Consider the following 67,775-nt stretch of genomic DNA (forward strand, 5'->3'; position numbering starts at 1 on the left):
TTTGCCCTTGCTGCACACTGAGTTTCTGAGTTTGTAAATGCCATCCTGCAGCAAATGATCTGTCTTCTCTTGCCAGCCAGTCTCTTGGGCAGCTCCTGTTTCTGCTCCTCGTCAGTTTTTCCCCCTCTGTAGTTCTTTCTGTCAACTCCAGAGTCCTTTAATCCAACTCCTAATTTAATTCTATTGCTTGGAGGTCTGCATCTGGCGAGGATCTGTGTGTTAGGCTGCAGTTACACAACAGATTGTTCAGTCATGTAACTTTTTGTTTCCTTCTGGGTGAAAAATTACGCCAAAGCTGCTACTACTATAGCATACACTACTGCTGGAAAGTGGCAGAGCCAGCTGTGCTGCAGAAAACAGTTACACTACAAGGTCATCTGGATTGCTGGAACTGATGGGGTTGGGAAGTGATGCCTTCTTGCATTTTGATCTGCACCTGACCAAAACAGAGCTGGGGCATCTCTCTGTTTGGCTGTGATCAGTGGGATCAGCATCTCTCTCTGCTGGGTGTGTTACTTGCAGGGCAGTGCACGTGTTTGTGCACACAGGTGGGGATTCATCCACATACAGTAGTCTGTAGTGGGAATTATCTGGCTGTGAGGATGGGCTTACCCTGTTTAGGGTGTCTTTTGTGGGGCAGTAACACCCCAGGGAGCATTTTACTTTGGCCCGAGCGAGACATTTGGAAAAATACTTGGTTTTCTTGGAGCACTATATTTAAATTCCAAACTTTTTATCAGCTTTTGACCTTTGTATTTGTATGTTCAGAAAATTCTTCTGATACCTTTTCAATTTACCAACACTGTATTAAAACCTTTCAGAATGTATGGCTGGTCCTCTCCTTATGTGTCACTTTAAGTTTCAGAGCCTGAGGGTAGTTGTGCCAAATCTACCCCCTTTGCTCTCAAGATAGAAAAAAAAAAAAGAAACCATTGACAATTCATGGGTGGCAGCTAAGGAAGAAACCCTTTAAATATTTTTTTCAGAGACTATTAAATTAGATCTGTGTAAACATAAAATTTATATTTATTAATGTGTGTGTATGTGTGAGCGTGTGTGTGTCAATATAGATATATAAATGGTCCATGACTATTTCTTTCTCTTAAATGGTACTTTCAGAGACTTTTATACAGTATGTTGGTAAATTCCTGCACCAGGCACTGACTCCTGAAGAACGATGTACCTGTTTTTGTAATGAATGTGAGCAGCCAGTGGAAGCAGCTTTACTTCAGTGATTGCTTTCATTCCTCTTGCAGAGCAGAAGAGACAACTTGGTACTTGCATCTTCCTTGTGTAGGAGCCCTGCTTCTGGCTTTGTTGTGCTTGCAGCCACCCCAGTCCATGCTGCTTTTCTGGCAAGAAAATCCCCCAAAATGGCACTAATGAAAGCTGGAATCCTTTCTTGTCTTCAGTTACCTGTAGTTGTGGTGTTGGGGAGTTTTTTACAGATTCTGCTCTATAAGTAATGGGACCTTATTTCTAACAAAGGAGGTTTAGGATGGGTCCACGAGGATGCTGTAAGGCTGAGGAATTCCTCCCTGCCAGGTGGCTGAGCTAACACTGGGGCACTATGAAACAGTTTCTTTTCCTCTGTGGTGAGATTATTTTCCTTTCATCGTGATTCTGTCTCTTTGTGGGGCGAGGTGTGTGTATATCCCCTTAAAAACAAACACAGAAGGGTTTTTCTAATGTTCCCATTCACAGGGAGTACATTTTACCAAACTGGCCAAACTTCATTCCACAAGGATCACTAAATTCACAGAAGTGTGTATGTTGACCCACTGGGATCTTTTGGGGATTATTCTTAAAACCAGGTGACAGTTTGCTTTCTAATTGCTGTTGCAGAAATTCCTTTCTCTGTGAGGACCTGAGTTAAGGCTTCACCTTGTTGATCACTGGCTGGTGATAGGGCTTCAGTACTTAAGAGCTGGTGGTAGGAAGAGTAACAGGAATGGGAGCAGTGAAAGGAAGCAGCTTTCCTTCTCAGCAGAAAACAGCCCTTGTGAGAACCAGATTCCCCCTGATATTTGGTTATTCCTCGTGTCTGCTCTGAGTTAAGCGATGCCCCTTCGCTGTCATCTCCCCCTCTCTGTCCTGCTTCTCCCCCACCTCAGTTTCACTTCCAGCAGTCTGAGACAAAGCCTTCCTTAAAGCTAAGGGCAACAGTGAGGAGAAATGTCTGTTAGCTGAAGAAAAATGCGATTTAAATGGAGCAGAAAAGGCGAGATTTCCTTCTGTTTCACTGTCTTGCTGCTAAAAGTCTGGTGCAGAACATCCTGATGTTCTGCTGATTTATATGCTGCTCTTGGGAGGTGGGCAGGCTGCTAAATAGGCAGGTTGGCTCTGTAGCAATTGAATTACTGTAAACCTAAACTTGCTTAATCTCTCCTGGTTTTTTTCTCCCTCAAATGGGCTTGAAGTAGAGGGAACCAGACTATTGGTTTTAAGATCTTTTTGCTTTAATAGAAGACAGAATGTTAACAAAAAACAAAACAAAACAAAGGCTCATTCAAATGTACTGGTACAGAAAATGGCTTTAAAATACAAAAATCTTACCAGACCCATATCTTGTCTTGGGTTCTGGACATGCCTTGTCCAGCCTGCCAGCCGACCTCCACATAGCCAAAAAGAGCATTTTAAGAGTCTGTAGCTATCCAAAGGACTGTTATCCAAAGGACTGTTAAAAGCTGTTTAGGGATAAATCAAAAGCTGTATGTGAGCAATGGGTGGTAAAGCTGGAAATTCAGATCCAGCTCTGAATAATTGCTCTGAAAAAACAAATCCAGAAAAATCTGACTCTCCCCCTGTTCTGCAGATGCACATTCCCACCGAGTCCCCAAGGGAAGGCTGAGAGGAGAACCTGAAATACCTCAATGGCTTGACAGAAGGGTTTGCTACAGAGACCTGGGCCAGCCTTACCCCTTTTCCCTCGGTTTGGCACTTATTTTAAAGATGATGATGGAAGGGGCAACTAAAGCCATGCTTGCATTTCAGTTCCTGGTGTTACCTGTGCAAGACACCTCCAGCCAGATGTTCTGGGGTTTGTGGGGTTGTTTTTTTTTTTTTTTAATACAGCTGATATCAAAAGTATTTTTTGTGACTTGTTTTCGTTATCAGTGCTTTTTACAAAGCAGGTGTGTATCCCAAGGGGGAAGCTCCATGTGGGGCAGTGGATGTGAAGTTCATCTTCTTTCTCTGGCCATGTTGCAGCACTGCTCCTGTGAGATGCTCAACTGCACAGGCAGACCGTGGCTCCCACGAGGGTGGGATCCTGCATCCAAGGAGCAGGACCTGCATTTCCACATCAAATGGGATACAGTGGTTTTGTTTGCTTGTTTGTTTGTGTTTTGTTTTTTTTTTTTTTAATATGGAGCCATACATTTTTTTAAGTAATTTGAGATCTGAATGTGATTTCTAATGTATCGAGAACGTTAATATTTTAAAGCTATAACAAAGTTTAAATTTTTACTTTTTTTTTTTTCATTTATTTTAACTGTTCTGTTACCTTAATTTGATGTATGTGGTTGGGGAATGTTGCTTCTCCTCTTAGCATTTGTTTCTATAACCAGAAATAAAATTATATATGAAAGAGAAAATGCCCTGAAATTGCTTTGCTGCTTTGGGGTGACAGACTTGAACCTTTCCAGTGTGGTATCATAGTGGGGAGTGAGTTTCCTGCAGCAGTTTGGGTTGTTCTCACGGTGTAAGGGGACAGTGTGTTTGATATTTTTTCCTTTTATGTAGGAAGTAAGTATTTATCTGCACACCTTGCACTGTTCCAGAGTTCACAGACTTTTGATCCCTTGGCAGTTATTTGGGCAGCTGTTGGCTCGCAGCTGAGTGAACATAATGTACGTGTGTTTGAGATCTGTAATGCTTCCCCTGGGGGTTATAAACTATTCCTCCAGCTCCAGCTTTTGTCATGAAGTGAAACATTGTTATTCTGAAAGATAAGCTATTTCAGTGTATTCCCCTCTAACTCATAATAATGGTTTCGTGTAAGCATATGAGGTCAGAAAACATCTGCCTTATAGTTGGGCTTTTCCTCCCTTGTCCTCCTAATGCAGCTACAGTTTAAATTCTGGGTTTGTTTTGACTAAACATTCTGAGCTCCAGAATTAAATAGGAATGTCTTTTAAGACCTCGGTTGACATAAAGTAACTGTAATTCATAGAATCACAGTATGATTTGGGTTGGAAGGGACCTTAAAAATTATCCATTTCCACCCCCTGCCATGGGCAGGAACACCTTCCACTAGACCTGGTTGCTCAGAGCTCAGTACAGCCTGGCCTTGGACACTTCCAGGGATGGGGCAGCCACAGCTTCTCTGGGCATCCTGTGCCAGGGCCTCCCCGCCCTCACAGGGAAAAATTTCTTCCCAATATCCCATCTAACCCTGCCCTCTGTCAGTTTGAAGCCGTTCCCCCATTGTCATGTCCCTTGTAAAAAATTTCTCTCCATCTTTTTTTGTAGTCTCCCTTCAGGCACTGGAAGGATTTTTTTTTTTTTTTTTTTTTTTGATTGACTAGCTAAATAAAAAATAATAACATAGTACACAGTGAGCTAAGATGTTCAGCAGAGCCGTTTTTGGGGAGCATCTTTTAAAATTGTCCTGTCTTTGGTTCCCCATGTGCATTGGGTATTTTCTGACCCAGTCAGGAGAAAGGGTGCATAGGAAAAACTGAATGCTCTTCCTTGCTCCCCTCTCCTCCAGCTCTGGCTGTTCCAGCTGGGGTGACGGATGCTGCTGGTCTTCCCAGGGCAAAGGGGAGCTGCTGCTCTGCTGGCTAATTGCCCAGGAATGCTGTTAATGAACGCTAATGCCTGGAGGGCGCAGGGCAGGGAAGTACCCAAGGGCAAAGTGCCAGCCTTTCCTCCCTGACACCTTTTCCTCCTCGCAGGGGATGCTCAGCATGGTGGTGAGAGCTTCTGCCTCGTTAGTCCTCAGGAGAGATGAGACTGATGGGGAAATACTAATGGATTTTTAACCTTTTGGAAGTGCTGGAGACCTGCCTGCTGAGCAGCTATTTTTAACATCTGCCAGTTTTGGAAAACACCGTTTTGTGAACAGGTTGCAAGAAAGGCTGATATGTTTACCACCACTTCCTTAGAAAACCCAGCTCTGGCATCTCTGCCATGTGATGATGTTTTCCACAGGTCTCAGCCCCCAGAGCTGCTCCCTTCATGCCACGCGCCATGGCCTCGGAACCGAACTTCCCCGCTGACTCCTGAGGTGGACAGTAACAGCAGCAGCACCTGGAAATAGTCCGTGATCTCCGGGGGAGATAATTTTGGCATTACCCCTCCTCTGTGCGGTCTGGACGCGGCCCAGCCCCGCCGGGGCGGAACCTTCGTGCAGCAGCCGCCGCTTTCCCCCGGAGGCGGCCCCGGCGGACCGGCCGGCCATGGGGGGCCGCTTTGTGGGCGCACCGGGGCGCGGGGCCGGGTGCGGGGTGCGGGATGTTCTCGGCGGCGGCCGAGAGTTTCCTCAGGCAGGCGAGGTGCGCTGGGGATCCCCGGGGGGCCGGGGGACCGCCGGAGAGACCCCTCGGGGCCCGCCGGGGTCCTGGCGGGCGCGGCGCTGAGGGAGCAGCCGGGCCCGGGGGGGGGAGTGGGGGAATTGCGGGTCCAGGGTCCTGAGAGCCGCCGTCCTCCCTCTCCCCCGGCAGGGAGATCCATGAGGAGGAGCTGCGGAGGTTCGTCGGCCGCGTGTCCGCCCTCCTGCAGGGCCCCGAGCCGGGCCCCGAGGCCGCGGAGGGGCTGCGGAGGCTGCACCTCACCGTGGCCGCCACCAAGTACCCCCGCAGGTGAGTGAGCGAGCGGCTGCTTTCTTAACCCCAACAAATAAAAGGAAGGGGGTGGGTTAGCGCTTTCAAAAAAAAAAAAAAGCGCCCTGTTTTTTTGAAACCCTGAGTTCGATATCAACAATAAGCCCCTCTTTGCCTTCCCCCCCCCCCACCACCCCTTGCTGAGCACAAGCTGCCTGCCTCCTTTTGCAGGGGGAGTAACAAGTGTTGGTGTCACTGAGCTCTCTGTCAAGAGGAACAGCATTCAGAAGTGGAGGTGATAAGATGACATCAGTCACTGTCAAGGGGGGATCATCCCCAAGCCAAAAACACGCAGGAAATAATCATCTGAATCTTTTCTTGCCTGGCAGTGATGCTTTGCTGTGGCTCTTGCAGGCTGGATGGCAGGTTTGTGGAGCTCTTGCAGACAGTGCTGTGCTCGCCCAAAAGCCCTGAGCAGGTTCAGGTGTTATGTGCTGCCATCCTGAGAGAGATGTCACCTTGCAATGATCTGATCCTCTGCTGTGATGAGATTCAGGATACAAAGCTCTTGAGCCTGGTGTCCTCCGTCCTTCTGGCTCAGGTAAATGACCTGTCAAGTCACAAATCTTCCCTTGTCAATATGGATTTGCTTTTTGATTGTTCCCTGTCACCAAGCTCCTCCCTGAGCTCAAGGAGAGTAAAAATCAATTGAGAGTATATAGGAAAAACCAGAAGCAGTACCATATTCATTTAAGGAACCCCATTATTCTGCTTTGCATAGGGGAAAATAGCAGCTTTTTTTGTGTTTAGCATTTGATAAGAAAAACTGCTTAAAACTGTAATGTTTAGAAACTGATGCCCTGGAAACACAAAGGAACCCTTTAGTGCTGGCTGCTGAAGTAGATTTCAGATCAGGCCTGCTTGAACCAGGGGAGCAAAAGATTTTAGAGTGAATTTACTACTCCTTTTTATGACACTGGCTTTCATGTCCAAATATAAAAAAATACACACAGAATCTATAAAACATGTAGGGCTGTAAATGTGAATGACACTGCAAAGATCCAGATTCTCCAAGGAGAAGAAAACATGAGGATTTTCCTGTTCTCAGTGCTGCCTGAGGAATAAGCTGGAAACTTCTTGTTTTTCCCCTACTCCTTTTACTGTTATTGTACCTGTTAAAATATTTTTCTGAAACTTCTCATTTTCATGAGTTTTACTGTATGTTTAGAAATGTCTCCTAGCTAGTGCTGTGAGTCCTTTTTGGTTTGACTTTTGTGCTGATGCCTGATGGAAGAGATTGCACGGTGTTGGGCTCTAGCACTGGTAGATTGTCTGCCCAGCTTTACCTCTGCTTTATTTTTAAGGGAAATAAGAAGGGTGAAGTGGCTGCTGTGGGGCAGCGAGTTGTGAAAGTCCTTGAAGGAAGATTGCCCGAGGGTCAGAGTGCTCTGGTCCTCCTCCCTGTCCTGGCAAATGTCATCAGTCTCTCACCAGAATCTCTAACTGAAGGTAAATATTTAGGAAGGGCTGAGATTGCCACCTGGCTGTGATCTGTGTAGTGATCAGAAGGCTTTGGTTAGAAACTGCTGTCGAAAGTGATGTCTGGGCCACAAGGAAAGTGAACTCGCTCCCTGACTCTGAGGCAGGATGAGGAGTACAGGGCATCCAGCCCTGGCATGCCAGTTCCTTTACAGACTGCTGGATCAGAGACACAGGGATCGAGGCTGGAGAAAAATAGAGTTAACAGGGGTGCAGAGGCTGCTTCTCTGCCCAGTCTGGCAATGACCCTGTGACTTTCCTTGCACAGAGCAGACAGATGCTGTCAGTAGAAGGCTGGCTGGCTGGCTGAGGTATGCCAGTACTCAACAAGGAGTCGCTCAGCCCTTGGGAGGTTTCTTCTCCAGTCCCAGAACCAAACAGGTGAGTGCTGAGTTGCCGTGGTCACCTCACAGGGGCAGGAAAGCAAAGCAAGGGGATTTATAGCTCCAAGATCTAAAAGTTCTGCTGTAGAGCCAGAACTTTAATCATAGAATCGTAGAATCAACTGGGTTGGAAAAGACCTCTGAGGTCATCAATTCCAACCCTTGATCCAACACTGCTGTGGTTATCAGACCATGGCACTAAGTGCCACATCCAGTCTCATCTTAAACACCTCCAGGGACGGTGAATTCACCCCCTCCCTGAACAGCCCATTCCAAGAGCTGATTCACTGTCTGTAAACAATTTCTTCCTAATATCCAGCCTAAATCCTTGAAGCAGTTTTAAGGGAAGAGTGTTAGTGCCCACGTACCTCAGAGTAAAAGGTGATTGCAAATGAGGCCAGTGTCAGAGAGAATAGTAAAGTTTGGAGGATCCAACACAGTTGCCTTTTCTCTGTCTGATGCCTGCCCTCTTGCAGGACCCTAAACGAGGGCTACTTATCTCCATGGGCTCGGTTGGGTTTTCACTGCATTCCCATCCAGCCTTTCCCTCAGGGTCTGACCTGCATCTTTTCCCTCAGCCTGCTCCTGTCACAGAGGTGGATGGTGCCATTGCCACAGACTTCTTCACAGTGCTCTCAGTGGGCCAGCACTACACACAGGACCAGTGGCTCAACGTGCAGGCCTTCTCCATGCTGAGGAACTGGCTGCTGTGCTATGGGGGCCAGGAGGGGAAGGCCCCTAATCCAGGTATGGACTGAAGGTCTGAAGGCCAGGGTGAGTTGCAGCCCCAAAGAGGGGTGTGTGCTCTGAGATGTCATGTGAGGTGGCTGTACCAGCAACCAGCAACCTCCTCTGCTTCAAAGCGAGAGTAGGTTAGTTTAAATATTAGGAAGAATTCTTCCCTGTGAGAGTGGTGAGGCCCTGGCACAGGTTGCCCAGAGAAGCTGTGGCTGCCCCTTCCTTGGAAGTGTTCAAGGACAGGTTGGATGGGGCTTGGAAGAACCTGGTCTAGTGGAAGGTGTCCCTGGCAAGGGGTTAGAACTAGATGATCTTTAGGGTCCATTCCAATCCAAACCATTCTGTGGTTCTCAGTGGCAGGAATTTGGGCAAGAGTTCAGAGATCTTGGACTAGGAGCAGGGAGACTTCTGGGAGGAGTATCACAAAGCCTGCTGACTGATGCTTAGTGAGCCTTACGTGAGGAGTTACTCTTTTAGTGAGTTCCCTGCTTTCAGACAAAGCCCCATGGCTCCCTAAGAAAGAAGGGCTGGGGTGGTGGGAGACAGCATCTCCTTAGTGTTCTCGTAACATTTCCTTCTCCCCTGTCCTCCTGTTTCTCACACTGCACTGGGGACAGTCAGCTCCTGTGCTGTTGTTGGGCCACTGTGGGGGCTACATCGCCCAGGATGTCAGCAGGAGCTGACACATGTAATCTTTATTCTGTAGATGACAAACCAGGAGGGGACAGGTCTGTTACATCCATCATCTCAACTACATCCAGCTCCAGTCGCCTCCTTCCCCCGAAGGAGCATCTGCGGGAGAAAGCCTTCGAGTACTGCCAGCGGCTGACTGAGCAGAGCACCCGGCGTGAGTCTTGCCATGAACCCTCCCTGGAGCTCTCCTGGCAGTGTTCTTGGAAACACTTCTGGCTCACTGCATGTTTGGGGCTGGGATCTCATTCCCTGGAGTCCACAGTCAGGCTCTAAGGGTAGGACCTGCTGCAGCTGCTGGTGCAAGTCATTGACCAGCCCTGAGCTGGGGTGTTGGGAGGGATTTGGAGGCAATGGCCATGTTCTGCCTCCTCCATTTGATTTGCAGGGGGAGGCTGTGAAACTTGTTTGTCATTAGCCTGGAATCGGGATCAGTATGTGTTCCTGCCTGTCCTGAAATTGGAGTCAGTGCTCAAACTGCCCATCTACTGTTCCTATTTGGGCTCAAAGCATAACTTGGACTCCTTTCTCTGGCAGGACCCCTGAAGAAAGATGATGGAGACCTGCAGAAAGCTGTAAGTACACAGATGTGAGACTGAAACTCCGGGAGTTGTGGCTTCCCCTACTCCAGTGTGACTCTCTGCTCTCCTGCAGTGTCTCATTGAGGCAGTGGCAATCATGGACATCATCTGCAAGCAGGACTCCTCCTACGTGCACCGCGCTCTCTCCTCCCTGAAAATCCTGCACGGCAGGATTTGTGGGGATGCCACTTATGCCAGGGCACTGCTGCCCATTGCCCAGTTCTTCCTGAACCACAGTAAGTCATCAGCTCCCCCTCCCTCATCCGCAGTCTAGTCTTGCATGCTCCAGCACAGCCTTTTGTCCAGACAGTTTGCTGGCTGCCAGAGATGGCTAATTCTACCTTGGCTGTACTCTGGGATGGATGATCCCACTCCAGGAGACCCAGGAGATGAGGGGTCCCATGCTCTTTAGAAAAACATAATCCAGATCTAGATTAGCCCTGGAGCCTGTGTTGGCAGGGCTGCTGGGTGGGCTGTGCTCAGCAGTGTGTTGTTTCCTCACAGGCAAACTGGCAGCTGTGGATTTGGATGCAATCTACAAACACTTGTTCACTGATATCCCGGCCCAGCTCTTCCACAACTCATCACTGGCCTTTGAATTCATCCAGTTCTGCAAAGACAACAACCAGCTCTTCACGGACACCTCTGGCATATTCAGGCAGAGCTTCCCAAATCTCTTCAAGGTACAACTTGCTGGAGCAGCAGAGGGGAGAGCCTGTTTCACATTCCTTTTCATGCCCCAGAACTTCCTGTTTGCACCCCAGAGCCCTCAGTGTGCCTCCATGTCAGTGCCAGGGAAAGCACAGGCAAGAAGGACTGTTATAAAAGGACCTGAGAGTTTTAAGAGGGAAGAGGGTTCTGGGTGTGTTTGGCACTGCCAGGAGGGGAGAGTCTGTGGTAGCAGGACTGCTAGTGGGTTGGGAAGCACAGGGAACGCAGGACACAGCACTTTGTTTCTGGAAAAGTTTTATAAGTTGCTGCTTACCAGCCACTGAAGCAGCTGCCAGAGGCCTGTGCTGAGCTTCCAGCAGCCTCCTGGGTTTTGACCAAACTCTCAGATTTCTGGTTTTGCTTTTCAGAAGTGGTTTTCCCTTCCCCATCCCTTGTCACAGCATGGAATTGTCTGAGTGTGTGGTGGAGTAACAGGGACAGTGCAGCAGTTTGTGGTTGTTCCTTGCAGTTCCTGGCGTGGAACAGCCCACCCCTTATCTCAGAGTTTGTGGACCTTCTCCCATTTCTGCTGGATGCAGGCACAGCCATTGAGATCTTCCATTTGCTGCTTGACCTGCCCTGTCTAACAGCAGCTCTGGACATCCAGCTCAGGTAATGCACCTTCCATTTTTCTCACTTGCTCATCAGGGTCTTGACATTGACCACAGCCCAGTACACTCTTCTCTGAGCCTCAGCCTTCCTGTGGCTGCTGCTTGGATGACTGAGGGTGCAGAGTGCTATTTTTCCCTTTCCCAGGAGTGATACAGAAGCAAGTTCTGGAACTGTTGCCTGATCATGGGGAGGGTCTGAGCTCATAATTTTCTGTCATCCTGATTGTCTTCCAGACAGCCTGGACTAACGAATTTGCTGTCAGTTGTTCAGTGTTCACGATTCCAGCTGTGTCCTGTCCCATTCTCATAATGCAGCACGTTCTCTGTGTGTTTTCTGCCAGGGCAGCTGCTCTTCCTACCTCTGAGAAGGCCACAAGTGACCCAGCTGTGAAACCAGCCACCTGCCTGGAAGCCTTTCGTCATCCCCTCTACAAGAGCACATTCCAGCATCTTCTCCGCAGCAGATCTGCTCCCGAGGACGCCCCGGAGAGGTGAAAGCCTGCCCACCAGGGTGTGGCTCAGCCCTTCAGCTCTGGGAGGCAGCACTGGCATTACTGGGAAAGGCACAGGCACTCTGGGGCTGGGGTGAGGTGGATTTCCCTATGTCCGCTTTGCCAGCACTCAGAGGCCATGTGGGGGATAGGGAAGGGCAGCCAGGAGAGTAGCTGGGAACAAGCTTTCAGCAGTAACTCTTCTCTTGCCCACAGTCTGATCCCACTCCGGCAGCTGCTGGGATCCCTGGCTGGCAACCCAAGGGTGGTGCAGTGTGCAGAGACTGTCCCTGTCTTACTGGAGCTCTTTTTCGGGGTGGTGGCAGAGGTAGGTCCTTCGGGGGAGGTTGCCTCCCACTTGTGCCACGGGGGCCTCTCGTTATGTGAAGAGCAGTCATAGAAGCAAAATTATTAAGATGCTGCAGCTTCAAGAGAGGGCTGCACCGGGGGAGGGTGGGTTTGATGCTGGCATGAACCACCACTGAGCTGGCCACTTCATGCAGAGAAGCAGAAAAGCTCCGTGGTGCAGTGTCAGGTTCACTCTGTGCTCTCAGCCAGCTGTGAAGAAGAGGGGTGAGAGCAGAGTGCCTGACAGCTGCTTTGTGCTCTGCTCCCCTCCTGCTAGATCAGGCAGTTGCTCTGCCAGCTGTCTTACCTGGCTGGGTAGTTTGGGATTTGGCTGCCAGAAGTCGCTTGTTTCAGCCCTTGCTGAAAGCAAGGGCTGGTTTTCAGTTTGCAGATGGGTGTCTGATAAACCAGCTGGTGGTGCTGCTGCTGCAGAGGAGCGACCAGCTCTACGAGATCCCAGCGTTCAAAGATGACGTGTACAGGTGAGATGGGACAGGAGGCCCAGCCAAGCTCCCAGCCCTTCCACTGGCTGCAGCCTGGCAGCCCAGGAGCCTTGTCAGTTGTGGCCCAGTCCCTGATGTGACACATCTTTGGAGGGTGAAAAACAGGAACACCCTGGGGGCCACAGCGCTGTGCCAGTGGCTGGGTGCTGCCAGCCCCTCCCCGGATGGGTGATGACCACCTTGCTCTGCCCCAGGGTGCTGAGCTCACAGCTGGCCATGCTCTGCAAGCTGCGCCCTGCGCTCATCGTGGAACTGTCCACAGAGATTCTGGAATTCTCAGGAGCAGTCAGCAACATCCAGAGCAAGGAGCCCATCTTCACCCACGTGGTGAGTGGGGCCCGTCTGCTGCTGCCACAGGCTGCTCCAACTACGGTGCAATCTGGCGGTCACATTCCCTTTCCTCCTCTCTCCTAGAGCATTAGCTAACCTGATTTTCTGTTCCCTTAAAGTTACTTGATTCCCTCTGCTTATGCTTGCCCTGAGCACATCTGCCTTTGCCCCAGGTCTGGGCTGTCGGGGAGTACCTGTCGGTGTCCTACGACAAGCGCTGCACTGTGGAGCAGATCACGCGGTTCTTTGAGGCCCTGGAGGCCGTGCTGTTTGAGATCACCCAGCTCCGGCCTCTGGCCAGCACCCCCAGCTGTGCCCCCCGTGCCATCAGCGTCCTCATGGCCACCCTGACCAAGCTGGCAGCCCGCAGCCAGGACTTGATCCCCAGGTGAGGATGGGCAAAGGGTTGAAACGTGCAGATCTCATGAGTCCAGGCTTGGGTTTGCTAGTGATAAATAACTGAGTTTGTCAACTGATGGGACCTGGAACTGAAACAGGACGGAGGAGATAAGCTGTAGAGGGGCACAGTTTGGGGAAGTGGGATTCATCTGCTGGCTAATGCTCTGTCACCTGATGTTCAACTGCACTAGTCTGTGGGCATTCACAGGCTTAAGTAGTGACCTGGCTGGGTGTAAAGGTCCTGCCAGCTGATGTCTGCATCCTTCTGTCCTGCAGAGTGTCCATGTTCCTGTCCAAGATGAGGACATTTGTGCAGAGCCCCGCCGTCACCTCTGTTTACTGCGAGGAGGACCTGGAGGAGATCCTTATTCGGGCAACTGAGCTCATGAACCTGCTGAAGATGCCCAGCGTGGCTCAGTTTGTGTTCACGCCCCCCATGGATGTGGCCAGCACACGGCTTCAGAGAGAGGTGAATGACTCCCTCCCTTTGGCCCTGAGGATGGTCACCCAGCTCCTGGAGCCAGCTCCTGGCTGCATGCCAGTGTGAGGGCAGGAGGTTTCTGGAGTAACTCACTGGACACTGCTGACACTCAGGGCTGATCTTAGCTGGAAATGAGGAACAAATGATTGCAAATGAAACAGAAAACAGGAATAAGTAGAGCTGAGGCTGCTCTTCTGCTCTGAGGTTCTTTGTATTTCTGTGTCCCAGCGTCTGTTGCTTTTTTATCTCCTAAGCTTGTCTTATCCCTCCCTGGCCAGTATGCATTGAAAATATCAGTGGGTTTGTGTGAATGTGGCAACAGAGTGAATGAATGCATTAACACCCTGCCAGCACGCTGTGCCCCTTTGGAGTTGTACTTCTTCCCTCCCTTCCTCTGCCTTGTTTCCCTCCCCTCTGCTCTCACCACACCTGGCTCTGCACTTTTATTGCCTCTTCTCGCAGCAGATCAGCCGAGCCTCTGTGAGGTGGTGGAAGGACTGTTAATCTGCTGTGAGCCACCACTCTTCTGTCTTACCATCAGAGTGAACACGCTGAGATCCAAGAGACAGCTGCCAGAGCAGAACTTAGAGAGATTTATTGATCCAGTTTATTGTTGACAAAGAGCATTTCTTAACATACACCAGCCCCGTGTCAGACAGGCGCCATGCTGTGTTCTGTATCTGCACCAGAGGTTTATACACGTTTGAGCTGTACAGTATTAACAGACAGGGAAGTAAATCCATCCCAAGGCTCCTCCCAGGAGGAGCCAGGCCTCATGCACACTAGTAAATAGCAGGGTTTATTTACAGTCTGTTTCAATACCCGACTGCACTGTGAGCAACATACAGCTCTGGGGCTGTTTTCCAGCTCCAGGAGCACTCATTTGGGAGCAGAGGGTTCAGCTGGTACTGCTGGAACTTGCCAGGATGCAGCCCCAGCACTGTAGTGCAAACCAAGCCTCCCCCAAGCCCTGCCTTCCAGGCAGAGGGGAGTAAGGAGTGCATGCAGTTTTTCCAAGGGCCCTAGTCAGCCTATTTCAAGTTCTGTGGGGGATGACGGGCCAACCTACCTACTCGAGTCAAAGTGGAGTGAATCACCAGGAGCCTCGTGGGGCCCTGAGCCTTTGCTCGCCTGCCTGGTACAGCTGAGGCAGCGGCAGGAGGGATGCACTGCTCCCAGTCCCCGCTGGGACAGCACCCCACCCAGGGGGTGTGAGCATGGCCTAGCAGAGAAGCAAGGCACTAATGTCTTGGTGAAAGTGCTTGGTCCATCTCGCCTAGAAAGGACAGGCCAGGCTGTGTTGAAATCCAGTAGTGGAGTGTTTCCCTTGCGTGGATTGTTTTGACATCTCTCTCCTTCTGCGACGTGCGAGACTTAATCACAGGAACCAAAACTACAGCAGTGAGGTGTCATTAAGGCCAACCCTTTTTTAGCATCACAATCCTCGAGCAGCATTGTCGTGAGGTGCCATGTGAGTACCTGATTTGCTGCCAGAGCCTAGGCCATGCAGAGTGTGATGGAGGGCTTTGCTGCAGGCTGATTTTAATAGGGTTCGACTAAACTGGGTCTCAGTATCCGTCTATATGTGGAAATCAGGTCGGGTTTATCCCGTTAATGTTACCAAAAGCAGAGGAGGACTCGGCAGGCAGGAGGCCGGGTGTGCCAGGGGCTGGACAGCCACACGGTGGAGCTGGTTCCTCGCCTCTGACACCGTGATTGGCAGCAGGTAGCAGAGCAGTTCCTGGGACACTCGAGACTGTCCATCCCAAGGGAGCCTCTGCTTCCCGTCCTCCTCCATCAGCACGTCAGCAGAACGCACTGGTGAGATGCTCCAAGCTGGGCAGGAAACAGGATGGCCTTCCAATGGCCTGGCAAAGCTGGAGGGAGAGGACCAGGACACGGTGCCAAGGTGTCATTTGTCTGCCTGGGCTGGTGTCAGCCACACCTCGGGTGTGGCCCATGTGCTGCCAGGGTCTCTCGAGTTCCTGGTGGCACAAACCCTCTGTGAGGAGAAATTCTGCTGTGGATGCCCCACACTGCTGGATCAGTCCTGGGGGCCTTCTGCCAGGATCATGGTGCCAGAGATGGGCAGTAAATCTGCTGCAGAGCAAGGGAGTCCTTTTCTTCAGGGGGCTCTCCCTGGGACTCACAGGAACTGCTGGTGGTGTCAACCCTTTGCTGTAGCTGCTTCCCATCCCGAAGCAGCCCAGCAGCAGAAAGGCACCTGAGTATGGCACCAGGGAACTTAACTCCTTGGAATGCATCCTGCATGGAATCCTGCTCCTGGGTGCTTGTGCTGCCTTCACCACCCCCAGAGCTGGGCACACTTTTCCAGCCTGATGTGCCAGCACTTCAGGTGGCCACTGCCACAGTGAAGCCCAGGCCTGCCCCACACATTCATCTTCAAAATCCAAAGGTGTTTCAAGCCTTCTGCCTGCCAGCATGAAATACCACACAGGGCTCCAGCCTAGAGGAACAGAGGAGCCTGCCTACAGTCCCCAGGGGAGGGGCATCCTCTTCCTGCCCCCTGCCAGAGGGGACAAAGGACCGGGAAAGGTCCTTCTGAGAAGGACACCGCCAGTTATAAGGTGAGGCTGGGCAATGGATCAGGAATGATGCTCCCAGCCAGTGCAGAGGGAGAAGCGTGCACCATCCTTGCATGTCCTTTCATCTGCTGCAGCGCAGGGACAAAGTGTCCAAAAGCAAATTAAGGGCGGTTGTGGAGTCCTGGTCCTCCTGTTTGCTCTCCCTCGCTCCAGCCTCCCCCAGGGTGAGCCTTAACCAGAGCTGCACCCACAGGCTGCTGCAGAAGGATCCTGGTACCACAAGGACTAGGAGACAGAGGAGCTGGAACTGATTTTTTTGGCTATTTCCATGTCCGACTTGGCAACCAGAAACCGCAGCTTCTTCCCTCCGGAGCGGATGAGGTCCACAGCACTGCAGAGAGCAGCAACAAGGAGAGAGGTGAATTCTGGTTCCCACGGGCTGGCAACCCCCCAGGACACTCACATAACACCCCCCTTTTGCCAAACACCTGCCCCCTCTGCCCTGCGCCTGCTCAGGGTTATAAGCAGTCTGTTGCTCTTCTGTCTGTAGCTTTCTGGAGGGCCTGACCTCTGGGTTAGTGCTGCCACGACAACGGCAAACAAACCCAAAGCTGCGCTGTCCCGTGGCCACCTGGACTCTGTCTCTGAGCTGCTCCATTCCACCACCTTCAAGTGGAAGCCTGGAGTGGGATGGGGTTGGAGCCATCCCTCTTCCAACCCTCCCAAAACCTGCCTTCCCCCCTTCTCGGTGTTCTGCACAGGTCAATCCTCTCTCTGCAGCTCGCTCGTACTGCAGCATCCTCTGGTTTGTGGGCCAGGACCGCAGCACTGGGGGCTCTTTGACCAAAACAGCTGGAAACCTGGAGCTGAGCGGCGCTGAGTCCATCCCAGCCCCTTTGGCAAGGTGTGACTCACCTCTGGTAGTCTGCCCCGATGAGGCTGGTGCCGTTGACAGCCAGGATGCGGTCCCCGATGGAGAGCCGGCCGTCAGCGGCCGCGGGGCTGTCCTCGATCAGGGTGCGGATGTAGATCCCCGGGGAGCACAGGGGGGTGTGCTGTTGGCAGGGAGAGGCAGTGAGCAACAAAGGGACATGAAAGGTTTGTGGCCCCAAAGGGCTGAGCTCCCCAGGCGAGGCGACTCTCCCCCAGGGCTCACAGCCAAGTGGGAGCCTGGAAACTCTGACGTGATGGGTGGGTGCTGGGGATGGTGCTAACAGGGAGGAAATATGATCCTTCAGTTTTATATCAATTTATACACAGAAAGGAGAGGTGGGGGCAATCTGTTCTTGTCCAATTTAATTAAGGGTAAAGCATCGTTAACCTGTGGCCGTGCTGGGATGGGAGCCCGGTGCTCACAGCTGTCCCAGGGCTCGGTGATGCTCTGTTTCCTACTGACTAACAGCACATTTAGAAAGATGACCCACCCCACTGAGGCAGATTCCAACACCACCTTATGCAATGGCAGGGCTATTCTGGCACCCCTGCTCCCCTCCACTTCCCTTGCCACCGCTGAAGGGTGGAGGAAACACCTCAGCTGAGTCATTTTCCTTCCACAAAAGAGCTGAGCCTGTTTGCTCTCCAGCTGCAGGACAGCTGTGAAGGACTTTGCATGCACAGCTCAGAGCACAGGAGTATAGAGATCCTCTGAGAGATCCCTCTGTGCCTCGTTTTCCCCAGGAGAAGCGGCCTAGCCCCCGTGGGAAGCCATTGGCTTCTTTGCTGGCTTTTCTGGGAGTATAAACCCACTCCAGCTGCATGAGGGGCATCAGCCCTGTCCCGCAGTTGCCAAGGACTCACCACGCCGTCGATCAGCCCCATGCCCAGCCCGATGGGTCCCCTCTCCAGCTCCACCACGAAGACGTAGCAGAAGTCGTCGGTGGCAGAGCTGCGGCTGGAAGACTCCGGCGTGGGGTAGTCGTAGGGGGTCGGCGAACACCCTGGCAGTGGAGAGACCGGCTTAGGGCCCTGGCACTGCCCACACCCCTCCTCACCACCCCAGGCAGCGCCAGCATTTGGTACCTTCGGGGGTGCTGCCCTTGGTGCCGTTCATCCCGTTCCTCCGGGGGTCCTGCAGCCCTTTGCCCGTGCCCTGTGGGGACTCCGGGCTCCCGGAGTCGAAGTTCAGGGGGGTTGTGGGCGGTGTCAGCAGGCAGGAGGAGTCTGTGGGTGCCGTGCCAGCCTTGGGAGCTGGACTCCTGCCCAGCTGCAGCTGCTTGAGCTTCTCCTGGATCTGTGGCTCGCCGTGATGCTCACAGGGGCAGCCGTTGGTGGCCAGGCAGGGCTGGGGGCTCCCCTCCGGCTCGGGCTCAGCGCAGCCCCCCGGGGAGCAATAGTCCTCCTGGGCAGTGGTGCTCCCCAGGGCAGCAGCCGGGCTCTCGTTCACCTCCAGGACCTCTGGCGTCATGCATGCCTCTTTCTTAAGGAGGAAAATGCTCTGTGGGACCCCCTGCACGTGCTTTTTGCTCCCTACCTGCACCCCACCACCCTGTTGCTTCCCAGGCAGGACGGCTGCCAGCTCCAGCCAAAGCCTGGGCAATTTGGACACGGCCAGGGCTTGTCCTGGCTTCCCAGCACAGCTCCCACTCCCCAGTTCTGTGGCCAGGGCCAGGCTGGGGATGTTTACAGGCAGCCAGAAAGGGACTCCTGGTCATGTCTCTGTTGGGGGATCCCACTGGAGTGGGACACCAGTGGGAACACAGATCCTCCTGTGGCCCAAGGGCTCCAGGATAAGGAGAGGAGGCGGTGGTGCCTGTGGTGGTGCAGTGGATGGGGACAGGATAGGAGAGGAGAAGGGGACCTGCTGGAGGGACGTCCTCCCCACGGAGCTGGACACAAAAGGCAGTTGAGTTTGGCACCCACAGCACGTATCACCCTCCCTGTGCTTTACAGGCATTAGCTAATTACTGCTTTTTGTGCAAGCCTGGCTGCTGGGGACGGGCAGGGTGCAGCACAGAGAAGACAGGGAACACACAGGGAGAAGGGGAGCACTGCCTGCAGACATCTCCCTTTCCTCCCTCCTCTCCCCTAATGGGATTGCTGGGAAGAGCCTGTTCTTCCAGCTCACCTTCCTGTGCCCCCCAGGCTGGGGGATTAGCAGCACTAATCCTTCCAGCAGCTCTCCAGGAGGGCACTGCCACAGCTCTAGGCTGCGGGCGAGGGCAGCAAACCCTTGGCACTGGGCTTGGAGGGGTGTCCAGGGGGACCCAAGACCCTCCTGCCCACCCAGGAGAGGAACAGTCCCTCTGTGGGGTGCAGGCTACCTTTGGGGGTGCTGAGCCGGGCCCCTCGCCGGTGTGGGGGCTCTTGCTCTGCAGGCTCCAGAGGAAGTGGCGGATGTAAAGGAGATGCCGGTAGATGTTGTCGTCCAACGTCTCCACCTCCAGGTCCACTTTGAAGCCCCCACTGGGCAGAATGATGGGTGGGTGGTTGTCAAAGGACTCCAGCATCTCATCTAAAAGGCAGAGGGAGGAAGGCTAGCACTGGCCCAGGCTGCACTCTGCTCTGGCCTCCCAGCTCTTGGCCATGTGCAGTCTCCCAGCTGGGATCAGGGACACAGTGAGCTGCAAAACAGCAGCATCCCTCACTTGGGACCACAGAAGAAACCTTGTGCCCATCTGAGTGCACTTTGAATCCTTTGCAATATCTGAATCACAGGGCCATGGTTATTCCCAGTTGCTGCCGTTACTACAGGAGACCCAGGGAGGGGAAGGGAATTGCCTGTTTGGTTTGTACATAAAAAGCCTTGGAGGGAGCCTGTGGGTGACCGGAGCTCGATGACAGGAGCAGCACTGAGAGCAAAGCCAGGGGCTCACCGGGCTGGAAGGTGGCTGGGCTCTCCTCCTCACTGGGCTGCCACGCTGCGACACAGCCCGTGTCCATCACTGCCTGGCACTGGCTCAGCACCCGGTGGAGCTGTGCAGGGCTCAGCGCCGGGAACTCGGCTCGCAGGGACGGCCACGTCATCTGAGCGAGGAGACAGAGCGAGGGGGGAATGTCAGGGGTGAGGAGCTGCTTCCTGCCAGGAGCAGGGACTCACGAGGAGCACAGGAGGGAAAGGTCAGGGAATGTGGAATGAGCCTGAGCATCCCCTCCATGCCCACCCACAGACCCACCATGCTGGGAAAGGGCAGCTGGAGGTGGGTTGCAAAAGGGACACATCAGCGTAAGGACCCCCCCACATGCCAAGTGGGGTCTCTCCTGCCCGTGCCTATCCCAGTGCCAGGAGCCATGGGCTGGGCATCCCTCACCTGCACCAGCTGGGAGCCGGGCATGGCCAGCAGGTTGGCCACGCTGGCGAGTTTGGCGAAGAACTGCTGGGCGAGCTGCTCGAAGCCGGCACCGCGCAGCCAGTCCAGGAGCAGCCGCACGCTGGCCCGCAGCTTCACCCCCTGAGACCAGTGGAAGCAGCCGAGGGAGGAGCCTGGGGAGGCAAAACATCCATCAGTACGCGTCAGGGAACAGCCCCTCGGTCCCCCAGCCCCTGCCCCAGGTTAATGATCCCAGCATCCCATAGCTATGGTTCCTGGTGGCGCCTGGACCTTGCCTGGCACTGACAACGGGGCAGCTGTGTTAATGAGGGCTAATTAGCACCTCAGGCTGCAGTAATTTATTAATGAGCTGCCCCTCCAAAATGCCCTCAGGCCCCTCTGCTCAGGCTGAAAAGAGCAGGGCTCTGGCAGGGGCTGAGGATGGGGTTCAGCCTTTCCTGGGAATGAGGACCCTGGAGCCGGCAGCTGGGTCTGTGCTTGGCCTTCCCCTAACTGCTGAGACTTGCCCATCTCCAGCCCCTTCCTTCCTGTACACCCCGAGGTGGCACTGGGATGCACTGGAGAGCGTCCCGCAAGGTCAGTCTCCCATGTGTTCCCCAGTTCAAGGAGGACTGACCCTTATCCAGGAGCTGGTTGAAGAGCAGGGTGTTGGAGAAGAAGAAGAGGTAGGCGAACATCTGGGAGGTGATCTCTGGGTGCACTTCATACTGGTGGAGCAGGTCCAGCACAGCCTGGTAGATGAGCACGACCCTGCGGAGCTCCTCGGGCAGCGGCGGAGCCGCCCTCCAGCTCTCCCGGCAGTCACTCTGGAAGGGGTTGCACTCCAGCAGGGCAGGGAGCGACACATACAGACACTGCAGGGAGAGCAGAAACTTCACAGCAGACTCATTTTGCTTGGTTTTTCTGTTTTTGCATGAGACGAACACTTCTGACCCCCTCACCTCCGCCAGCCAAGAAAACCCTGCAGGTGCTTCCCCAACAAGGGGTTGCTCCTGCTCACCCCTGGCCTCCCTGCACTCCTGTGTCATGCAGAAGTTTGACATTTATAAAAATTAACATGTTGGTTGCTTTTAGCAGTTGAAGGTGGCGGCATGTGATAGCTCAGCTACAAGGATCTGAAATCCGACGTGAACCAGGGCAGCGACAGATCAGTCGGGCACGAGGGTGTCAGAAAAACCAGGATCAATGCGGATGATCTTCCCCTATTGCTTAAATGGGGGAGCACTGCCTAGCACCCACCTCTGCCGGGGCTAGGGGGAAGAGGAGGGTACAGGAGAGGAAGGTGCCGCTCTGGAATGCTGCAGGAGCATTCCCTGCATCCCCTCACACCGTCGCCAGAGGACAGGCAGCCGTCCCGCACAGGGCAGCCTTTCTGCTGCCTCACACTGCCCGCTCTGTTCCCGCTCCCGATGCCGCCCGGCTCTCGCGGTCCAGCGGCGACGGCCCAGGGGCCCCTTTCCATCACGCCCTGAATCACACCATTATGCCTCGCTGGCCCGAGCCAAGCAGCCCTCCCCAAACACCTCCCCCGAGCCGCTGCACTGCAGGCAAGGAAACACGCCGCAGTAATTCAATACTTTTCCTGGGCTGCGACCAAAAATCGGGGCGCTTCAGCCCAGAGGAAAACACCTCGGCGTGGTGTAACTGCCAAGGAGCAAAAGCTTGAAAAAATGAAAAACCTCCTGTGCAGCCTGAGAGCTGCTGGGGATGCTCGTGCTGGCCCCGTGTGACACTGCTGCCTGTCTGAGGGAGCGTGTGGTACCTTGGAGATGTAGTAGACACACTGCTGGAAGGTGTACATGATCACCTCCTCCAGCACCGTCATCGCCTCCTCGCTGGCTGTGATGGTCGAGGAGAACAGAGACTCCTTGGAGCCTGTGGGGCAGAGAGGAGGATGGGGGAGCAAACCTGCAGCAGCAAGGTGCCCACATTCCCAAGGTGGGGATTATTGGTGTTTCCAGGCTTGCACCGCCACCATGGCATCACCTGACAGGGGCAAAGAGGCTCCTCTGTCCCCTGCATCAGCCAGAAAGGTTCTGAGGCTGATTTAATACCTTTTTCTTTGTTTTCCTTTATCTTTTTTTCATTTGCTTGAATTAACACAGTTCTGCAGGGGCTGCCTGCAAATCCAGGTGCCCCCCACAGCAGCAGGAGCAGGGGGGAAGAAAGCCCCCCCAGGGCACTAACCACAGGCTGCTGAGGTGGAAAGGGGCTGCACGGCCGTGGACACAACACAACCTGGAGCTGGGCAGCACCACACAGGCTCCTCCCACAGATTTCCCCAGCCCACACCACGGAGATGTCCCTGCTGATGAGGATTACGGAGGTTAACCGAGCATCTTGGGGGCACTGACCACCGCCTGTGACTGAGGATTAGCAGGACAGAGCCTCTCCAGGCAGAAAAACAGGCAGGGTGTTGCATCCAGCCTCACCTCTGATGTCCAGCTCCTCCTCCATGCTCTGGATGTAGGTGGGTGATTTCTGCTGGACGAAGTACAGGATCTCGATGGCGTTGGCCATCCAGAAGATGATGTGCTGCAGGTCTGGGAGAAGGTCCGTGATGGTGAAGCGGGACAGGGAGGCAGGGTCCTGGCTGGGGAGGCAAAGAAGGTGTTACAGCTGCTGCTCCTCAGCATCCCCACTCAGGCTTTTGGGAAGGAAACAGCCAGCCTGGTGTAATGTCAGAGAATGTGGCATCCCCTCACCCCCAAGTCCAGCACTCTCCTTAGGAAGACCCTTCACAAGCAAAAATCTGGTGGTTCCTGCTCTGTGAAATGGTAAAGAGGACCCTGAAGGGACTGGGCTGGCCAAGACCATCTTGCCACCACCTTTTGAGGGAGAGTCTCCATAACACAACTGAACAGCAGTAAATACTCAAGGCTGAAGGGCAGCTCTCCCCCAAGGCATGTCCTGCCCCTGCCGGCTCTGGACAGTTAAACCCAGCTCACCCGCCCTGGGCTGCTCAAAAATAAAACAAAATAAATAAAAACCATCTGGGAAGTTTCCCAATTGCTGAACTGCTTTTTCCTGCTATAGGAAAGGCCTGAGAAGCATCCTTGGAGTTTGTCCTAAAGAAGAGCTCAGAGCAAGCCCCAACAGTTTCTCCAGATGCTGGTTTAGAGCCAGGATTTTGGAAATGGCTGGGAAGCCAGCTCCTTGCATCACTGTGATTGCTCCAGAGTGGTGCTCCCAACGCTGGGACCCATTGTGCCACCGTCCCAGGATGCACACACGCAATGCCAGCCCCATCCCAGCTTCATCAAGGGATCCTCAGCATGAAGGGGGTGAGGCCCCCCCATTGGGGCCATCCCTGCTACATCCCTCAGGGATGCTTGAAGCCTCAAGTGCAAAGCCTTGGCCAGGTCTTGGATCAGGGAAAACCCCAGAGCTGCTGCAGGTCCTATTTCCTCTGGAGCTTGTCTGCTTTTCCAGACCCACACATTCTTTGCAGGCATCATGGTGAAATGGCCAGAGAGCAGAATGCATGGGGTTTAGAAGGAAAATTCATCATGCATCACTGCCACCAGGCTGGGAGGGTGGTTTTACCAGCCCTGGACTCCCCTCACTCATGGAGGTAGAACCGGCTCGAATTCTTCCTATTTTGTGCCAAAACAAGGAAGGTCACACTTACTGCTGGGACTGCTTTTCAGACAGCTCCTGTGTCCGCTCCTGGGCAGGGAGAGAAGGGGAAAGCAAAATGAGAACCAGTGGCATGGGATGGCAAGAGCATCACCCCCACCAGCACTTGCTGCCAGCAAGGGCCACGCTGGAGAGCCCCCAGCAACACCCCCATCCCACCAACACCCCATCCCACCGCTGACTGACCCACACCGTCCTGTGGATCATTTTGGCCACTTTGAGCAGCAGCTGCCCGAAGTCTCCTGGCTCGAAGCTGGTGGCCGAGTGCTGGATGCAGAGGCAGAGCAGGAAGGCGGGTGTCAGCTTGTGGTCGTCCCCGCCGGGCTCGATCAGGGACATGATGCGCCACAGGAGCATGTCCTCGGCCGCCGGCTCGAACTCCAGCTGCAGCTTCCTGCGGGGCGTCCTGGGGCCGCCGGTGGGCGAGGGGCCCCGCTTTTTGGCAGCAGGGTCCTTCTCCCTCAGCAGGCTGCCACAGGCCCCGCAGACGGGGCGGCCCTCAGGGGCGGCAGGGTGCAGGGCTCGCAGCCTCAGCAGGGTCTGCGCCGGCAGCGGCTGCGCCTTCATGGGGTCCTTGTAGAGGAGCAGGTAGTAGAGGCCGAGGGACAGCAGGTCCCCGTGGCGCAGCACCACCGTCCGGGACACCTCGGCGAAGTTGACGGAGATGCTGGCGCCGGCGATGGGCTCCAGCACCAGCTTCTCCTCCGAGCGGTGCCGGGAAGGTCGGAGCTTCCTGATGGTGCAGTGCAGGGGCAGGATGTCGGGGGCTGACAGGCTGATGCTGGGCTTGCTCGCCTGCGTCCTCTGACCCACCGTGTGCTGCTCGCGGTTCAGCAGGTACACCAGGCTGTCCTGCCAAGCAGGGAGACGCGGCATGAACCGGGGAGAGGGGACAAGGGACCCTCCTGCCTGCCATGCAGTGGGTGCTGCAGCCTCCTGCTGTCCCCAGCGGTCCCCCCACTGTCCCCAGCCGTCCCTGCATGCCGCACCTTTGCATGGCAGAAAGACCTTTATTCTTCTCGCTGCCAAGCAGGACAGCAGCAAGCCCTGCTTTGGGCACACTAACAAATGGGCACAGTGACATTGGCCATGTGGTAAATGGGGCTGCTTTGGGCAGAAGAAGCCCTCCCCCCATCTCTCTCCTCCTCATACCCCTTCTTGCAGCTGTTTCTCCTTCCCACCTTCTCCCCTCAGGACTGCAGCAATGTCTGCATCCCACTGCCCAAGGGGACACGGTGGGACCCCTGTCACAGCAGCCACTTCCAGACCTGCCTTCCCCACCTCCAGCCTGCCCGCACACCCCTAGGCAGCTCAGTAACCCCCCTGTGCCTCAGTTTCCCCAGATGCACTAACGGGATGGCTGCAGTGCCGCTGTCACCCCAACAGAAAGCTTAGAACGGCACAAAGTAGCCATTAACGACAGAGCAGTCCCAGTCCTTTCAGGTTCTCCAAGTGCCTCCAGCACTGGGGAGCACTGTCGCCTTGCTGTCTCTGATTCCATTTGCCACCAAGGAAGCACCTGGACAGGGGACGGGGCAGCTCAACCATCCCCCGCAGAACCGGGGCTCCCTTGTGCCGGGGCAGGGATGCTGCTCTGGGGGTTGCCCTGCATCCCGCTGGGGCCCTGCTGGGGGGTCACAGGTCCCGGTTCTGTGTCCCCCGTGCTTGAGGACAGGCTGGGGACAGACTTGGGGGAGAGGGCTGCAAGTCCCAAGCCCGTTTTCCGAAGGATGCTCATCCGCGCCACCACCACCACCACCACCCCCTCGACCCCAGCAGCTCCGGCCATGCAAGCAGCCCCGCTCCCGGGGGCTTTGGGGAGGGGGTGGGTGGGAGGAAAGCGAGGCGAGGGGTGCCGGGGGGTGCCGGGGGGTGCGCAGGAGGCGGCGCGGTGCTTACATGCTGCTGGCTGTAGCCCTGCAGGAGCAGGAGGTGCGGGGACTGGTAGAGGGAGTACCGCATGCTGCCGCCGCTCCGCGCCGCCGCCGGGCTGCCGGGCAGGGTGGAGCAGTGCCGCTGGAGCCGGGACCCGGCCCCGGCCCCGGCCCCGGCCCCGGTCCCGGCCCGCCTCGCCGGGGTCCCCAGGCTGGTCTCGCTGAGGCTGCGCCGCAGGGCCGGGGGGGGCCCGCGCCGTTCAGCCCCCGCCACCGCCCGCCGGGCCCCCCGCGCCCGGTGCCGCTGCAGCTTCCGCGCTTGGGCGTTGATGCCTGCGGGGATGAGGGGGAGACAGAGCGGCGTTCAGCCCCCGCTGCCTCCCCAGGACTTCCCCTCCCACCCCCAGCCGCAGCACCCCGCAGCTGGAGGGATGCTGCAGCTCCGAGGAAGGGATGGAGCAGATGAAACCCACCCCTCCCGGCACCGCGCACCCACCCTGGGCTGGTGTCCCATGGTCCCTTGCCCTCCCCGAAAGGTGACACTAGGACACCAGCGCGGAGAGTTTTGTTGCCCCAATGCCACCGCCATAAAGGGGGTGTCCGAGCCCTCCCCGGCCCCAAAACCCACTGATGGGGAAGGGGAGCCAGTCCATAGCATCCCCCACTTGCCCTGACCACCCTGCTGGGCTGAGGGGAGAGGAAATCTCCGCTAAAAAGACATTTCAGTCAACCTTTGCTAAAAAGAAAAAAAAAAAAAAAAAGAGCCTGGATGCTGCTTTCAGGCCTTCAGTACTCGGTGGCCAGCAGCAAGTAGGAGCAGCAGGGACCCCCACCCCCCCCAATCCTTCTGAGCATCAGCCAGGCATGGGAGCTGCAGTGGAGCCCGGCTGCAGCAGGAGCAAGCTGTAATTAACTTCTCTGAAGCATCAATTTGAGCAGAGCTATCCACAAGACAAACAGGAGCTGGAGTGAATGGACAGGCCTGGCCGAGCTGCCAAAGCAGCCCCTCACATGGCATCCCCAGCCCCACGGGGGGGTCCCCCGTGGGTCCCTCGGTGCTGCAAGCACGGCTTGAGCTCTGCAGGAGAAATAAGAAGTTGCTGTGTCCGAAGGGTGACGCTCATACCTCAGATGGGCAGCCTCCTGGGAGCAGGTCACTGTCATTCGGGGAGGACGAAGAGAGGGAAAAAAAAAAACCTAAAGGATCTGCTTGCAGGAGCAGCAGTGCAGTGGTGTCAGTGCAGCTCAGAGCCAGAGCCACTCACCGCTCAGCCGACCAGGGAGCAGGCTTGGGCCAGCGAGATTTGGGGACAGCCACCGGGATTTGGGGACGGCAGAGCAGAGAGCCTGGTGCCCAGGGCTGCTTAAAGGGACACTCACAAGCTCAGACCCAAAAAAAAAAAAAAAAAAAAAAAAGAATGTAATCTGCCTTATTTGGTGAGGAATGGGCTGCCAGCTCTGAAATACATTTTTTGTTTGTTTGTTTTAAATGGAGCGCTCCTTTGCTGGGAAAATCAAAGAGTTGGGGATTGGGAAGGGGGGTGGGAGAGGGAGAAAATAGCCCCTGCTGTTTACATGCCTTGGGATTAGGGCAAGGCACAGTCAAGCCACCCCAGGCAGTCCCATGCCCGTGTCCTTCTTAAAAAGGCAATCAGCCCTGCTCCCATTCCCATCACAGCCAGCGGCACGGCATGGAATGCCTGCATCCCATGGATGCAAAATCCAGGGAGTACAACAAGCCTGCCCAAGCCACACCACTGGGGATGCCAAAGGCCACCCCAAATGTGTCTGCAGAACACCTTGGCTCCCCACAAGAGCACCATTCCCAACCCATAGGACAGAAAAGGGCCAAAGGGATGAAGGATGGCTGAGGCAATGCAGCTCCCAGACCCGTGGGAGAGGGGGTGAGTGGGGCCAGATCTGGGGAGCAGCTATCCTGGAGATCACTGGGATGGAGCAGGGGCTGCCAGGACTGGGATCCCACTGCCTGCAGAGACATGCCATCACCAGTGCCTTATCAAGGGGAAAGGAAGCTTCTGTATTTATTTTGTGTAGGAAAAAGCTGCTGTTTCACTGCCGACAGAGCCCCCGTCACAGGCTCCCGCTAACCCCGGAGCAGCGCTGGAAAGATAAACACAGCTCTTTTCCTGAGCATAACAAAGTCCCTCCAAAAACTGGGTTAGGTTTTTTTAATCCTTAGGTACTGTTTTGTCCTCCCAGGCATGTGCAGGTTATCCCACCCAAAACTCTGCCCGAGCATCCCCAGCGCAGTTGCAGCCAGGGCAGAGCCAGCAGCTGCTGAATCCACGTGGATGGGAACAGGGTGTAAGGACTTAAAGAGCACAGCTGCCTGTCTCAAACACTGCTAAGGCCACAGAAAGGACCTGCCATAAGTAATACACCTGGACAAAAATGCTCACTGTGGCAAGAAAGAAGGAAGTGTTTATATGCTTATCACGGGTCAAGCAAAGATCACCCCAAGTTACGGGGCATCTACAACCACCAGTGACCACCCAAGTCCCCCGAATACACCTCCCTGGATACCCAGAACTTGGACTGCATGAAGGTGGTACTGTTGTCTGGGTGTTAGGCCTTGCTAAAGTTTAGGACTTGGCACGCTTCAATGATCTCAGACCTAGGGGGAGGTCAACAAAGCTTGGGAAAAAAGGATGTACCACTGATAGTGGGCACAAAGAATGCAGAATTCACAGGCCACAGGGCCATTTGGCAGAACTCCCAAGATAAAGAAGAAACTAATAGAACCAACTCAGCAACTGTGCTGAATCAGCTCCGACTGGGTGAAAGGTAATTCCGGCAGAGGGAGATGGTGACCATCAACTCACCGCCACCAACCCCAGAAACCCACCAGGTCAGAACAAGAGAAAGCCTTCCCCTCTTTTCTATTTCTTTCTCTCTCTCTACCATAGCATCCAGTGGGGGCTGGATCACATCCTCAGGGAGAGCTGGGCACCCCAGGCAGGGGCACCGTGCACCCCCTTGGGCAGCCTCCACCAGACCCCACCCAGCTGCTCCCTCTAAGCCCCTCCTGTATCCCAGGGGAGAAACTGCTGGTTGTGGTGCCTGGGATCTGATTCTTCTTCAGCCTAGGGAAGAGGTTCACTTTCCCTAGCTGAGAAATAAATCAACAAATAACCCCGTGGGCCCCAGGAAAGAAGAAAATGCTTTGAATTTACCCAGGAGGGGCTAAGACCAGGCTAGTCCTTCCTAATGTAATTGCTCTGCAGACTCTGCAGGGATTCCTCCCAGGATGCAGTCTTGCTAAGGTATATCAAAGCCAGATCCTCAAAGGCACTTGCCAGAGCATCTTTCAGTATAATAGGCTTAACTCCCAGGTTTCTGGAGGTGTGTGTGCAGCTCAGCCTCCAGCCTCTCAGGGAAGCCTCAGCCATCAGGACATGGTGCAAAATGGGGCTGTTTTGGAAGATGCCACCAAGATGCCAAGTGCTGCACCTCCCTCCCAGCACCCCCCAGTTTGTGGGTGTTTTCCCCAGGTTCTCCATAACTGCTGCCTCATCACTCCCAAAAGAAACAGGGCCAGGGGCAGCAGCGAGAGAGGGGTCTGCCTCGTTTGCTGCAGAGCTGCTCTACCTGCTGCTAATTAGCGGCATGAGGAGCCAGCACCGTCCTCCCCAGTGGGAAGCAGCTAATAAACTAATTAGGATAATGGGTAACTGAGCAGATAAAACTCTTAAGCTATTTGCTAACAGGTCACGGATGGATGTGGAGCCTTTCCCCCAGCCACCAGCTCAGCAGGCAGCAATGTACCTGTGTGACCCCGGTGTTCCCAGCCAGCCCAGTCCTGCTGCTCCAGTGGTGCCCTGCGTGGGGAAGGGCCTGCAGGTATTGTCCTGGGGATGCCGCTTGGAGCATCCCTCTGCTTTTCTCCCAGGGAGCTGCAAGCCTAAAGTCCCTTTGTTTTTGCACAGATGTTGTGTTTTCCACACCAGTGCCTCACCACCCTGGGTGGGCAGCTGCTGCTTGGCAAGGGGGTACCTCTGCCAGCTTGAAGCTGGTGGGAAGGGTGACCCTGGTGGAGGGCACTCATGGTCAGTCCCCATTACACCAAAAGTTTTGAGTCTTTTTGGGGTGCTGGATCACGTGCTGCATCACATCCATTAATCCCTGGCAGCTTGTGGGTGGGGGGGTGGGAAAGTGTGGCCCCAGCCCCACAGTATCCCCTTGGGCTGTGCCACCAGAACAGGGTGAGATTGGTGACAGAGCCCCTGTTGCCCCCAGAAGGAAGGGCTGCAGGAGAGAGATTTTAACAGGTAAGACAAATGCAGGCTGTGTAGACTGCAGGGCAGGCAGCCTGAACGGCCGTGGGTGTGGGTTTTCTGTCTCGGAAGAGCTTGGTCAGCTATGGAAAATGCCCAAAGGTTAAAAAATGGAGAGTTTCCACCGCCCCACCCAGGAGTGCTGAAACAAATGAAGTGATAACGAAAGCATAACGGGCTTATTTCCAGATCCAGAGCACGCAATGCCATCAGGAACTGTTCCTCCTTTGCAAACCACCGAAAAGTGCCAATCCCAGGCCAGCTCGAGCTGTCTGTGCTGGGCAGCCCAGAGCCTGCTGCTTCCCCCGCCTGTGTAGGAGCCTTACCCTCCCCACGGCTTCCAGCCCACCCAGATCCAGGGCACGGGTGGGAACGTTCCTTTCTGCATCCGAGGGGGAGTATTTGAGGCTGAGTTGATGTGACCTTGGGCTCAGGCAGGGAGCTGCCACATGGCCCTCCCAACTGCGTGCTATAACCATGGTGCTTGGCTCTTGCCCTTTCCTCTATTCAACAGAAGCTGTTTTTAGAGTCACCGCTCTCCAAAAGTGCTTTACCTCTCTCTGATCCTGCCTGGAGAAAAAGCTGAAGAGCAGAGCAAAGCATCCACCTCCCTGGCCCAGGTGCCAGCAGCAGCTGCCTCTTTCTCCCTGTGTCCCACGTGTGATGAGCTGGGACCACTCCTGTGCATCCCCTCCCTGAGCAGACCCAGAAACTGGACATGTGAGGATGGAGGGAGCCCCATCTCCCCATCAGGTGAAATCAGAATTGAAAACTGCAGCTGGGGAGGCTCCAGCTGCCTCTGCTCTCCCCTGGAATGCCCATGGCTGGATTCCTTCACCTGTGTGCCTGGGCTCCTTCCAGCCTTTGTTAGAATGGGTGGGAGGGGACCTGTGTCCCTGCTGGTGTGGGACAGGTCGGGCCATTTGTTCTGCTGCTTTGGGAGGAGAACCTTGGCTCTCGTTTGCCAAGCACCCAGGGGAATCCTGCACCATCCTCAGTTTATTTCTGACAATAACAACTCTTTCCTACAGTCGTGAGGAACCACAGAGCCCATCCCAGCAAAACCTCCTGGCTGACACGTCCAGAAACTGGTCCAGACACCTCTGTCAGCAGGTCCAGCACAGCAAGAGCACCATGCAAGTAAAAATCTGATTTTAAACCTTTCTACCCTCATCCTCCTGGGGCTTTTATCTTAGGGTGGGAGGGGGAAAAATTCATTACTCAGTGCTGGGGTCACTTATTAGCCTGCTGGTTCCTAATGATGCACTTATCTCCTCCTGCCAGCCCTGGGCTCCATCAGGCACTGCCGCGGGGACTCTCCTGCCCTACATTGCTCTCTCTTCATTAGCTTTTCATTTTCCTTAATTGTTCCTGCAGATTTGCCCGGGGTGTCTGGCCTGGGGGATGCCCATGGGGAGATGGGGGTGCAGGGGAGCAGGGTGGTGCTTTGCCAGGCACGAAGCTGGGGATGCCATGCTGCTGGGTCAGTGATGGGAAGAGCAGGAAGCACTGATGGTCTTGCCTGCTGCTCCCCAGCCATGAGCAGGGGTTTGGTATTAACCCCTAGACTAGCTGGGATAAATATTTGAGGTAAGCAAATTTGACATCAAATTTATCCAGGAGTACTGATCGCTGACTATGGATTGACTCAGGAGCCTTGCAGGTAAAATGTGGCCACCCCTTCCACTTGCACCACCCCCTGAACCCAAACCATGTGTGAAAGCTGCCGATGTGGGGGGTGCATCTCCCACAGGCAGCTCAGGAGGGTCACAGCTCCCCAGACCCACGCCTGGCTCTGACCTGCAGTGGTGGTGTCCACATCCTTGGCCGCCAGCTCCTCCACCTCCGCCCTCCTGCGCAGCTCCAGCCGCCGCGAGAAGCCCTCCCTGGGCTTCCAGAGGTCCTGGATAAGCAGCGGCTTCTCGTGGTCACCCAGGACCCTCAGCCCCTCCGTCTGCCACTGCTTCTCGGGGCCCTCGAACCTGCCGATGACGTCGCACAGGGCGTACTGGCCGGCGCTGAGCTGGCTCAGCCCGTAGCGCTCCAGCGCCTCCTTCACCAGCTCCCGCGCGCCCGAGCTGCCCGTCACCAGCACGCTCTTGTAGTTGGTGCCCGCGCAGATGTTGCCCCCGAAGATTTTCAGGATGCCGGGGGCCGAGAGCTGGGTGGAGAGCTCGGCCGGGTCGTCCTCGCCGGCGGCCGGGGAGGCGGAGGCCGAGCTGCGGTCCTTGTAGCTCAGTGTCCGGTACAGGACTTGGGAGAAGAGCCGGCTCTGGCGCTTCAGCCGGTTCTTGGATGGTGGAGCCATGGTGGAGGAGGAGGGCCCATAAAACATCGTGCGTGAGGTCGTCATGAAGCACAGCTGGGCAGGGAAGAGCAGAGAGGGGAAGGTCAGTGGCTTGGAGGCCAGATGTGCAGCGGGGAGGAGCGAGAAGGAACCAGCTGGTGACCAGCGGGGAGCTGCTGTCACCTCCAAGGTGGAAAGAGACGGATCAAGGGAGAGCCATTTCCCTTGTGTAACCCAAAACACCAGTGGAGAAGCTCAGCCAGGCTCCTTGGCACCAGCACAGTTGCCCCTGGATGGATTTGTCCCTGAAAACATAGCCTGGAGTGGCCCCATATTTCTCCACCGTGTGTATTAAGAGGTCCCTGTTACCCAGGCAAAATGCAGTGGGAGGAGAGCAGAGCCCAGCAGGACTTGGCAGAGCCCATCCTGGTCAAGATCCAATGCATCAGGAGTTACTTTCACTAACGAGTTTACGGAGCAATCCCATTTTTTTAGAGGTGAAACGGAAAGCTCAAGTGCAAATTCACTCACTCTGAGGTCACCGCTAAATGCTTTTGCTCAGCGAGAGGCACAGGGTGAAAATGGGCTTTAATTAGCCTTTCTAAAAATGTCCTGACTCTGGAAAATCTCCTGGCTGTTGCTGGTTTGTGAGGACATTCAAGCACGGGGTGCCCTGCTGACAAGGCTGCCCTTGTCACATTAGTAGGGGCAGGGCTGCTGGGGCAGCCCCAGGCACGCCAAGGCCATGCGACAGCTCCCAGTGCTCCTCAACCCCCAGGAACGGACTGGGAACCACAGTGCTCTTCTGGCTTTAGGTGGATGGTGGTCCTGCCCAATGTCACTGCCAACATCTGGGAACTGCTTTGAAATCACATCCCGGACGCGCCAGCACCTGGCACTTGCACGGAGCTGATAACCCACAGCTGCACCGTGACCAGCTGGCAGGGACGGTCTGGAAAGACAATCTGAGCATTCCTGATTCCGAAAGGACTGGGAATACCCTCACCTCCGGATTTAGAACATGCAGGGACTCGGAGCATACACAGAGGAGCCCCAGAATGTCCCATGCCCAGCTATCAGAGTGCCTGGATGCAGGGGTTGGCAGGATCCAGCTGTGCCTGGCCAGGAGGATGAGGGGTGCCGGCAGCTTCCGCAGCCCCAGCTCGCCCGGGCACAATCTCGCCTCCCAGCAAACTCAGCGCTATCAGGCAGAATGATGCCGGCCCTGGAAAGCCTCCAAACCACCATCCAATTCAGGAAAAAGGAGCGTCCCTGCTGCTAATGGAAGAGGTCACCTTCTAACCCAGAAACCACCTCCCAGCCGTGCATGGAAGGTTTCTGCAGGATGTACATCCCCCATCCCAGGACCAGAGGCCCCATTGAATGCTGCTGATGGGGAAACTGAGGCACCAGGTGCTAAGGATGTGCCTGGCAGCTGTGTGGTCCTGTGATCATGCTGCACCTCAAGTCACTCCTTTCCTCCTTCCCCCACCCCCACCAGGACTGTGAAAATGCTGGGTTCTGTCCTTCTTCCCAACCTGCTGGCTCCAAAAGCAACTGTCAGGGTGCTGCGGGGCAGGGAGGGGAGCTGGCAGCTGCTCCAGCCCTGGCACATCACTGCTGCCTGAAATTAGGCTCAGCAATCAGCCCGGACAGCAGGGCTTAGTGTCTTGGTTTTTATACCTCCCCAGCTGAGCACTGGCTCCAGAGCTTCACCACAACTCGCTGGGTTCAGGTAAGGCTGTTCCTGCTCCCACCTTGCAAGCGGGGAAACTGAGGCAGGGATGAGATTGGGGCTGCTCCTCCTCCTCCAGCTGAGCCCAGAGGTGCTGCTCCTGCTGGGGACATCCCTGGGGACATCCCTTGATGTCTGCTGTGTGACATCTCCTGGGAATGCCGGGGCGGACCCGACCTGGGGAGCAGGTCAGGGCACTGGCAGACAGGTTCAAGAACAGCTGCCCCAGGCTGTGAGCACAGCCACACCAGCCCTCATTACCATTGACCAGAAGGAAAAGTGCCCCAGTGTCCCTACAGGACCTTGTCATCAAAGATGCAAAAGACAAAACTTTGTCATCAAATCACTAGTTTCAGCTCATGCATTTAATCTCCTCCACCCTGAACTACCTCCAGCACAAAAGGAAACCTTTTAACATCTGCTGGTGGCAAAGTCATTCCTCCAAGCTCACTTCACAGACAGAGACACCATCCTCACTGCTTGCAGGTCCCTGCCTGGTTTTGAATGTGTTATTTATAGCTCAGCTATTTTCCTGTTCTTTCTATCAAACACAGCTCCTACAGAGTTCAGGGGCAAAGACATTTCACTGGGAAAAAATGAGCAGCCTGGATCAGGAGAAGTTTCCAGCCTGGTTACCCCATTTTTCAGCATTTGGAGCAACACAGGTGTGATTTCACCAGGCTGGTCACATGAGAAATTGCAGCCTTCTCCCGAAGACAGCAGAACACACGGTCTTAATACCCCTGAGGACTCTAATGGATGTGATAAGACGATAATGAAATGGGCTCCTCCCACATCCGTGTGCTCAGGCACACTGGGCACCAGCGTCTCCCAGGAGGATGAAAGCTGTGGTACGTGCAATCCTGCTGGGTCCTGCTGCTGTGGGAGCAAGGATGCTCCAGCTGGACCCACCTGCCTGGGAACATGCCAGCAGGAGCATCAAGTGTCGGGCACACCTTCCTGCAGGTCAGTGGGCCATGTGCTCCTGGGCATCTCCAGCCCAGACAAGCCCCCTCCTCGCTGCAGGGAGCCTGTTTTCCCGGCTGCCTCACTGCAGGACACGTGCCTGCAGTGGAGCATCATCCAGGCTTTTCAAAGAGCCCCTTTCTCCAGCCTTCAGTGACGCTGTCCCTGCAAACACAGGAATCAGCCAAAAGCCTGTGACTGCCTCCCAGCGGGATCTGTAGCAGGGACCCTTCACCTCTTCTCAGCCGTGCCTGACCACACCAAAGCCAATTACGTCCCGCAGGCAGCTCTGTCTGTACGTGCTCTGCAGAGCTGTAACAAACACTTTGGGTATTCACATGGCCACCACGTGTCCTTCCATCACCACAACCAACTCTGCAACCACCAGGGGCTTTCCTGCAGGCTCCGAGGTTCCTGCTCCCACAGCAGCTGAGCAGCTCCTTCCCAGTGCCCCCACCCAGTGCCCAGGCAAAACCTCCCCTCACCTTGCCATCCTTCTCACGTGCCTTTTTGCCTTCCATTCATCCTCCTTCTCAAAACCGCCTTTCCCCCTCGCTGTACATCGTCCTGGGCAGGTGTCCGTCGTGTTTCTGCAAGAGCAAGAGGAGGAGTGGTCCTGGAGCTGCTCACAGAGGTCAGCTATTCGCAGTGTGGTGGGTTTGGAGGGCTCAGAGGTTCTGTAAGTACGCTCCCAGTGTGCATCATGTTTGCACATGTTCATCCCACCACAGCCCATAGATGGGAAAGACCAGCCCAGGCCCAAGCTCAGGCCCCACCACAGCAGGAACTCAGCAGCCTTGGGAGTCAAAACAGAGCAAACCCAGCCACGGTGATACCCACCAACAGCACTGCCCATTGTAGACAGCCAGAGAGAGAACAGCTGTACGAAAAGAAATGCTGTCCGAAAGGAGAAGAAGATGAGATGGGACCAACAACAGCCCCGTGATGTTTATTTCCCTCTCCCAAGCACGTGTGTCCCCAGGGACACCAGGCTGGGTGACCTCTCTGACCCCTGCGTGGACAACAAGCCCTGGACCAGCTCCTTCTCCCAGCAGCCAGAGCACACCAGGATGCTCACCAAGATTTAGTTTCCTGAATCTCACCCTTTACTGCTGGACACTGAGGAGAGACAACAAGCACCATCCCCTCCCACCACAGAGCTAGGAGATCAAGACCACTGGTAATTGAGAGAGAAAGACAAACGAAGCACCTGCAAAGTGCCTGCAGTGATTTCCTGGGTGTTCCTCAGAAAGAGCCATCAGGGCACAAGTACTCTCTTCCATGGCTCCATCGTGACTAAATATAAATGCATCATCTAATTAAATCACCTAATCAGGGCCTCAGCGTGGTTCGATCCAGCTCCTCTTGCTGGCCCAGTGCTGGGGCTGTGGGAGCAACTCTGGGCAAGGTGATGGGTCGTGATGTGAAAGGCAAAGAGATGCTGACCCCACCTCTGCTGTTCCTTGCTGCTTCTGATGATTAATCGCTCCTGCTCGTTAAATATTTATGCCTTATTTCCAATGTGTCTGCCCTCGGCTGCCAGACATTGATTCTTGCCATGCTTTTCACTGCCCAATTAACAAGCTTTTGGTTACCATGTATTTTCTTCTCTGTGAGAGTATTTAGATACTTTTGTCAAGCTCCTATTTAATTTGATTTATGAGTAGACTAACTGGATGGCCACCTCCTCTCTTGCTGTAATAACATTTTCTGCAGCGTCTTGGTCCCATCCCCTTGGATCCCATATCTCCCCCGCGGAGATGGAGGGTGGATTTGGCTGCCATAAGCCCAAATTTGGTTGTGATCAAAAATGCAAACTGCTATTCTTTTCCAGAGCAAAACTTCCCATTACCCTGAAAATATTCAATTCTCCAGCACTGAAACTGGGACAGACACTCAGCCACCCCCCAGGCAGCTCCCCGGTGAGCCCCCTGTGCTGCCTCCCCCAGCATCCGTGAGCAACTCCTGCCGAAAATTTATTGTCCAGATTAGGGACAGGAAAAACACATACAACATATTTTTGGGTGTAAAAAGGTTTCCATTTTCCACTCTGCTCCAGCTGGGATGCCTTTCACTCGCCCAGTTTACCATCCGGATTTGTAGGTAGTGTTAACATTCTGCTGCTCTGGGTCAGCCCCAGGTTTTTCCAGAAATCATTTCTATCTCCTTTATTCCAGATTAGTGATAAAAACACTGAGTGCGTGTTACCAGCTAGCAGTGCCCAGCGGTGATAATCTCCCTGATAACTGCCTTGGAAATGGATCACGTTTATTTAATACTGGCTTTCTTGACACTGTCTAATGTCAGCTCTAAATACTGGACTGGAGTGACTTTTTTAATACTGGAAAGTGCAGATTTTTACAAGAATATCACCTCCCATAACTCAAATGCTTCACAAAATTGTGTTACAGCCAGAGAGTCACCTCTCACATTGGAGACTGAAATCATCTCTACTTGCCAGGAGTTATTTTCCATACAGCCACGCTGGATGGCAGGAATTTATTCCTGGTGCTGAAGCCTTTAATCAATTAAAGCCTGAGCCAGGTTTCTCCCTCTTCTCCCTGTGGGGATGCTATCAAGCCAATCAACCTGTAGCTACCAGGTCATCTTACTCCCTTTTGGGAAGAGCAGCAATACTATTAAAACACTTTTTAATCTCCTGGAATTTCCCCGGGGCTCACCCCCGGTGCAGCAGACACAGCTCTGCATGGATGGGCGGTGAGATTTCAGTTACAACCATCCCAAAACAGCAACCAGAAAAGCAGATCTCCGTTTGAAAAATTTCCCTTCTCTTTCTTTTTTTTTTTTTTTTCCTTTCTTTTTTTTGGATGGAAACCACTGGAGTTGCAGCCTTGGTCTGGTGGCAACATCCGCAGCCTGGATGCTGCGAGCGGAGGGAGAGGCCGCCCCGGCACCGCAATGTGGAACAAATTAGACCTCGGAGAGCAAAGGAAATGAGAACACCCTGGATGCGGCGGCTTTGACGTGCGCTCCTCGGCTCCAAACCCTGCCCTTCTGCAGATCCCATACCCAGGGCAGAGCCCAAGCCCCTCGGCTCTGAGCTGGAGCTCCCGCTCCCTTCCCTTCGGGATCAAGTCTCCGCTTCGGAGCCCAGCCTTTCCTTGTGTGAGTTTCATCCGTCTAATCCAGGGACAGATCGGAGGCCGACGATGCCCATGCCAGCCCCGGTGCTGTCTTTAGCCGGATCAGGGCGGGTAAACTCCTTACCATGTTATTATTAGCAGCAGGCACCCTGTGGTAGCACCCCGGACCCCACGGCCCCGGGACCGCTCAAAGAGGGTACCAAGGCAGTCCTGGTCCCACAAACACGAACGGTTTGTCCCAAAGGCAGCTCTCGCCCCACAAACATTATAACAACTGGGGACCCGATTCTACAAGGACAGCAGGAGACTTTCCAGCAGGTTTCCTATTCTCACTTTTTTTTTTTTTTTTTTTTTTGTCCCCCTATAATTATTTTGCAAGGTCTTTTGAGCCGCCAACGTGCACCAGCTCTCCGGTTAAGTGCCAGCACAGATGCCAGCCCTCTGCCCTGGCAGTTCTATTCACACACAGAGAGACAAGAAACACTGCACAAAGAGCATTTGCTTCCTGCTCCCTCCCGAGCTGCAGAGTCTCCGTAGGCTACCTAATTATAAGATCTTAGCAATATATTTTTTTTTTTCCAGCGATAATTAACCGGTCCTGGAGAGAGCTGAAAATAAGCACTTCCCGAGCAAGTAGCAAACTCCCCTGAGTTTTCTCTGCTAAAGTTACAACTCAGCATGAAACTGCTCCAGCCTCCCGGGGACACAGACCATGCCAGCACCTCCCTGCCACAGCCTGGGACACCACGACACTCACAGGCAGCCAGATACAGGTGAAATGGTGGGAGTGGAATAGCGGCGGGATCCCAAGGGGTGTGCAGTGGGGAGAAGGATCCAAAGGCGTATGGAATGGGGAGAGAGATCCCCAGGAGCGTGCAAGGGGGAGAAGAATTCCAAGGAACATGCAGTGGGGAGAAGGGTCCCCTGGGGCATGGAATGGGGAGAGGATCTCAAGGGGTGTGCAAGGAGGAGAAGGGTCCTAAGGGGTGTATACTGGAGAGAAGGATCCCAAGGAGTGTGCAGTGGGGAGAAGGAACCCAAGGAGTATGGAATGGGTCAAGGATCCCAAGGGGTGTGCAAGGGGGAGAAGAATCCCAAGGGGTATGGAATGGGAAGAAGAATCTCAAGGGTCAAGCAAGGGGGAGAAGGATCCCCAGGGGCATGCAATGAGGGGAAGGATCCCAAGGGATGTGCATGGAACACGGATCCCCAGGGGCAGGCAGTGGGGGGAAGGATCCCGAGGGATGTGCAGTGGAACAGGGAATCCCCGGGGTCAGGCAATGCGGGGAAGGCTCCCCGCGCTCCGGGCCACGGGACAGGGACCCCCCGGCGCTGCGGCTCCCGGCACAGCCCTCCCGGTGCGGTTCTCCGGGCTGCGGGGCAGCGCGGGTCTCCCACGGCAACCGGGACAAGCGTCAGCCGCTGCCAGCGGAGACGAGAAACAAACGCTCCCTGCCCCGAACCGGCGGGGGCGTCCCGGGACTCAACAGAGCGGGGGGGATGCTGGGGTGAAAAAAAAACAACCAAACAAACAAAAAAACAAACCAAACAAACAAACCAAAAAAAAAAGGGGGGGGGGGGTCCTTTGGGCAGGGTCTGCCCTCGCCACCCCCCGGTACTCACCGCGGAGCGGGGCAGCCTCGGCGCGACCCCGGCGGCGGCAGCGCCCGGAGCCGCCGGGGCTGCGCGGGGCACTCGGCTCGGCCCGTCCCGCCGGGGCGGAGCGACCGCGCCGCGAGCGCCCCCGCGCGGTCACCACCGGCACCGCCCGGGACGGGGCGGACCCCGCCGGGAACGGGGACCCTGAGCCCTCTATCCCACCGGGATCGGGGACCCTGAGCCCTCTATCCCACCGGGAACGGGGACTCTGAGCCCTCCGTCCCGCCGGGAACGGGGACCCTGAGCTCTCTATCCCGCCGGGAATGGGGGCCCTGACCCCTACGCCCCGCCGGGCACCACCTGCGGACCGGGGGTCCCCAGCACGGGAAGGATGGGGAGGTGTTGGAGAGAGTCCAGGGGAGGCTGCGAAGATGCTCCTGTGGGGATAGGCTGGGAGAGCTGGGGGTGCTCAACCCCGAGAAGAGAAGGCTCTGAGGACACCTCAAAGCCCCTTCCACTGTCTAAAGGGGCTCCAAGAAAGCTGGAGAGGCACTTTGGATAGGGGCATGGAGTGACAGGACAAGGGGGAATGGCTTCCCACTGACAGAGGGCAGGGTTAGATGGGATACTGGGAAGAAATTCTCCCCTGGTGAGGGTGGGGAGGCCCTGGCACAGGTTGCCTGGAAAAGCTGTGGCTGCCCCATCCCTGTAGGTGTTTCAAGCCAGGCTGGAAGTGGCTTTGATCAACTTGGTCTAGTGTGGAAGATGTCCCTGCCCATGGCAAGGGGTTGGAACAAGGAGAGCTTTAAGGTCTCTTCCAACCCAATCCTTTCTAAGATTCTATGAAAATGCCAGGAGCGAGTCAGGCAGGGCTGCACTGGCAGTGGCGCCTCACCTGCACAGGCAACTGCTGGCTTTGGCCAAACAGGTTTTATCAAACCAGCTCCAGAGCTGACCTGGAGACTGCTGAGGCTGCACACAGGCTGGTGGCTGAAACCAGGAAGGGATGGATCATGACTGCAGTAGGGAGCTGTTCAAGATGAGGTGGTCACTGATACTTTGCTTCCCTTGGTGAAAATGTCTCCTTTTGCTTAAAGGGGTGTTTCCACGTCCAGTGGTGCTGCAGCGCTTTGGGTGGGAAGATGATTCTGCCACCCAGACACCCTCTGGGAATGACAGCACCAAAGCAAAGCAAAGCAAAGCCAGGAGGCCTCCCAGTCCAGCCTGATCGCCAGCAGCAAAGAAATGATGGGCGAGGTGCAAGTTGTGGGTCAGGTTTTGGAGTGAGTTCAGCTGTCCCTGGAAGCAGGGAAACCTCCCTGGCTTTCTGGGAAAGCTGCTGAGCATCAAAGCCTGGGAGGGATTCAGCCCTGTGTAATTATGACAGAGAAGTGCAGGTGAGAGGGCAGCTGGTGGGTGTGCAGAGCCCAGGGCAGGCAGCACCACCTGCCCAACTCCCTGGACGGGGGGCAAACTCTCCCTCTCCCGTGGGAGAGGCTGGTGGGAGATGCTGGGGGATGGTGGGTTTCCTCTCTGGGATCCACAGTGAGCTGTGCTTACCCTCTGCCCAGTCTGTCACAGGTTTACCTCCTCCGTGGGTCTGGTATCTGTCACCCCCCTGTAGTGCCACCCTTGGGCTCCACAGGTCAACTTCCAACTCAGCCACGCAGGAGGGGAAGTTTCAGGTCACGAGTGGGCGTGCAGGACTCTGCTCTGGAGCCACTTGGATGAGATGCTGATGGGCCTTTCAGCACCTCTGGGCACAGGGGCGCACTGCCAGCAAACTCAACAGTTTGTTTATTTATTTTAAAGGAAATGGCAAAGCCATCCCCTCATCGAGGTGAGTCAGTGCTCAGCATCCCATCACCCTGCAGATGGCTGAGTGGCTCCTCTCCTCACGTGGGGAGAGCAATGCCACGTGGGATGACTCAGGTAGAAGATGGGTTTATTTCCAGATGCTGCAGGGAAACTCATTTTGATTTAACCAGCAGGCAAGAATGAGGTATCTTGAGTTTTTATTTCAATCCTACTCCACAGGAAACAATATTCACTAGCGTTATCTTCCTTATGTTTGTTTGTATTTGACCCAATACCGTGTTAAATATAAAATACTGATTGAACAAGGATGGACGGTGAAAAACATGAGATGCTAAAAAGTTCCCTCGAGCATTCCTTTACAGACATCCTGAATGTTGAGAGTCACTTAAAATTAGTACAAAATAGGAGGACAATCCGATAACTTGCTCTGTGCCCCCCCTCCTCCTGCTTTGCAAGGGGAGGATTTAGGAGCAGGAGAAGAGGGGGGACTTCTCAATTATAGAGAAGCCCACTCAGAAAATCCATGCAGAAGGTGGTGATGTCGTAGATGGAGCCCCACCACCCATTCCTACCTGGGCATCTCTCCTGCCCTGGATTTTCAGCAGGAGGCTGAAAGGAAGTAGACCCAGAAAGGTCCTTCTGGCACCTCCCTGTGCCTCAGGAGGAGATTTAGAGCCAAAAGTCGCTGATGGCAAAATGGATTCCAAGCAAAATCCATTGGGATGAAGCCTACAGACAAAACTCAGTGGTGGTCCTTGGGCACCCTCAGGTCCTGCCAGGGGACATTTGTCTATGGCTGTTTGCAGGGTCTATCCCCAGGGTGGTTCCCCATGGATTTGAAGACAGAGGGGAAGGAGGGCCAGGCACCCTGAGCCGCAGTTGTCACTGTGGCCCACAGTAGCTCTGGGAATCCAGTCCCCCAGACCCAGTGAAAATTGAAGCACGTGTTTGTGAAGCACTGGCTGCCCTCCAAGCTCTTCACGGGGTCCTCACATGAGCCCTGTGAGGTAGGTTGGTGTCTTCACCCCCATTTTGCAGATGGGGAGACTGAGGCACAGAGAAGGATAATGACTTGTCAGAGAGAAAATATGGCATCTCCCATTCTGGGACCTCTATATCCTGCTATTCCAACCCCAGATATGCTCCATCAACTGCTGGTTACTCACAGCTTGTCCTTCTCCACCCCTCCATCTGTGGTGAGTGACAGAGCAAGGGCTGGGATGGGGGGGACCAGGAGGGGCAGCAGCAGAGCCTGGGCTCACATGAGCTCATTCACCCCATGTCCCTAAGACCACTTGTCACCCCAAGGGGAGCCCCAGCCCAAGGGCTGCTTTGGGGTGCCCTGGGCAGAGCCCCCCAGCAGCCCCATGCCAGGCTGGGGTGCCAGGCACAGCACCCAGAGCCCCTTTTAGGAAGTGAAAACCCACGGGATTTCTTTGCCGACCTGGTGACCACAGCGTCAGGAGGGGATGAATATCCAGATGCTTCCTCTTTGGTAATCTGCTGCAAAATGGCACAGCCCTGCAGAGCTGGTCCCAGGGCACTGCAGGCTGGGGAGGCCTCAGCTCTGTGGGAGGTGGGACAGAGCCGGGAGCTCGGCTCCTCGGCACGGAGACGGAGAAACGGGATGTGTGGGATGGTGGCCGTAAATCTCCTTCGCTTGCCACGTCACACCAAGACCTCTGCAGCTGTGATTAATCGAAGGCCAGAGAGAGATGATGGGAAATCGATGCCTTCAGGGCTAACAGGGAAGGTGCAGGCAGGACTGGGAGCAGATCCCGGCACGCACCACAGCCCAGCACACACCAGGCCCTCCTGGCTCCAACAGCTCTGCCAGTGTGTTCAGGGAGCAACACCAGGTGTGGGTTTCCCATTCCAGCACCATCAAGGCTGCTCCCAGCAACCAGATGGATGTTCCATGTCTTGTTCTCCTGTGTTAGCACTTTGTGGCCATGGTTAGGCATTTAAAAATGGAGCATCGCTGGGATCTCCCTGTCCCAGCTCCCCTCCAAGCATCATGCAGATGCATTCCTTCCCTGCAGTGATCCTGGGAATGTCAGGAATCCTCCAAAAAGTAGAATTAAGCAACAGGCTTATCCAAATGGGAGCAGAGAAGGCAGGCAGCCCCATGATCCCAGTCCAAGGAGGTTCACTACCCTCCCTCGAGGAGAAAGGGAATCCCCTGAAGTGGCTGGGCTGGCCCCACTCAGGGGGATGCCAGGAGCTGGATCCCAGCTCTGCTCCCTGCCAAAGGCACACGTGCAGCAGAGCCTGGGAGGGGGCCATGATTTGGGCTGCCACTAGCACTGAGGCTGAAGAGGAAAGCAGAGCACTCCAGGGAGAAAATGTCCGTGAGGGCTCCCAGGGCCCGTCTAGGAGGACGAACCAAGTTGTGCACTTAAGACTGGCTTAGAGAAAGGGCTTCCCAGCGCTCGGGGACTGGGGCACCCTGGAAGAGATTCAAGTTTCAATCTCATATAAGGCTTGTTGAGTCTGGACCTTCCTGTTAAGCACTTGGGAGGGAGCAGTTAATGCTGACATGAGTTAGGACCACTTAGGAGCCGAGTCTGGGTGGTGCAGGGCTGTCACCATGCCCCGCTCCACCACTGGGTCTTTCCCCCCATCCTGACACTTCCAGCCCCCTGGGCGGCTCATGCTAAGGACTCCAGTAGCCAAACCCAGGGTGTCACCAACCAGGGGCATGTGGGGCCAAGGTCCTCACTCCCATGGGATGCTCAGGGCCAGGTGAGTGAGCCAAGCCCCTGGCAAGTCCAGTAGGTGGAGCCCCTTATTACCCACAGCCCATCAGTCAGTCTCCTTGCTATGAAACCTTGGCCTAAAAAAATAAAACAGTTCCCAAGGTTAAAAAAAAAGAAAAATGCTTAAAATCAACCTCCAGGCTCTCCTGTCTGTGCGGGAGGGGCACCAGCGGCTGCTGCCTGGGGAGCCAGGGCATGGTTTGGGGTGAGCCCCCAGTGCAGGCTCCGTCCCCACTCCCCTCAGTGCCCGTTGGCACAAAAAACGTCTTTAAGGCTTCTACCGGGACGTTTTGGTCTCCAGCGCTCCGGGCCGGTAGAGGTACCTCCAGATGGCGTAGTAGTGGATGCCGGCTCCGATGGCCACGAAGAGGTGCCAGATGGCGTGGGCGAAGGGGATGCGGCCGTCGCTTTTGAAGAACACCATGCCCAGGCAGTAGAAGAAGCCCCCAGCCACCAGCTCCGGGAGGCCGTCCCTGTTAGGCTGGGAGCAGGCAGGGAGGAAAGGCTCAGTGCTGCCACAGTGTGCCTGTCCTTTCCCCACCACCCCATCCAGACCAGGAGTGCGACCACAGCTGCAGGCAGGATCCTCTCTCTGCCTTCTGCTGCCCTCTCCCTCCAGCAAGGCAGTGGGGGCCCAGCAGCCCAGCTTTTCTGGGAGGATTGGAACTAGATGGTGTTTAAGGTCCTTCCAACCCCAACCATTTTGGTTCTGTGACTCTGTGATTTCAACTCCACGGAGCCCAGGCAGGAGGTCTGGTGGAGATGCACACGGTATCTGCTGGGCAACCAAAGCCCTTGCAAAACCAACCCAGCCCACATCGTACTGGGGATGGTTTTATCCATCACACAGCTTTGGAGACTGCCCCAACCCACCAGAGACAAACCAGCCCTGCTGGGATTTGTCCCTTGCACTGAGCCCAAGTGCTTCCCAGCGATGTCTTACCATGGAAAGGATGACCAAGGCAGGGAAGAAGCCCATGATAACGTAGCACACCAGCTCCACCAGCTTGTACCTGCAACCGACAGAGAAGCTGCTTGGAGGCAGGAGCAGAGGGAGGTCGGGTTTTATGCTTATCCACGACCAGGCTATAGGAAAAGGGGTGGCAGTGCCATCATGGCGTGTCCCACGTCCTCATGTGTGAGTCACACTGGCACCCTGCTCAGGGGTGATGGACCTCCCCACCCTGGCTTGGGAGCTCCAGCTCTGGACCAGGCACTCGGGGCTTCAGGGAGAAATCAGGGGCCTTTGGCTTTTTATTTGGTGCCACCACGTGGAAGAAGCAACTCATGGCAGCACATCCCTGCTCCACGTCCCTGCTCCCACATCACTGTTCCACATCCCTGCTCCACATCCCTGCTTCACGTCCCTGCTCCACATCCCTGGTCCCACACAGCCACCAGCCCTGGGCCAGGTACAGGCACTCACCGCTCATGGAAGAAGAAAACATAGACGGTCCCGAAAGATGCCATGATCCAGATGATCCAGCGCATGTGGGAGGCCCAGGGACCCAACTCCCTCAGGTTCAGCCTGCAAGACCCCAGTCTGTGGTGAGTAGGGTCTAGGGCAGCACACCCCAATCTGGGCTAATACAGCAAGGTGACAGGGAAATGCTGCCCTCACTCCCATGGCTGTCCCACCAAACAGTCTTCCCAACTTACAGAGGTTGAAATCTGTAGGATATGAAGGTTTTGTGGAAAGGGGTAGGGTACAGCCTGAAGCAGAGCCAGAACCAGAGGGGAAACCCTATCTGTGGGAACTGGGCTGATTTTCTGCCTTCCAGTGGGACCAAGAGGTGGCCCCCACCCACCACCAACTCACCAGGGAGTGTAGGATGCTGCGATGAAGAAGTAGATCACCATCCTGTCAAACATGTGCAGGCAGTGCTCCACAGTCCTGTGGGACGGACAGACAGACAGGTCACAGCACTGGGGGCCTGCAGACCATCTCCCCCTTCCCAAACCCTGAGCAATCAGGGATGGTACCTGAGGTGCCTCTTCTTCCAGGAGATGGTGTGGAAGATAGTGGAGACAATGAAGAGGCTGGACAAGCCAAAGCCATAGATCCAGGCTGAGATGGTTTCCCACTGGTCATCAGAGAGGATGTAGAGGATGGAGCTGCCAAGGATGCTGGGCAGGATCCAGAACTGGAAGGGAGAAATAAACCTCATGTTGACTCTGCATTTCCATTGAGCAGCTACAATACAGTCTCCACTTTTCCTTTTAGGTGGTGGGGGTTTTTTTGTTGGTTTTTTTTTTTTGCTTCTGGTCAAAGCCACCACCCATAAGGGGCAGCCTGGCCACACACATGGGCCAGGCAGGGTCCCTCCCTGTGTGGTGCAGTTCCAAAATAGGTTCTCCAGATGGAGGTAGGGAGGAGGAGGAAGGCACAAGGAGGGTGGCTTCCTCTGAGTCATCTCCCAGGACTCAGAGAGGGAGCTACCAGCTCCCCAGGGAAGCTCTGATGTGGGGAGAGCTCAAGTCCCAGGGCTGTGCAGGCAGCCCCATGGGCACCTGTCACAGTTCCTGCTGAGAAACACTCCATTTTCAGGGAACTGTGCAAAATACCCCTGCTCCACTGGCTCCCACAACCAGCTTCCCCTGGGACACGAGGCCACGGTGGGTGAGAGCAAGGGAGATGCACATCAGCTTCCCAGGGCAGAAGGAAGGAGAACATCCCAGTCCCTGGGGCACATCTGCCTCATCACCGCCCCAAGGCTCCCAGTGACTGCTCCGGGGCTGAACACAGAGATTTTTGGTGTTCTTTGAGGTTCCTCAGGGGATCCCCGCAGAGATGAGCTCCATCCTCCCTCACCCTGGGATGGGGACAGGGACTCACTGCATGGGTGGCACAGTTGGCCGCGTGCTCGTACTCGGTCGGCTGGTACCTGCAGTTGGACGGGACACGGTGATTCATGAACCTGCAGCGAGAACCAGGGAGAGAAACACACTCAGGAGACAGGGCTGAGGGCAAAACCATTTTGGAGGGATCTTCACAGGGACACCCTCAGGCCCCCCAGCCTGGAGCCCCACTGCAGCTCAGCTTTGCTCCAGATGCCCTGCAGAAGTGGCCCCAGGGCACAGCTTGTCCATCTGGCTGTCCCCACAGGACCCCAAGGTCTTTCTCATCCACAGCTCAGGCCAAAGCATTTCCCAGGAGCTGCTGCTGCTACAGGCAGTGGTGGTAAGAGCCTCAGAGGGCACAGGGGGTAGTGGGCGGGCCTGTGGGTCCCCGACCCATCCCGTGGTGACACCCTCATGTCACAGCAGTGTGCCCTGCTCCAACAAGGGTATCCCCATGACCCCTTTGGTTTCTGGGTACCACCTGCATCCACCCCCTATCCACAGGGCCGTGCATCCCAGCACAGATTGCTGTGGGGAGCAACCCTGTTGCTCTCCCTTGGAAACCTGCATCTTTATTTCCGTTTCTCTCGGTCTGACGTATCAGCTTGCTCTTGGCATTCTCAGGAACGTATCGATTCCCCCTGTTGGATTGGCACACAGTGATAAAAAATAGTGTCAGGCTTGGCTGGTCCATTGCTGGGCACGTAACAGCAAATTAAATGTGCATCCGTGATAATGGGTTGGAGCAAAGCCCCGCTCACCATCCTCTTCTGGCAGGAGCCAGCAGTGGAGGATGAGCAAAGGGAATAAGAAAGAGGAAAACAGAGAGGGATCCTTCCCTGGTGCTGAGAATCAGGGGTTTAAAGATGTTTCCTGCCATGGCTCAGGTCAGGAGGGCCGAGCTGAGTGGGCTCTGGCAGGGCTGCCCTGCAGGACCTGGGTAATTGTTTTCTGACCCTGTTTGCCCCCGGCTCCTGCACCATCTGCAGCGTGTTTCACAGCTGAGTTGTGCCCAGTGAAGGGGCTCAGGGGCTGGCAGGACCTTGCTGCTGGGTACAGGTGACCCCTTGGTCTGGAGTGCTGGGAAAGGCAATAAAATCTCCTCTCCCCATCCCTGAGCCACCCACATCTGTGCGGACTCCTCTGCTGTCTCCTGCCAGAGCCACTTGCTGTTGCCTGTTAAAAGTGAGCCAGGACAGATTAAATAGCTCAGATGACAAGGATTTTTGGGGGAGAGTGTGGCCAGAACAGGCCCGGGTGTGTGACAACCCACACAGGGACTCTGTCCCCAGCCCTTGCCTTGCCTGCTGACAGACCCTGGCACTTCAAGAAGATTCCGTGGTCATCATCACCAAAAAATGTTTGGAATTAGGAGGAGGAATGGAGGGGCCACACTCCCACTGCTCTGCAAACCAAGGATCCACTCTGGGTAAATCAGAGCTCAGCAAGGCTGCCCTGCCTGGGAAGCAGCTGGGCATCCCTGCGGACATGGTAGTGCCCAGAGTGCTGTCCCCTCCATCCCCGGGCACACTAGGGATGCCCTCCTCATCCCAGTGCTCCAGCCATGAGTGCTGGCAGAGCTCCCCACACTGGAGCCATGTGCCCCTGGCAGGAGGACCTCACTGTCCCCAGCGTTGCCAGGAGACTGTCCCCAGCTCCCCTTCACTGTCTGCTTCCCTTTCTTTTCCCTCTTAATAATAAGAAGGAGGGGGGGAAAGGGGGGAGGCCAGACATCCCAGATGACGTCACAGTTGCTGAGGAAACATGTTCAAGGCCTTTTCCTTGATTTTATTTATTTTAACAATGCCTGCACCGTCTCCCCTCCGTTCTGACAGTGCTGTTCAGAGCAGTAAGGGGGGGGAGCAGCAGGGCCAGTTCCCACAGCCCCTTCCCCTGGGTTGTGGGGCACCCAGACCCTTTGGGAAGGAATCCCTGGCATACAATATCCTCCCTTGCTCTGGTACGGGGATGGAGAGGCCAAGAAGGGCTACCCTGTCCATCCCCATGGAATGAGGTTGAAGTAAACACCTGCTTTTCCTGGAGGGAGAAATAGCCTTGAGGAGGAATTTTTTTTTCACCTGGGGGGAGATTGCTCTTGTTTTCTTGCCCTGCATTCTAGAAACATCATCCTGTGGAGGGTGGGATATGGAGCATCATGGATATGGGACCTGTCTGCACAGTGGGGCCCTTCTGCAGCAGCCAGCATTGCCTTTTGGGGCTACTTTGGCACATTTTTGAGGTCCTCTGTGCTCTGTAGAAACGGGAGCAGCTGATACTTGCGCATTTCCCAGCAGGGCAGGATGAGTCCCTGGCTGCCCTGCAGCACTTTGCTCCCAAGAGGTGCCACTTCTTCCCTTTCTCCTCTCTCCTGGGGCTTTATCTCTCTCTCAGACCATCCCGGGGTGCCAAGCATCCATCCAGCTCATGTCACCCCTGTGCACACCGGCACAGATGTAGGGCAGGGCACTGGGAGCCCTGCAGCATTCCTCTCATGTAGATAACTGCCATACCGGTGTGCAAAACCAACCTCAAACCACAGCTCCAGCCTGGACAGACGGATGGATATGTTTGGAGAGGGCACCTGTGAGTCTCATTAGAGCTGATGAAAGCCCAGAGAGCTCCAGGGGGAGCCTGCTGTGTGTTTCCCACCCCAGCTCCGTGTGACTGGGCTGGGGAGAGGGGGAATTGCTGGCAGCCAGGCAGAGCTTACAATGATGGAAAATAAGGAGAAGATGAGAAACACCTCCCCAAACTTAGATCTGATCCCTGCAGCAAGTCTTCTGCCGGGATAGCTGAATCCACAGCCATGGCCATCTCCATGTCATTGCAGCCACAGGCTTGGGGACAGCCTGGCAACGTCCCTGGGGTGGGAGGAGATGGGAGAGACTTGGCCCCGACAGCCACAGCGCCAGAAAAGCCACGCAGATGCGGCTCCCTTGCTGCGGGCCGGTGATCAAACAGCAGCTGGGGGCTTCGGTGCCTTTTGCCAGGTGATTTAGGAAGGCAAAGTCCAAAAGACACGGAGAAGTTCAAAGCCTCCCGCAGGGCAGGAACACGAGCGGGTTCATTTCCAGGGATGGTGCGTGGGAAGCAGGGAGCCAAAGGGTTCCCGGGCACCTTTTCCTCCCGGTGCTGTTCCTGGCAGGCTCTCTACAACCGCCTACATGAAGGTGGGGGGCTGCTGGGGGTCTGAGCGGGGGTTATTCACGGCAGCCCCGCGGTTTTTGCCTGCCCTGCTTGTGCCTTGCTTCCCTCTGGCCCCTTTCCCAGGGAGGGAGACTGAAAAGGGCCAGTGCAGCAGGCTCTGGCCAGGGAAACAAAGAGCCCCTTGTCCCTGGCAGCAGGGGCAAAGTGCAGAGCTGGCTTCCCAGGCCTGTTCCTTTCTCCTTCTCTTTCTCCCACTCTGATTTTTTTGTGGCTTCAGGGGGTTTTTAAAAGACTTTTATCCAAGAACAAAATTCCAATCTCAAAAATCACGCAGATCTGCCTGGCTCTTGCTTTGCCAGGGTGGGAAGAGAAAGGTAAAAGGGGGATTAAGTTAAATTATTCCTCAGGAGGGCTCACGTGGGAGCATCTGAGCTCTCCTGAGGGCACTAAGAGAACCTGCATCAACCACTCCATGGTGACCACACACTCCCAGAAGCAGAGCCATGGAATACTTTTCAGGAAAGCTGTCCCCTGAACACATGGGAGGAAGACCCCTGATGGAGACCACCCAGGCTGGGCTTCAATTTAGGAGAGATGGGGCTTAGCCCTGCCTTTGACACTGAATGTCTGGCTGATCTCTGCCATATCACTTCATGTCCTTCTCACTCCCCCTTTCCCCCTCTCCGAGTGAGGAGAATAATATTGACATCCTTTAGGAGAGCCAGGGGATGGATAATGTGAGGAGGGTGTAAAATCACCACTAAAATACGGATGGGGAGGGGTGAGCTGGGCTCCCACTGGGCAGCTCATCCCTGTCCTTGGAATGAGCCAGTCCAACACCTACCACCCCCAACCCTGCCATACATCAGACTGCACTTGTGGCTGTGCCTACGGACAGTGGACTTGGTGCCACGGGGACAAAGGAGCAGTCAGCAAGTCCAGGGTTATCCCAGGTGATTTGCATCTCCCCAGACCAGTTCACATCTACAGGTTTCACCTGCAAATGGCTTATAAAAGGGCTGGGCTTGGTCAGGACCTGGTATAAGGTCTTTGGAGGTTGGATGCTGGTTTGCTCTGCATCCATCTTCCTGACTGAGGAGCTGGTGCTCTTCCAGGCTCTGTTTCCTGCTGGACAGCTCTTGGGATCTGGCTACAAAAGGAGAAGATTTCCCTTTCCTCTTGTGACTGGACGTCACAGCTGCTTTTACAGTAACAGAAGAGAATCTTGATGATAGCCAAAGAGCAAGGATGGTGGAAGAACTTGCTGGGTGCTGTGGTGGTAAGTCTTGCTTGGGCCCTTTGAGCTGTCCCTTGGTAGAACAAGTGTTGTAGTGCCTGAGGTGACAGTGGTGGAGCAGATGTGTTCCTGTAGGGCAGACTGGCTTCAGACTCTTGAGTGTTTGGGCTGGCTTTGCCCTGAGAAGCACAGAGGCTGCACATCCAACTCAGATGCCTGGGCTTGGTCCTGGGCTCATGCTGGCATGTGAGCTGCTGCAGTGGCATCCATGTAAGCTGGGGCTTGGGGTGTGCTCTGCCCTCTGACCCCTAATCTGGTAATGCTCCAACTGCATCCCTGGTAAGAGGCTTCATCCCCCTGAGCTCCTCTGTGGTTTGTAATTAGCTCAGTCTCAAGAGGGTTAAGTGTGATGGTGTGGAGCCTGATGGCTGCTTATGTATGGAACACAATCACAGGATTCAGGAGACTGAGTAGGACCACAGGGATATATCCATGACCCCACCTTGAGTCCAGGCCATCAATTCTGCAGTTTGGGAACATGGGAAAAGCTCAGGAGCCATTCCCTCTTGACCTGTGCCTGCAGCTCCCAGCGCAGAGCCCCCTACCCTGGACTCTGCTGCTTTATCCAGCCCAGAAACGCTTGAGAGAAATCCTGCTTTTCCTTCCTACCCATTGACACGGGAGCATCTGCCACTGGGAAGCAGAAACGCAAAGGCTGATGCTGCCCAGCACTGCCATCTGCACAGCCACCCACGCGGGCACGTGTGTGGCTGCGTGGCACCCCGTTAGGAGCTGGAGCCTCCATTCCATGCCCATTCCTCTGCTCCTGCACGCTCCTACGCAAACATATGGTGCTCCTGGTTCGGGAAGCCGGGCTGTGCCTGCTGGAAGCCCGTGGGTCAGCTCCTTGGGCCAGGGGAGATGGGGCAGCCTGGCCATCTTCAGACTCGGGCCCGTCCCGGGTGAGAAAGGGCAGGAGGGCTGGATGGAGAAAGACAGGGCAGTGTTTTTTCTTTTGTACCTCTTCCTGGCACCATGCAAAAGAGCTGGCAGCTTGGGTAGGGAGCAGGAAATGAAAGGCTTTTCATCTAAACCAGCACTTCTCAATCTTTCTTACGGGTAACTTAGCAGATCACCAGATTTCTGGAGCAGCCCACCCAGATGCCCCTGGTGCAAGACTTGCTTCCACAATGTGAGTCAGAACAGGCAGCAGACTGGATAGTCATTCATCACCTCTGATTACTCCCACCCCAGTTTTGCTCGTTCCCAGCTCTCCAACAGGTACTAACACCTTGGACTGGCCGTAGACCCTCCCAGACACAACCTGCATGCCCTGAGAAATGCTGAACAAGTGCTGCTGCTGACTTAGAGATGCTCCCAGGCAGGGACTGTGTGCTCAGCCTTGTCCATGTTGTACCTGGCTCTGAGCCACAGGCACAGATGTCCCCTGTGAAGGGACAGAGAAGGCAACCCCCCTGACATGTCCTGCTGCCTCAGGGGTGCATGAGGGGCTGAGGAAGCCAGGAGAGAATATGCTGCTATTCCCTGACCACACCATTCCTCTTTCTCACTCCTCATTCTAGCAGGGACAAGCACAGGAGGCTCCAAGCCAAGCTAGATGCAGGCATTGACCATTTCTGCACCCATGAGAGCACATGTATACCTATCAGGGTTTGGTGAGTGGTGGAAACTCAACAGGTAATTCCCAGCAGGGTCATAACTGCCCATACTCCCATCCTCTGTGCATTTATTTTTCTCCCTGGTAGGCTCTGCTCTCTATGTAGATGGTATCTCTAACTCTTCCAAGGCAACTCACGACCCTGCAACCACAGCAGAGCTGTTTGTTTATTCACAACAGATGGGATTGGTGAGTGTTTCCCAAATTACTTTCTGAGCTGGGACTTCTTGTTTCATTTGGTACTCATGAGACCTCCACCAACAGCTGATTAGTCACAAAATTATTCTGATGTCCCAGGTGTTTTGTGAATGTTAGGAGGGCTGCTTCCAGAACTGAAAATCCTCTATTACTCATTAATTGCTTGTTTGGAAAGTCACCGTGCATGTTCCTTGCTGCCTTTCCTTGAGCACAGAAGTCAGGGGGGTAAATCCTCAGCTGGCTCTGGCTGCTTAACTGAAACAGCACAAGCTGGGCAGGAGTGAGCGTGACCACCAGAACCTGAGCCTGCTGGCAGAGGATTTGGATAGTCTGGGGGCTGGAGCCTTCCCAGTTTCTAACCCTGGCTGTGACTGAAATACATGGGCAGGTGACAGTGTCCCGTGTCCATAACATCTCTCCACAGCACGGCCCGAGAGACACAGCCAGGCTCTCATTTGGGATTCCTGGATGCTGCTCAAGTACAAATCATATCTGTAAATTATTCAGCAAATGCCTCTGCACAGCGAAGGCACAGAAGGAAAATCATGTATTTCACCAGCCAGGCATGCAGATAGTAAGATTTCCATTAGTATTACTTACAAGAGAGAGCAGGGCTGTGTCTAACGCTGTGGCGCCAGCCACGCAGCTCAGCACAGAGAGGAGGGAACTGCTTGCCCTGACCTGATGATCCTTCTCTGCATAAAATCCTTCCCTCAGCAGCAGCAAACCTCAACTGCAAACTTGAACAGGAGCACAGACCTGGATCCAAATTGTCCTGAAGGTCGGCACAGCTTGGCTCCAGTTGTTGGCATCTGACTCGTACAGCAGGAATAGGATGCCCGTGGTGTCGTGTTATCACGAGAGGCTGCAGTGTGTCACAGAGTCCACTGGACTGCCACTGCATGAAAATGCTGAGGTTCAGTTACACCTGGAGAACCCCAAGGGAGACCCGAGCTCTGTGTGTCTGGCCTTGCTCAGCCCCTGCTCTGAGCATCCATCCCCTCCAGCACCTCTCTGGGTGCTCAACCAACCTCCTTGTGCAGCTGCAGCCAAGCACCCCCCAGGAGTGATGAAGTGGATAAAGTTGTGCCCTTTTCCTTTCCTTTCTTTGGGAGTTGTAGCTGGTTGGCACTGCTTTGTCTCGCTGTGGAGCTGGGGGTGTGGGAAGGGAGGAGGAGGGGAGGCAAGCCCCGGAGCAGTCCTGGCAGAGCCCCATTTCTCGCATTCACTGACCTGCTGTGCTGGGCAGTGGCTTGAATTTCCCATGGATTGTGTTGGCCGCTACCTCATGAAGCTGGCCACAGTCAGCTGTGCCAAGGAATCACATCAGGCTGATATCCAACACCAGCTCAAGGAGGGAAAAGATCATCGTGTTTCCCAAGCAGCCAGGAGACCGTCCTTCCCCCAAAAGCACGAGGCATGGGGCTTGGTTTGCCCACGAGTGCCCATCTCCAGTGTGGTGATCCCCACCTGAGCCTATCCTGCTGGGTCCCATGACCTTCCCAGAGGAGGGAATGGGGCAGTTTCAGGGGATACCCCTTCAAAAATGATGCTCCAAGTACTTGTTGCCTTCCAAATAGCTGGCTCCAATGATGTGCCCTGGGCATTTAAACCTACACGAGATGACCCCTACCAGTGCTGTCTTAAGAGGGTATCTGAGTCAATCTGGCCCCACAGGGCAACCAATGTGGAATTGGTCAGTGACATGAGCTGATCCTGGTTTTCCCTAGGTGTTCTAGGGACCTTCCCGTCTCTTGGAGCACTTCCTTTTGCATCAGAGCAGTCTGCTCAGCTGGGGACAGACTGGCAGGTCTTGCTGGGGCTGGTGGGATGGGGCCGGTGCTTGCATGGTGAGGAGCCCCTGCCTCTTGAGGAGCTTCAGGCTGTGATACTAACACTGAAAGTGTTTCCCTTCTCACTGCTTCATCCCACACGGGCTGTGGGGGAAGCAGAGCTCTTGGAAAGCATTTCAGTGTGTGTGGGAGCAGGCGAGGGCTGCTCATGTTTTCATTGCAAAGCAAAGACCAGATCTTCCCAGTTTTGGACCTCTGTCCAAGCTGTCAACCTGGAATTGTTTTCCTTGTGTTTGGGGACTGAGCACCCCAATGTTTCCTATTCCTGCTGGTTCTTCCCTCCCTCTCTTTCCCAGAGACGCTGGAGGAGTCGATGAATGTCCCCTTGCTTGGTAATTACAGGTGCAGGGAGCAACAAGGAAGGTCTTTCCAGCTGCCTTTCCCCAAATTTAGAGGATTTGGTTTTGAGCAAGTGCAGAGTTCAGACCTTTGTCCCCTCATGCTGGTGAGGAGGTGGCAGTGCCTACATTGTGACACAGGGCAGGTGAGGACAAGCCTGGACCATGAACCTACAGAGACCCCCACTGAGCCCCCTGCTTCTGGGCTGAGACATTAATGTGGATTTTCCTGGCTGCTCTGTGCAGGGCAAGACAAGCAAACAGTAAGATTTAGAGCCCTTTGCACGAACAAATCAAATGTTGAACTGCTATCAGTTTGTTAGAATGATTCAGTGCCCTGCAGCTCTCTGCAAACCCCTCTCTGCTGCTCCAGAGATGCTGAAGCTCACCAGACACAGCAGCTCCCTGCTTAATCATGTTTCCTTCCAATTACAGCTCTGGATGGCCAAAGTCTGGGAAGCATTCTGTTTCCCTGCAGGGAGATAGACTCAGCCCCATGGCAGCTATGTGGGCAGGAGACACCAGACCATGTTTATAAAGTGGGCCAAAATGGGGTCAAAGCTGGTGGTGAGGTGGAGGGAGGGTTTGGTTACCAGGTCAGTGTAACCTGACCAATGAGTTTAGTGATGAAGGTGGGACTTACACTGATCTGTTGGGCTGGGGGGAACCCAGCAGCATTTCGGTGAGCTGGAAGGAAGAGTGGAAAGGGCAGTGGGGTAATGGCTCTCTGGTGGTTGGATAAAGCAGGAGGAGTCACATCTGCTTGCACCCTGTCCCTGTGTGCTGTGCTGGCATCATGGCTGAACTTGGCCTGTCAGGCAGGAGATGGATATCGCTTGTCAGGGTGCAGGCTGTGAGTGACAGGGAGAGCCTTGCAGCAACTGTGCTTTTAAACTCCCTTTCCCCACGGTGTCAGTGATGGAAGAGCCTCCCGGACCCCACAGCAGAGCAGAAACCACCGAGTGCCTCATTCATAACCACATTGTACTCAAATGGCATTGCCTTGCATCCCTGGGACACCACAGTGACCGACCACTCCCTTTGCTTTCTGCCCCAGCTGCAATGTTCTATCTCCAAAGCCCAGCCAGGAGGGATTTGGGGACACCCTGGTGCCCCTCCAGCCCTGAGTTTTCTCCTGGCAGTTCACAGAATGTTTCCACATTGATCGCCGCTTTTCATCTCTTTGTTCAAAGCCCGGTGCCTTCACTGCAGCTCTCACACAACAGGTCTTTCATCACCATGCTCTGTTTTATTTATCCCTTTTGGTGGGTGTATCGATGGCCAAGTTTCTCCTTTCTTGGTCCTTGCTCAAAATTAGATAAAACAACATGAAAAATGAAGCTGTTCCAGGCTTTTCCACCATGAGGAAAACTTTCTGATTTGGGTTTGTTCGTTGGTTTTTTTTTTTTTTCAAGGAAGGCCACAAGCAAGATTATCATTCTGTGTAAAGATGTTACAAGGCAGAATCATAGAATTGTTAAGGTTGGACAAGACCTCTAGGATCGAGTTCAACCATTAACCCAGCATTGCCATGTTCACCATTTAATCACGTTCCCAAGTGTCACATCTGCATGGGCTCTTCAAAACTTCCAGGGATAGTGATTCCATCACTTCACTCTCAGCCTGTTCCAAAGCCTGAAATCCCTTTTGGTGAAGAAACCCTTCCTAATATCCAACCTAGACTTCTTCTGGTGCAACTTGAGCCCATTTCCTCTTGTCCTATTACTTGTTACTTGTGAAAAGAGCCTGACCCCCACCTGGCAACAACTTTCTGTCAGAGAGCTGTAGAGAGCAAAAAGGTTCCCTCCGAGCCTCCTATTCTCCAGGCTGATCCCCCCAGAGCTCCCTCAGCTGCTCCTCATCAGCCTTGTGCTCCAGACCCTCCCCCAGCTCCATTCTCTACTCTGGACATGCTCCAGCATCTCAGTGTCTTTCTTGTAGTGAGGGACCCAAAACTGAACCCAGGATTTGAGATGCTTCTGCTGCCTTGAAAGACAAGTGACGCCATGAGGTCCCCTGGCTCCTGCTCACCCCAGTCCCCAAATCAGAGCGCAGCTGAAAGTGCATCCCTGGCACAACGGAAGCAGCAGCTTTAGGGTTTCCTTTGGGATATGCCCCAGCAGAGCATTTCTGTGGAGGGGGGGATGGAGATTAGCCCACTGTTATTTTTAAGCACTAGGCTAAGAGGATCTCTGCAGTGATACGGGAAGTCCTGGGTTAGCATCACGTGCTGGTGACTGCCTTGGGGTGAAAGCCAAGGGATCACCCGTCTCCTCCTGCTCCCCATTGCAGCCCTGGCACACACAGCAAGGTGGAGGACACCCTGTGGACCTGCCCCTCCCTGTGCCCCAAAGCCCCTGCCCTGCACAGGGGCTCTGTCCCTGCAAGGCTCTCTGTGGTGCCTCACCCCCATTTAACAAGTTGTCTCCAGAAAGGACCACGACAAGGTTGGAGCGTGCAGATTCGGGATAAATCACACAACAGGTTGGCAGATGGGTTCTGCTGGGCAAGACTGGGAGAGGGGGGGCAGCGCCTGATCTGCTGCCCAGCTCCCAAACAGCCTCTGAATCCCTGCCATGGGGCAAGGCTGTGGTTTTCCTCCTGCTCTGAGCTTTGCTCAACTCCCTCTCCCCCAGCCCTGTCCTCTGCACGCCAGCTGGGAAGAAAAAGTCTTGAATTCTCTGTTTTCACATGGAGCTTTTACTAGGTGTGTTGTGCAGAACTGCTGGGCATCTCCTGCCTCTCCCCCACTCAAAGGTTACCAGGAGGCAGCTACAGCATCAAAATGGTCTTTGAGCAAGTGCCCACGTTTCAGGCAGCTTTTGGAGATGCAAACATGGATTTTCCCCATGGGAGACGGGGAAGGAGAGAAGCTCATGGCTTGAGGTGGTAAGAGGGTGGTCTCCTGTCCTTACCCAGCCCAGGCAGACATCCCCCAGGGATCTTCCTGCCCAGTGAAGGCAAGAAACACCATCACCACGTCTTTTCACACAATTTTTTCTCTGGTATCTGCCCCTAACAGGACTCCTGGGAGTCTGGCAGTGGCAGCACAGGAGAGCCCCCAGGAACTGTGCCAGTCCGTGGGACCCTCTGCAGCCACGGAAACATCCCCACCGCGGTCACTGGGAGCAAAGCCCGCTCTCGGTGCAAAACCGAGCACCCCCAGCACCCCCTGATCCCTCTCTGGCTGTGCAGCCCCCAGCGCTGTGGGATCTGACTCATCCCTGGCCACCCTGTGAGCCAGAGGGCTGTGGGTGGCCGTTGTCCCCGTGTCACCTGCCAGCTCTCTCCTAAAAAGGCCACATCTGATCCCGCAGCAGCGCACGTGGCCGAGTGCCCTCTGACCCGTGCCCAGCGATCCTCAGGTTTCCCCTGACACAGGTAACACCGTGAGGTTTCCTAACGCACCTGAGCTCTTGAAACGAGCCCCTTCTGCTTGTTGGAAAACCTTCCTGGGGATTTCGTGGAGCGGGGAGAAGGATCCACCACCGGTGCATCCCATGGGAGCCCTGTTGAGCCCCCAGGTCTGGGCTGGGGGAGCCACCCCGAGGGGGTTCACGTGGGTGCAGTGGGACCCTGGACAGCACTGATCTCTCCAAGGGGGGTTTGGAGCCAGCGATGGGATCTGTTTTTGCAGGGAGCCCGGTTCCTGGTCCCCCAGCAGCGGGAAAAACCACAGTGAAGTTAGACCCAGAGAGAGGCAGCGAGGGCTCCCAAGGATGCTCGGAATCCTTTAGGGATGCAGAAAAGCAGGTAGCCAAAAACCCAGCCCGCACCTGCCCGGGGTTTTGGGGCACTCAGCAGCTTTTGAAGGTCCTTTGGGGCTCCATCCCAGCTGAGCCGAGCCCGGGCAGAGATTAGGTTTGTCCGGGGGCTCCGCGACGACCGGGGGCTCGGGGGCCGCCACACCGACGGATTTACCTGGCGTAGCGCGTCTTCTGGAAATCCAGGAGCCGGGACGCGAACATCGCGGCGGTGCCATGGAGGTCCTGGGGGGCGGCGGCTGCTCAGCCCCGGGCCGGGGGGGAAAGTGTCGCTCGGGGGAACGGCACCAACTCGGCGGGGTCCGGCGGGGCGAGCAGGAGAAGGGGCGGCCGGTCCAGCCCAGCCCAGCCCGGTACAGCCCAGCCCGGCTCAGCCCCAGCCCCTCCCGCCCCCTCGGCTGGTCGGGAGAGCGACACGGGGAAAACAAAGGCGACCTCCGGGAGGGGGGAGCCAGCCCCGTTGTCGCCCTCAGATGTGCAAAGAGGAGGAGAAGGAAGAAAAAAGGGGAGGGGGGGGGATCCCTTCCAACTCTTCGCGGCCACAGCAACCTGCGCGATCTCCCTCCGCCCCCCCGGCAGCTTTAAGTACAGCTAAAAATATCACCCCCCCTCCCCGCCGCCACCCCCGGGGGATCAAATAGCAGCAGATTTGAATTGAAAATGTGATTAAAGCATCGGGGCGGGGGGGAACAACGATTGTCAACAGCCAGCCCTCTCCCCCCGGCGCCGCTGCCCACGGCCGGGTCCCCCCGAGGGTCCCGGAGCCATCCCCGCCCGCTTCGGGGCAGGGCCATCCCCCGGGAGCTGATTTGTTTGGCTTTGTTCTTATTTATTTGATTTTAATTTTTTTTCCCATTATTTTCCAGAGGTTCCAGCAGGGGTGAGTGGCTCTGCCCCAGCCCCATCACTGAAGGGTGGCCCTGGGTGGGGACACAACTCCCACCATCATCCCACCGTCCCTCTCTGCTCTGAGAAGGGGGGACAGAGCAGCACGACAGCAAGGCAAGAACTGAAGACCTCAAAATCCTCTCCCCATCTTCACCATTAATCTTTCATCCTCTGCATTGCCCAAGGAGGCTTCCACAGGAGGTGACATCCCAATGTACATCTGAGGTTGGGCAGCTGAAAAAGTGGATGTAGAAGGTAATGGGGGTTTGTCTGGGGGCAGATCAGCATCATCCTTGCCCACTCTGTGCCAGAAACTGCAGGCACCTTCAGGCCAGCAGGTGAGGGACAAGAAAGGTGACATAAGGTTGGCAGCAACTGGAGGAGGAGAGTCTTGGTCGCCCCAACACAACCTCTCCTCGCTGATGCTGTAGCAACATTGAAGGTGGAACAGCTGAAATCATCTCGACATGAAGGGTTATGCTCGTATGGCCATTTCCATGGGAAATCAAGCACACACGCATCTTCCAAGGTCCAAAACAGACCAAAAAGGAAGGAATCCTTTAATTCAAGGCATGGCTTAATCCTGGCACTCTCTGCAACCCCTTCCAAAAGCAGCTAGTCCCCCCAGGGGGTGCCAAAGAGGTGATGCCACAGGTGCAGCTGCATTGTGGGGTGTTCCCAGCGCACACAAAAAGCACCCCTGTTCCCCAATGCCCGGAGCAGGCAGCGGGTTCAGCCTTCCTGCACGTTCCCCACCGTGGATGGAAGACACCAGCGGGGACCAGGCTTGCAACAGCAGGATCCAGGAGGTATGGGCAGGTGGGGAGGGGGGCAAAATAAACCCCATCTTCAGTAGGACCTTCCCAGCGTATCTGGGACAGCCAAGCCCCGGCTGAGAGCGGCAGGTCCAAGCTGAGATGCAGAGTGAGATCATCTCCCAAAACCTCTCCCACGCTCTTGCCACTTAGCCGGGAAATTTTTTTATTTTTTTTTTCCAAATTCCTTCCCCAGCCTTGGAGATGACGAGCTTCGGCAAAGGCTATTTCGTGATGCCTGTGCCCTGCTGTACCTGTTCTCTGGGCCTGAATAGGGAGGGAGAGAGGAAAAGGTGATAAACCACGTCCAACAAAACAAGCCCCGGCCCTGAAGCCCCCAGCCCACCGTGGGGTTTGCTGGCAAGGGACACCTGAAGTGAACCATCAGTCCCAAAATAGATCTGCCTCAGAGGGCAAAAGGCAAATTGAATGAAAAATAAGTTACTATTTTTGAAGCCTGAATCCAGTTGTTATGGCAACCAAAGCCTCGAGCATCGTGCTGGGGAATGGCTTCAGCCCCAGCACTGCCTCCAAACCCGGCAGACAGAGAATCACAGGCAGCTGGGGGCTGCTCCAAGGTGGGATGTGCAGAAGCACACGCTCACACCACCCATGCCCCGCCGGGATGTGTCCCCTCCCTGCATGGCAGCTCTCCTCGTGTACTCTGCCCATGAGCCCTCCTTGTTTTTCTTTCCTCTCCCATCCCTGGTGCTCTCCCCAATTTCTTGCAAAGATCTGAGTAATTGAAACAAAATTAAGAAGAGATTTCAAGATTCAGGGGTACCCAAATGCAGCAGGGTTTTTTCAATGCCACCAACACAGGGGGGTCTCACAGAGTTTTCCTTTAGAGGAGGAGTGGCTTACGAAGCCCAGGGATGTTTCCTTCCTTCCTGCCAATCTCTTTTCTCTGGTGGCCAGTGATAGGACCCAAGGGAATGGCATAAAGCTGTGTCAGGGCAGGTTTAGGTTGGATATCAGGAAAAAGTTCTTCTCCCAGAGGGTAGTCAGGCACTGGAAAGGCTCTCCAGGGAAGTGGTCATGGCCCCAAGAAGACAGACCTTAAGAAGTGTTTGGACAATGGTCTCAGGGACATGGTGTGATCCTCAGCATTGTCCTGTGCAGGGCCAGGAGTCGGACTCAGTGATCCTTGTGGGTCTCTTCTAACTCGGGATGTTCTGTGATTCTACACAGGATTGCCCCAGCTGGAGACACCTCTGTGCATTGTCCCCCACTCCTGGTGGTTCCAGCAGGATCCCAGCTGTGAAGGGTGTGAATATCCACACCTTTGGGTGTGATGATGGGGGTTGGGCTCTCCTGGCAGGGCACACTGTAATCCCACCTTTCCAGGGAGGGACGTTTTCCTGCACATTAAAATGCCGAGATTAATGCTTGAGATTAAAATCAACCATTAGCAGGAAAAGCCTCCCCAGGAGAAAATAAATTCTGGATGGGTAGAAAGAGTTGTGGGACACGTGGATGGGTTGGCAGCAGGTGTAGCAGAGGCAGAGATGAATGTGGGGGGCAGTGCGGGGGACAGCACCGGCTCTGGGTGGCTGTGGCAGGGTGGACATGGGGCAGCAGGGTGGACACGGGGCAGCAGGGTGGACACGGGGCAGCAGGGTGGACACGGGGCAGCAGGGTGGACATGGGGCAGCAGGGTGCTGGGGCACAGCCACTCAGGTTTAAGCCATTTGTAGGAGTCTCCTGGTCAGCAACTGGATGGTGGTTAAACATGGGAGACCCCAGGGAGTCCCTGATACCTCGGGGGGCTGGTGAGAAAGGAGGCCCCATCACTCCCCACTGCTGCATGTGCATCACTCATGAATCCTCTGGGACAAACCGGCCCCAGAGGCACAAACCAACACTCAGTGGCTCATTTCCCAAGATTCACTCTTTTCCATACCAATCCCTTGGTTTCGATCCCATTTCCAGACATCCCTAGTTCAGTTATTTTTCTCTTTTTCCCGCAGTTTGTGTTCTCTCCTGACAGGCTGCTCCCTGGATCTGGCATCCTGCGCCTCTGTGGGTCATCTGGTGCAGCCTCCCTGCTCAAGCAGGGTCATCCCAGAGCACATGGCACAGGATTGCATCCAGACGGTTCTGGAGTGTCTCCAGTGAGGCCACGACAAGGCCACTGCACACAGAGAGCTCCCTGGAAGAGGCTGTGCCAGGAGCAGCAGAGTCACAGAATCATTTTTAAGGAGTTGGAATGGACCTTAAATATTTTCAAATCCCAACCCCCTGCCATGGACATCTCCCACCTTATCCAACCCGGCTTTGAACACTCAGGGATGGGGCATCCACGACCTCCCTGGGCAACCTGTTCCAGTGCCTCACCATCATCGCAGTGAAGAATTCCTTCTGTATATTTAACCTTTATTTCCCCATTCTGTTTGAACCCATCACTCGTTGTTCTACGACTACACCTCCCCTCTCCAGCTTCCCTGCAGCCTCTTCGGACACTGGAAGGTGCTATAACATCTCCCCACCGTTCTCTTCTCCACGCCCAACTTTTTTTTTTTTTTTTTTTTTTTTTTTTTTTTTTTTTTTTTCTCTCCCAAATCCCGGTGCCGCCCCCCACACGCTCCTCATCCGCTGAGCCTCGGGGACACCCAGCGGCCCGAAGCGGAACTGCAGCGGCCCCCGGGGGGGCGGGGACCGAGAGGGGGTGTGACCCCCGTAGGGGGAGAAGAGGGGTGTGACCCCCGTGGCGACCGCGGCAGGGCGGTGGCGACCGCGGGCGGGTCGGGGACCAGCGGGGACACCCCCCACCACCACCCTGGGGCGGGCTGCGGGTCACCCATCCGCGCTCCGACCGCGGCGGGGCCTGCTCAGCTTCGCGGGGGCGGAGCCGCCGCGCGCAGGCGCGGGCGGGGCGTACGGCGGCCGGGAGGGCGCAGGCGCGGGGTCCCCGCTCCGCCGCCCGCCGCGTAAACAAGGGCCCGGCGGGGATGCGGCGGGGCCGGCGCGGCCGCGGGTGAGCGGCGCGGCCTTCCCCGGGGGGCTCTCGCTTCGCCCTTTCCCCCCCCACCTCCCCCGCCGGACGGGGGGGCGGCGAGGGCCGTCCCGCCCGCCATGAACTTGGCCGGGCAGAGCGGCGACGCCGGCAGCGGCCATCTGCTGTTCGCCAACTTCAACCAGGACAACACGTAAGGGGGGGGCGGCCTGAGGGGAGGGGGGGGTTCGGGCTGGGGAGGGGGGAGCGTGAGGGGGGTACTGGGGAGGCCTGGGCGCGGTGGGGTGTCCCCCTGGGCCGCCTCTTTCCCGGAGCCGCCCCTTCCCGGGGGTTCGGGCCCGCAGCGGGGCCGGGTTCCCCCGCGGGGAGGGCGGTGGGAGCGGCTCCCCCTGTGCCCCGAGGGGTGCGGGGACGGGACGTCCCCGCACCCCTCGGGGCACAGGGGTGGCCGCAGAGTGTTGTTGCCTCCTCCCTGCCCCCCCGTTCGCTGCCCATGGGGAGCTGCTCCTTCTCCTGCTTGGGAGGCATCGCCCGCTTTCCCGTTGGGAAAGGGGATGGAAAGAGGGCTCCTGCTGCTCCTGGGTGATGTGGCTCCGTGCCGGGCCCTCCTAACACCTGGACAAGTCTTCTAGGAGATGTAAAGGCTTCATCGTCCTCCTCACACCCATCTGTTTTATCCAGCTGTGTTATTTTCACCTGCTCTGCGCTGAAGCAGCGTGCCTGAGGGTTGAAGGTGCTTTTATGAGCCTCGTGCTGCTTTTGGTTTCGGTTTTGAAGAAAAGAGGCCTTCCTCTGGTCCTTGGGATCGCACTTGTTTAGGCTTCAGACGGTTCGAGCTGCACGTCTTGCAAATTACTTAATTGTTTTGCAGCATGTTTAGATTAATTAATGCGTATTAGTCTTTATGTGGGGTATTAAAAAGCAGTATCTTTAATTTAAGAACCCCCTGTTCGTTGGGATTGGAGCACTAAAGATCATTTGAAGAAGGACTTGACTGTCTGAAATACCTGAGAGATGAAGCTGGGGGAGAGGGTTAATAACCGAAAGAACTTATGCTCGAGAAAGGAGGAGTTTTGATTTAGGAAGTGAGTAAGAGGAAATGATCTCAGGTTGGCATCACAGAGCGTGATCCACGTGTGTGGTGGAGGGTTTTTCTTCTAACAACTCGTTCTCTTCATGAGCAAAAATGCCCTGTCCTCACGAGGGAGGGCTGTGACTGTCCCCTGCAATGTCCTGTAGCATATGGGAATTGTGAAGGTGAGAAGGTTATTTCTGGTGACTGCCAGGATTTGGGAGGGTCACGTCTCAGCAGGAGACACTCTGTTTGCTTTTGTAGGTTTTGCTGGGGGTGAAGGGATGAGCCAGTGGAGCTGGATAGACTTGAGACAAGAGGCTTTAGCAGTAGATAACTCGTGGTAAATGATGGGGGGGAAGCAGTAGCCTTCTGTGTGTTTGTAAGTAAATCATTGTCCATGTATTGATTCGAGCCAAAGACTTTTGCAACTCCTTTTCACACTTTTTCACTGAGCACCCTACAGAGCTTGCTCTGTCCTTGTGCATATAAAACATGCCCAGGTTTTGCTCAGATACCATTCATTTTTTACCTATTACTGGAAAAAAGAGACAAGTCATCATTTGCCACCTCTTTCTTTAGCAGTTTATAAGGGCATTATATAAGTTTTTGAAGTTCAGCTGTGCTGTCCCACAGGGAGATCCCAAAGTGGTAGAATTTCTCCTTAAGGCACCTGCCCATTTTCAGTTGCATCTTGGCTTTGTGGAGAGCTGTGAGTGCTTAAAGAGCACTGAGTTGTGACCAAAAAACCCACTTATTTTGAACAAGAGCTGCAGGCTCGACTTGAGAACAAACCAAAACAGAAGCAAAAGGAAACAAAGGCAACAAACTTGTCTAAGTTTTCTTTGGCTTGTACACCATTACATCTTTCTTCAAGGAAGAGTAAAGTTGATTCCTTTAACTTCGAGTTTATGGGGAGAACTGGCTAATGATTTCATTCCTCAACTGTGTGCTGCTGGGCTACTTTTCCCATTTCATGTTCATAAATAAGCAACAAGTGTTTTTCAATTTCTATGTTATAGCTGATTTATTTTTTTTATTCAGCATTCTAATGTCCACTGTGAGAATAAATTACTTTTTTTAAAAAATATTGTTTATATGTAAATCACCTTGAGGTTAGCTGATGAGAATTTTGGTGCTGCATCTTTTATGTGATCCAGGCCTGGCCCAGATCTTTACAATTCCAAGTCTTGGGCTATTGGATCTTTTGTGTCACTTCTGAATATTTGTGCATTTCGGGTAATCATTACAGGAATGACAGAAATATGAACAGGCTCCTGTGCATTTTTTTTCTTTTGTCTCAAAATTCTGAAGATAATTTAAAAGGCCACTTACTTTGAGACAAATAAAGTGGTTGATGATGTGGAATAATCCCTCACTAACAGTGTCTCAAATAAATCTCTCCAAGAAAAGTAGTAAGTATAAAACAAGTTTTGCAGACGTCTTTGTGAGCAGCCTCTTGGTGAAACACTTGTCTGATGTGGTAAGTGGCCCAAATAACCAAGTTGCATTGAAGTTCCTAAACTAGGTAGAATTTAGTGGTTGTGTGCATTCTTTATACTGAAGTTTATTTGATTTTTTTTTTCTCTCCTCATGATCTCTCCTAGTTTCATGTCTGAATAGAGAAACAAGAAGCCAGCTCTCTGGGTTTATAGTGCCCTATTCTGTATATCTAGGAGATGACAGTTCACCAGGTGAGAAGAGCTGAAAAGAACTTCTTAGGAGTGACTTACAGTTTGCCATGCCAGGCCTCAGAAAGCTCACCTGTTTCAACTTTTGCAGGTAACTGGAGCCCTTCTCCAGACAGGCAAGGTAAACAAATGCATATTCTTTCAGGCAGTATATGAAAGGCAAGCTTTGTTTATGTCTGCCCAGTCAGTAGAGCTACATCATGCTTAAAGGTGCTTCAGTAATTAGAAAAATTGCTGACAGACAGAACTGGAAAATAAATGACACGGGCACGTTGTTATTGCGTTTAAAGCTTTTACCTTCACCTTAACAAGGTGCCAGTTCCACTCGGGCTTAAGTGTGTCTTGCTTACCTACACAGCAGAGCCAGTGGCCTGGTGTTAGGAAAAGATGGTGCTTGTTACTGGTAAAAATAAGGATCAAGCCAATTTTCCTTGGTTTTATGAAGAGTTGGTGATGAGTTACTCTCCCCTGTAGGAAGATGAACATCTAATCTTGGGACATGGGCTTGCTGGTAGTCAGAAGAATGTTGTCACCATAAAAATTGCTGTTGCTTTTCCCAGTGGTTGCAGTCCCTGGTGACTGGAGCAGATCTCCCCTGTCCTGCTCTCAGTTGCTTGTTTTTCCCAGACTTACCTTTTTCGAAATGCTCCTTCACAGATGCTGTAAGTAGTGACATTGTCTCTTGGAACAGTATCTACGTTACTGCAAGTGTTGTCTTGCCTGTTTATTCCACATTGCCCTGAGCTTTATTTACATGAGAGTTTTGAATTATTGGCTGGGACTGGAACTCTGCCTGAGAACACTCCACCTATAATGCAGCAGAAGCGGTTGGTT

At 54.7% G+C, this 67,775-nt stretch overlaps 4 protein-coding genes across 16 annotated transcripts in view; 2 read left to right on the forward strand and 2 right to left on the reverse strand.

Moving 5' to 3' along the window:
* The first annotated feature begins 5,392 nt into the window (after positions 1-5,392).
* On the forward strand, positions 5,393-13,776 carry AP5Z1 (adaptor related protein complex 5 subunit zeta 1). 3 transcript variants are annotated; one of them, XM_027889444.1, is made up of 17 exons: positions 5,393-5,501; positions 5,670-5,807; positions 6,183-6,369; positions 7,133-7,277; positions 7,576-7,688; positions 8,269-8,437; positions 9,135-9,275; positions 9,656-9,693; positions 9,773-9,935; positions 10,204-10,382; positions 10,880-11,022; positions 11,363-11,512; positions 11,729-11,840; positions 12,245-12,342; positions 12,558-12,690; positions 12,867-13,081; positions 13,369-13,776. In XM_027889444.1, the coding sequence occupies exons 1-17, from the start codon at positions 5,461-5,463 to the stop codon at positions 13,637-13,639; spliced, it is 2,436 nt and encodes an 811-aa protein (XP_027745245.1). In that variant the 5' UTR covers positions 5,393-5,460; the 3' UTR covers positions 13,640-13,776. The 3 variants fall into 3 exon arrangements, with proteins under 3 accessions (XP_027745245.1, XP_027745246.1, XP_027745247.1); XM_027889445.1 differs by having other exon boundaries at positions 9,147-9,275; XM_027889446.1 differs by lacking the exon at positions 10,204-10,382 and having other exon boundaries at positions 10,950-11,022.
* Positions 13,777-14,143: 367 nt separating this feature from the next.
* Positions 14,144-39,979, reverse strand: RADIL (Rap associating with DIL domain). Its single transcript, XM_027889443.1, has 16 exons — positions 39,911-39,979; positions 35,669-35,773; positions 31,996-32,557; positions 25,926-26,233; positions 24,213-24,878; positions 24,019-24,056; positions 22,820-22,980; positions 22,150-22,262; positions 21,004-21,241; positions 20,367-20,539; positions 19,932-20,082; positions 19,380-19,570; positions 18,139-18,535; positions 17,917-18,056; positions 17,035-17,174; positions 14,144-16,510 (listed from the first exon to the last, which is right to left on the reverse strand). Exons 2-16 carry the CDS (start codon positions 35,702-35,704, stop codon positions 16,405-16,407), a joined length of 3,420 nt encoding a protein of 1,139 aa, XP_027745244.1. The 5' UTR covers positions 35,705-35,773; positions 39,911-39,979; the 3' UTR covers positions 14,144-16,404.
* Positions 39,980-41,884: 1,905 nt separating this feature from the next.
* On the reverse strand, positions 41,885-60,085 carry MMD2 (monocyte to macrophage differentiation associated 2). 2 transcript variants are annotated; one of them, XM_027889447.1, is made up of 7 exons: positions 59,677-60,085; positions 47,300-47,381; positions 46,447-46,607; positions 46,283-46,357; positions 45,890-45,991; positions 45,407-45,494; positions 41,885-44,944 (listed from the first exon to the last, which is right to left on the reverse strand). In XM_027889447.1, exons 1-7 carry the CDS (start codon positions 59,721-59,723, stop codon positions 44,741-44,743), a joined length of 759 nt encoding a protein of 252 aa, XP_027745248.1. In that variant the 5' UTR covers positions 59,724-60,085; the 3' UTR covers positions 41,885-44,740. The 2 variants fall into 2 exon arrangements, with proteins under 2 accessions (XP_027745248.1, XP_027745250.1); XM_027889449.1 differs by having other exon boundaries at positions 45,407-45,476; positions 59,677-60,077.
* Positions 60,086-64,132: 4,047 nt separating this feature from the next.
* WIPI2 (WD repeat domain, phosphoinositide interacting 2) overlaps positions 64,133-67,775 on the forward strand; it is a 22,422-nt gene continuing 18,779 nt past the window's right edge. For 2 of the 10 annotated variants that reach the window (XM_027889432.1, XM_027889433.1), the window contains exon 1: positions 64,133-64,371. In XM_027889432.1, the coding sequence (XP_027745233.1) occupies positions 64,298-64,371 (74 nt within the window). In that variant the 5' untranslated portion in view covers positions 64,133-64,297. The other 8 variants (XM_027889438.1, XM_027889440.1, XM_027889436.1 and 5 more) reach the window with 8 other exon arrangements.

Source organism: Empidonax traillii, unplaced genomic scaffold (assembly GCF_003031625.1).
Source record: "Empidonax traillii isolate 1590-97213 ecotype Southwest subspecies unplaced genomic scaffold, ASM303162v1 scaffold263:size1499331, whole genome shotgun sequence".
NCBI classification, from domain to species: Eukaryota; Metazoa; Chordata; class Aves; order Passeriformes; family Tyrannidae; genus Empidonax; species Empidonax traillii.

Excerpts from the sequence above, each read along its gene's own strand:
- AP5Z1 (XM_027889444.1), top strand. The coding sequence starts at position 5,461 with ATGTTCTCGGCGGCGGCCGAGAGTTTCCTCAGGCAGGCGAG. Across the intron at positions 6,370-7,132 it reads CCTCCGTCCTTCTGGCTCAG|GGAAATAAGAAGGGTGAAGT; the intron begins GTAAATGACCTG and ends TTTATTTTTAAG. Across the intron at positions 8,438-9,134 it reads GGGGAAGGCCCCTAATCCAG|ATGACAAACCAGGAGGGGAC; the intron begins GTATGGACTGAA and ends TTTATTCTGTAG.
- RADIL (XM_027889443.1), bottom strand. The coding sequence starts at position 35,704 with ATGGAAGGCAAAAAGGCACGTGAGAAGGATGGCAAG. Across the intron at positions 24,879-25,925 it reads AGGGCTACAGCCAGCAGCAT|GACAGCCTGGTGTACCTGCT; the intron begins GTAAGCACCGCG and ends CCTGCTTGGCAG. Across the intron at positions 22,981-24,018 it reads TCTGAAAAGCAGTCCCAGCA|CCAGGACCCTGCCTCCCTGT; the intron begins GTAAGTGTGACC and ends TTGCCTCCCCAG.
- MMD2 (XM_027889447.1), bottom strand. The coding sequence starts at position 59,723 with ATGTTCGCGTCCCGGCTCCTGGATTTCCAGAAGACGCGCTACGCCAG. Across the intron at positions 46,358-46,446 it reads TGGAAGAAGAGGCACCTCAG|GACTGTGGAGCACTGCCTGC; the intron begins GTACCATCCCTG and ends TCCGTCCCACAG. Across the intron at positions 45,992-46,282 it reads GCAGCATCCTACACTCCCTG|GCTGAACCTGAGGGAGTTGG; the intron begins GTGAGTTGGTGG and ends GGGGTCTTGCAG.